General features: G+C 33.2%; 6 protein-coding genes across 15 annotated transcripts; 2 read left to right on the plus strand and 4 right to left on the minus strand.

Annotated features, from left to right (window-relative positions):
- Positions 1-6,553: 6,553 nt before the first annotated feature.
- Positions 6,554-12,831, minus strand: LOC139866172 (uncharacterized). Of its 9 annotated transcripts, XM_071854325.1 has the most exons (10): positions 12,405-12,831; positions 11,425-11,488; positions 11,245-11,324; positions 10,777-10,880; positions 10,329-10,434; positions 9,953-10,024; positions 9,224-9,597; positions 9,070-9,142; positions 8,881-8,973; positions 6,995-7,991 (listed from the first exon to the last, which is right to left on the minus strand). In XM_071854325.1, exons 3-7 carry the CDS (start codon positions 11,279-11,281, stop codon positions 9,563-9,565), a joined length of 354 nt encoding a protein of 117 aa, XP_071710426.1. In that variant the 5' UTR covers positions 11,282-11,324; positions 11,425-11,488; positions 12,405-12,831; the 3' UTR covers positions 6,995-7,991; positions 8,881-8,973; positions 9,070-9,142; positions 9,224-9,562. The 9 variants fall into 9 exon arrangements, 8 of the variants coding, with proteins under 8 accessions (XP_071710424.1, XP_071710426.1, XP_071710419.1 ...); XM_071854323.1 differs by lacking the exon at positions 12,405-12,831 and adding an exon at positions 6,554-6,684 and having other exon boundaries at positions 7,493-7,991; positions 11,245-12,228; XM_071854318.1 differs by having other exon boundaries at positions 11,245-11,488.
- A 5,843-nt stretch (positions 12,832-18,674) lies between these two features.
- On the plus strand, positions 18,675-34,991 carry LOC139866911 (phenylalanine ammonia-lyase-like). Its single transcript, XM_071855204.1, has 2 exons — positions 18,675-19,085; positions 33,123-34,991. The coding sequence occupies exons 1-2, from the start codon at positions 18,703-18,705 to the stop codon at positions 34,870-34,872; spliced, it is 2,133 nt and encodes a 710-aa protein (XP_071711305.1). The 5' UTR covers positions 18,675-18,702; the 3' UTR covers positions 34,873-34,991.
- Positions 34,992-39,936: 4,945 nt separating this feature from the next.
- Positions 39,937-41,008, plus strand: LOC139867229 (guanylate kinase 2, chloroplastic/mitochondrial). Its single transcript, XM_071855564.1, has one exon. It carries the CDS (start codon positions 39,985-39,987, stop codon positions 40,846-40,848), a length of 864 nt encoding a protein of 287 aa, XP_071711665.1. The 5' UTR covers positions 39,937-39,984; the 3' UTR covers positions 40,849-41,008.
- Positions 41,009-42,002: 994 nt separating this feature from the next.
- Positions 42,003-43,465, minus strand: LOC139867156 (thioredoxin-like 3-2, chloroplastic). 2 transcript variants are annotated; one of them, XM_071855487.1, is made up of 5 exons: positions 42,986-43,465; positions 42,619-42,693; positions 42,435-42,501; positions 42,280-42,297; positions 42,003-42,190 (listed from the first exon to the last, which is right to left on the minus strand). In XM_071855487.1, the coding sequence occupies exons 1-5, from the start codon at positions 43,309-43,311 to the stop codon at positions 42,086-42,088; spliced, it is 591 nt and encodes a 196-aa protein (XP_071711588.1). In that variant the 5' UTR covers positions 43,312-43,465; the 3' UTR covers positions 42,003-42,085. The 2 variants fall into 2 exon arrangements, with proteins under 2 accessions (XP_071711588.1, XP_071711587.1); XM_071855486.1 differs by having other exon boundaries at positions 42,616-42,693.
- A 1,642-nt stretch (positions 43,466-45,107) lies between these two features.
- On the minus strand, positions 45,108-47,996 carry LOC139866858 (probable protein S-acyltransferase 15). Its single transcript, XM_071855151.1, has 7 exons — positions 47,634-47,996; positions 46,451-46,543; positions 46,157-46,258; positions 46,001-46,072; positions 45,747-45,845; positions 45,546-45,641; positions 45,108-45,440 (listed from the first exon to the last, which is right to left on the minus strand). Exons 1-7 carry the CDS (start codon positions 47,904-47,906, stop codon positions 45,345-45,347), a joined length of 831 nt encoding a protein of 276 aa, XP_071711252.1. The 5' UTR covers positions 47,907-47,996; the 3' UTR covers positions 45,108-45,344.
- Positions 47,997-53,127: 5,131 nt separating this feature from the next.
- LOC139869233 (uncharacterized mitochondrial protein AtMg00810-like) lies at positions 53,128-54,063 on the minus strand. The gene is made up of 2 exons (XM_071857551.1): positions 53,449-54,063; positions 53,128-53,352 (listed from the first exon to the last, which is right to left on the minus strand). The coding sequence occupies exons 1-2, from the start codon at positions 54,061-54,063 to the stop codon at positions 53,128-53,130; spliced, it is 840 nt and encodes a 279-aa protein (XP_071713652.1).
- Between the last annotated feature and the right edge of the window lie 18,026 nt (positions 54,064-72,089).

Raw genomic sequence — 72,089 nt, forward strand, 5'->3', positions numbered from 1 at the left:
ACTAAAACTATGAACTCACCAACCTTTGTGTTAACACTTGTTAGCATGTTTATTTTCAGCTTTCCTAGAAGTCTTTCGCTGTTTGCTTATATTTTAGACAATCTATGTGCATGGAGTCGTACATGGCATATTTTTCAAGGAAATGTTGCATTCACCAAATCATCACCATGTATCTTATTTTGACTGCATTGTCAACGGAAGTACTATTGTAAACTATTATTTACGGTGATTGTCTATATGTAGAAATCATCAGATGTCGAAAACCTTTGATTTAAATATTCATTTATGGTGTGCCTTTTCAAAAGAATGCAATGTTTACAAAACGTATCATATAGAGGTCAAATACCTCGCAATGAAATCAATGAATGACGTATTGTCCATATGGATTTGGAGCGATTGTCACAACACCAAAAGGGGACCCGAGTTTACTTGGGAAAGACAAGATCAGATGCAAAGAAAGTATCCTCACTTATTTGTAGAGTCGGCAACGCAAGATCCTGAGGAAGAAACAATGACCACTACATCTACTTCAATTTTGGGACGAAATTTCTTTTAAGGAGTAGGTAATGTAACATCCCTTCTTTTTCCATTTGTTTTCCGTTTAATTATTTTAAAAGTCCGTTATATAATCGTAACATCTTTCGTTAATACGAGTTCTTAAAATATTCCATTTAGGTAATTCACGCACCCGCTCTTAAACTTGAGGGACTAAACTTGCCAAGAGGCCAAACTTGTGACTAGGTCAAATGGTCAACACCATCTCCTCCATTCATTTCATCCTCTTTTTCTTGACTACTTCCAACTTTTCTCTCAAACCTCCAAATCAAAGATTCATCATCTATTTTCAATATAGCAATCAAACATCAAAACAAATTACATATTTGGAATCCTTGCATCTTCCTCTTCAATTCCATACCGATTTCATCAAGTTTGGGTAACTTTATAAAAACACTAGATTCTTTGTTCTTGATGTTTTTAACTTATAGAAGTGTTAATTAGTGTCTATGGCTCAAGTCTAATATGAATATATGATATGTATGCTTGTTCTTGTCATTTTGATGTAACTAGCTTAAACTTGAAATGGGTGTGTTTGATCTTGAGTTTTGGTTGATCATATGTTGTTAGATGTTAAAAGTGCATGTATTAAATGTATTAATAGCATCACTAGCTTCAATTTGGTATGTAAGTTGACTTGAAAAAGCCTCATTAACATGATTAAGGATTTTATGATTGTTAGTTAGGGTTTGGTGGCCTTAAATGTGATCTTTGATGCATTAAAGGCCTTGCAATGTTGTTTTTAAGTGTTTAGTAGTATTGTATGCGTAATTACCTACGAAAAGGCATATTATATATGTGTATTAAGTTCCCGAATCATCTTATGCATTTTGTGAACTTGAAACCTTGATAATGAACCTTTAATGATTACTTGACGAGAATTCGGTTATTGTAAATGATATTTTTCGTGTGTTGAAAAGGGTTTAGTTGTATTCCTCGTTAAATTACCTTGTCAACGATATAAGATACGTGTTTTGAATGTTTACGGTTCATTAGTTATGGTTGTTCGAAGTTGGATTCGTGCATTAAGTGTTCAAACTGCCCAGATTGCTGAACAGATACATGGAGCGGCGCTCCAATACCTTGAGCGGCGCTCCAAATCCGGCTGTCCAAAATTTCACTTTTTCGTTTAATTCTAACTATGCTACGCACCTCCGATTAACATGAAACTTGACCAACATGCTTATATATGATTAAAAACCTCAGAAAAATAGTTCGGGACCCGACCCGAATGTGTTGACTTTTTCGTTGACTTTGACTTGACCAAAGTTGACTTTTATTCAAACTTAACCGAATACTTATGCAATCGTTCTAGCATGCTTTTATACTTGTATCTTGCATGAAACTTGCCATCGTGATTCACATGCTATCTATTAATTGAGTCGTAACGAGCCATATGACTAATTGAACACTTTGACCAACTTCATGCTTACCGATATTGATACAACCTATTGTTTAGGTCGAGACTAGCATTCTTTCTTGAACACGTTTACTTTGTGAAGTACATTTACATTCGTGCACTCAATGTGAGATCATAGTCCCACTTTTACTCTTTTAAACTTATACTTGGGATGAGAAAACATAAACGATTTATACTTTTATACTTTGAACACAAATACGAAAGCAAAGATACATACGAGTTAGAACAAAAATCCTCAAGTCCAATTATCATTAGTTACACTTGTAGGGTGTAAGCGAGAACTTATGTTGTGTGGCCATACGGGTTTGACGAACCCTCATTCGGATGAATGAAACGTATTTTCGGGATATAGTGTAGGTGCTAACACTATTATGCAGAGGTAAGATTCAGTTAAGCTTTGGTAATTGGGTGCTCGTGATACAAATAACATCTTTTGGGATGTATACGCTTGATATTCACTTTATACTAAATCTTGTGGTTCAAAACATACTTTATACATACACCTATGATTTCACCAACCTTTTCGTTGACAGATTTTCTATGTTTTTCTCAGGTCCTTGAATGCTAAGTGATACATGGTTCCGCACTATACTTTTTGATACTTGCTTGGATGTCGAGTATACATGCATACGTGGAGCATCTTTTGACTTACTTTAAATTGTGTCGCATATGTTTCAATTGTGCTTTAAACGTTATAGCATGTTTAGTCGTTGAACTACTTTGTAAACTTTGAAACATCTTTACATTTGAAATGAATGCGGCATATTTTGGTCAAACGTTGTTTTAAAGACTTATGATCACGTAACGGGACCGAGGTAGACGGCGCCGTCAATGACGATTTTGTCGGGTCGCTACAATGTACTAGGCCGCGCCGCGCCTTCCAAGGCCGCGGAGTGCCTCCCCTGTTCGTCCGATTTCTTTTGTTTTGATATCCTTCACATCCAACAATCTCCTACTTGAAGATAGTCAAAACTATGACTCACATTTTGTCAACCCATCATACCAAACTAACCAAAGTCCCACATCGGTCACGCGACAAAATAAATGTATGTATATAAGTCTAAGGGGAAGACCCTCTATCACCAATTGGTTTTAGAAAATGATGGACTCTTGGGCTTATATTGCAGGACATTGTGTTTGGGCTATACGATCCTAACAGTTTTGTCTGTAATTGTTAGGGTCTTTCATTATTCGATGAAGCTTCACTTTTTAAATACTATTCGTTATTTTAGCAAAATTATGAAAGAAAAAAAAATAATACTCCATACTCTCTTTTTTTTTTACCATTTATTAATTCTTTTGCTTTTCAAAAAAATAAAATAATAATACTCTAATAATTATGACTATTCGTTAATTTATTAAGCAAACATTGACAACGATTTTGATTTTTGAAACAAAGACAAAAATGGGCATCTGCATGGAAGTGGTTCATAGTTTATACATCATTATCCTAAGTTAGTATAGAGGTCATCATAAGGTCTATCAAATATGATGTTTCCTGTTCTTCATTACAGGGGGAAAAAAAAAATCATAAATAGACACTCATTCTAAAAGCATAGCTAGTTAATGATGTCACTTGTGTGTATAATGATCGATCATTATTAACATGACCCAGGTCAAACCTTTAAATCCTTAACCATGCATGCATGCATTCATGACCCGGGCCAAACCTTTTTAAAGAAGACGAATAAATAAATCATAAAAAAGTTATCAGTCGAACATGCATTGAGGTCCTACGGAAAAAGATTTTAGATCGTGGTACATGGGTCACTCGTAGTAATGTCATACATGGATATTTTAAATTTTTAAAGAAAATACTATAGCCACAATTTAAAAAAAAAAAAAAAAAAAAAAAAAACTCCACATAATGATGTGGACCAATAGTGCCAAGAGTGTGGAGGATATTTTAAATTTTAATTTGGATTTAAATTTTGATTTGGACTTAACATGGATTTAGATTAATGTTACTGGGGGAGCAAAATTGGATCTTTTTATATACTACGTAACATAGTTTGTGTAATTGGGCTCAAAATAAACTGCAATTTAAGCCCATATAAGCGTGTGAGGGTAATGAGACACCTTACATTTCATTAATATCTTTCGTTATTTTGTTTTGAATGGCGACTTTTTGAAATCAGTAGATCATTTATTTCAACGACCCTCATCATTTACAAGTATCATACACAGTCGGGCGAAAACTCGAACCCGGTCGACGGTACTTGAGAACACATCCATTCGGGCAGTGTTCTTGGGTAAAGGTCCGTGAACGAATCCGATAAAACCTCCTTATATGATCAATATATACCACCATTATTGGTGTTTAATTATTTTAAAGAAAATTATTTTGATGCTTAAGATAGAACATTGACACTAGACGACCTATTTTGGCTAAAGATTAAAGTTTGTTATCCAATATTTACCCATCATATTATGGAATTTACTAATAGAAAATTATAAATATAAATTTCTTTTAGGATATACCGGAATTTCCAACTCATTTTGCGATCCGGCTAATCTCCATGGGTTCAAATCTATGAATCTGAAAAAATTAATCCCCCTCCGGTGGTTTTATAAATATAATTTATTTATAATTACATTTTTTCAGTACTTTATTAAAGAGAAACCCGAATAAGGTATTCTGAACTTCATGCTAACTAATAAAACAAAATAGCTACACTTTATATTGAAAATGAAAAAGAAAAAAAAAACGAGATCGTAATTGTAGACGTTGAATAAGGATCTTAGAACTAGTCTTGACTCGATCTAAAAACGTAAAACAATAGACAAAATGTTAATCGAGTTACAGTTTTTTCTTGGAACTGAAATAGCCAAACCTAGACTTATAACTAGATTAGAACGATGCTTTAAAGGTGTAATTCGGTGAGTTGGAAATAGAAGATGATTACAGATCAGTTTGGGTCGATTAGGGTATGTGGAATGCGTAACCTAAGAATTAAACACAATCACGTATATATACTATCTGCAGAGACAGTCGATCGACTGTCTGGTTTAGTCGATCATTGATCAACTTACACCGACCTTACGTTGTCGGTTGACAGTGTCTTCAGTTCGTCGACTGTCTCTTACAGTCGAACGTCTGTCTGATCAGTTTAACAAACAACGTTCAATAGTCACATTATATACATAGTTCAAGGTTACATGACTGAATTATACAATAATATTCATAGAACTAGGAATTCCAAATATGCACCAACAATGTTATGATTAAGACATGTATTTATTCTTGAGGGTGGTAATTCAAGGTCAAGGGTCATGCTTGTAAAACAATGAAAACTCCCATGAATATTATTGATTACATTAGTCACTATTTATAAAGTATATAACCCTAGAAAATCTAACGGATCTAAGTTCACAAATTGAACTTGAACCTATCCTATCATCTAAAACTCATTCGTAGTCCGAATGGCTAAAACGCGAAAGTTCGGGGTGAAAGGAAAACGTTAACAAGTAAACAAAATTAACAAAAGTAATTTTTATCTCATATGTGGCACTAAATAGACTGATAATCGTTGATTGGTTGTGTTGCTTGACTGCGTTTTCTTTTTCATAATGTTCTCTTTTTTTACGCCATGACTTGCTTTACTTAGCCTAAGGATTGAACATAACTTGGGCTTAAAACTTTTATCACCGATACAATTTTCTTCAGCGCTCCAATATAAGAGAGTTGTTTTTTTATTCTTTTTCTTTTGGGTTTGGAACCTAGTCAAGCTAGGCGGTTCATCCCTACGCAATTAAAGTTTCGGTGGATGAAATTAAGATAAAAGAAAAGGAAAAATAAAAATAGTCTTCGGTACTGACGAAATTACAATGTTGATAAAAGAAATTGTGTTTTTTCCTTTTCTTTTGGGTCTTGATTTACGAAAACAAAAAAAGCAATCAAAAGGTAGGGTGTTTTGAATTTTTTTTTTTTTTTTTTGTTTGTGACAATGCTACATGCTTTGAAATTGGATAATAAAAATCAAGAGTATAGGAACATGGCGATTTCCGAGATTTGGTAGAAAGAAAAATATAGGAAGGAGAAAATATGGTTGTGGGATAGATAGGTTAGGTTTAGTTTTGACTAGTCATCGTAAAGGATTAAGTTTCGGGATCAGACATGCTCAGATACCATGTAAGACAATGAAAACCTCCATCAATATTATTGAGTACATTAACCACTAATTATAAAATATATAATCCTAGAAAACCTAACAGACTCGAGCTCACGGATTGAACTTGAGCCTAATCTATCATCTAACAATATTTATATACTATAAATTGGCATTATATCTGAAAGACCAAGCTCCACCGAGATGTTACTTATAATATTTAATTATCTAGTACATATTACATATTTCATACTGTTTGGTGTCTGAATTTTAGACTCTTTGAGCGTTGGTCAATTACTGTTTGGTGGCTAAAAAAATTACTGTACATGTTTTGTGATGGCTCATGTACTTTGTGATTGTATACTGACTCGGCTCCCATTTAGCCTTTGTGATAATAAATTGATTGCTTTTCGAAAAGAAAAAAAAAATTATGTTTAAGCAAATTTAAGTTTATACGCGTTATTAATTTAACTAGTATTGTGGTCCGCGCTTCGCGGCGGATATGTGCAAGTGTTTGTGTGTGAAGTCAGATTTCTTTTGTACAACTTCTAAGCTCAACACCTCCATTGATACAATAAAAATAGATCGAGTGTTGTGTCCCTGCTTTAATAGTAGGTGCAAAAAAAATTAAAAAAGAATGATCTAAATCTAAAGTTGGTAGTCACTAACACACACACACAAATGGTAAAACGATTAGATATGAATGAAATTTAAAGCAAGCATCAATCAATCCTTAGCACATAATTACGCATCTATAAAATTAACATCCAAATTTACAATCTTCTCAATTGTTTATAGCTAACCATAGACAAAAATAAAATATGTTATTAACCCTAACCAAAACAGTATAGGCACAAACATTAGCGACTACATTCACATTCAATACATTAGAATAAATAGCTTAGTAAATTAATAATAAAACGTTTACATGAATCTGAAAAAGTATTAACAAACTCTTATCAATTCTCGAATAATAAACCGAAAAACAAATGGAAAGACTTTATTAGTAATGACCAAGAAAACTTATATTACAGTTACAATCTACTTTAAACCGAACCAATTTGGGACGTTTTATGCCTTTTTTGGTACACTTTGGGTGACTTCATATCCATCTGACCTGTTCAACAATCACTTTTCTTACATATATAAAACTACTCAATTAACCCTTCAGAGACAGTGTTCGAGCAATTACCAACACTGTTGGGTAATGTTGGGCAATAGTTAGCAAGATCATTGACCTTTACTCTCTATGGTACATATGATATGGCACCCCTACCAAATTGTCCTATTTTAACTTTTAAAGTCAACTACCACATTGTCAGTACAAAACCGGAGCACACATGTTTCTCAAGGTAAATTGATAACAATAATACAATTTACAATAGGTATAACATAAGAATTTACATACCTGATATTATGAGTCTGCAATTGATGGTCCAAGATTCAAGAACTGATTTCATCAAATAGTTGTATGGTTCCTTCATTGTGAATCTGTCTTTTTGCAAATGGTATATGTGTTAATAAAAGTATCGAATTAAAGCGAATATATACTGGCCTTTTCACTTTGTAGCTATCTGGGTTCCATGTCAGAGGTTGAAACCAAAGAACTCCGTTTGTAAGTTTCTTCTTTTCTATGTCGTAATGCATATTTATATGGATTACAATAATGGTATAACCGAAAACAATTTTCATTCTTCTAATTTAACCGCTCAATCTCAAAAATGATACATAGATTTAATAATAAAAGAGACGTAAAAGAGAATCTAAACCTTAACCAACTTGACCTGCATTTATCAATCACACTGGTTTTTTGCCCCATAGAATCCTTGGTTTCATTTATTTTGCTATTGCTATGCAAGAACAGTGTGACAAAACACGAACGAAAAAGTCGATCTTCAAGCAAAAATCTACAAATAAACAAATAAAGAATACATTATAACTCCCATATATATCCAGCCACTTAAACTTGTAAGTGTAAACACTAATCTACTTGTACAAACACAAATTACAACTATAATTAACTTGACAATATACTTGCGAATCTAAATTTCTCCCAAAAAATGATAAAGTTAACTAAACTAACGATTAGGGATTCGGTATCGGTTCCGGTCCTTGATTTTAAGCTAATTCAGTAGCAGTACCATTCAGTACGGTACCATTCGGTGTCGGTCCAATTCGGTATCGGTACCATTCGGTATCCGTACCAAAAAAAAAAACCGAAAAAACGTATTTAAACCGTATTTAATACCGAAAATACTAAAAATCGAAAAAATGTAAATTCGGGACAAACGGGTATAATACCGAAAATACCGATACCGAACCCAGTACCGATATTAAAAAAACGGTACGGTATCGGTATTCGATATTGGGTAAATTCGGGATCGGTATTTTTCGGTTCCGATACGGTTCGGTACCGGTTCCGTACCGAAACCATCCCTACTTTATCAACAAAACTAACAATTAAACAAACCTTCAATACACACATTAAGCCTTATACATGTTACATAAAGTCTTCATAGTGGATATTATTTCATAGTCTTTTACAAACTAACCAACATGTAAATTGATAATACTCTATGCACTGTTGTTGGCCGATTTTTTATTAAGTGCAAGTGTTTCTCCTTAGTTTATATCAAACCCAAGTACAACGTTATGACTATTATGTGGGCTGTAGGCGAATTTCTAAACAAAGAAATAGAAGTTTATTAACTTAGCAAATGCAATGAGCAAAAGTTTAATACACATTACACAACTCAAATATGGACTAAAAAAATATGTAGATACTGAGATACGTACCTAGGTTTAAATGCAGTAGAAATAGCAGTAGCTTCAAAGTAATTATACCATCGGCAGCTCATTTTTCATACTATTATGAATTGCAACAGCTCTCTAATACAATCAACAAACAAATAATTAACATATCTGTTTAACTATAATAAAATGCAAACAAATCAAATATAAATACAACTGAAAAAAACAGCTTACAGCAAAAACACAACAATTAAAATTGATGGCTTTAATTTTTAATGCCTCCAAGCGACCTGATATCATCTGCATACTACAAAAAGTTGGTTCTCACAATCTCCTTTTCGAACTTTGTAATAAGTCAAAGCACAAATATTTAGTATAGATTATATACTTTTTAGGATGATGAACTTATTAAAATTATGTTTGTGAAACAATTGATCCAGCGCCAACTTGTAGTAACATGAAAATACGGTTATATGTCCCTGTAAAAGGTAGAAATGGAGTTAAATATCGATTATTTGAGTACGTGTGATCTCCTAATATGCGTTAACTTCCTTGGACTATTGGTAACTTCCTGTACTATTGTAAAGAAATAAAAAACCCCATTTTACCAGTGCAGTATAAATGACATTGGGTATTTTCATTTGGTGTTCCCTTTGCATTTTGTTTCATACAGCAATCACTGTTTCATACAGCAATCACAATAAACACCTACAATCAAAGCACCTTCTCACTTATATGTTATAACAACGTCGCCAACCATAGCTGCAAAACAGAACAATTGTAATACAAAAGAATAAGAAGCACCAACTGAATTAAATGACTCAAGTACAGTGAAACTATTCATTCAAATTTAATTCACTTCATGTAATGTATTTTTAATCTAGGCATATGTGTTCTTATATACAATTAAAACTGCTACTGTTTTCAGTTTATGGTAAACCTCAAAAGGAAACAATGCTATAATGTTATGCTAATTTCATCTCCATTACACACAATTGTCATAATCCAACATAAAGATAAATCAAAGCTTAAGTATATATATTTGTATATACATAATTTAGTACATCATACAGATATTGTAAAGCCACATAAAAAAAGTAAAAGGTAAAGCTTTGACCTTCGATATGAGGATTGCCATGAATGAAATTTGCAACAATCAAGTCTTTATCCAATATAATAAAAGTACAGTCTGCAAAAAACCATTACTAAATTATTATTTTCAATACTTAACATTTATTTATTTGATGACATATAAATATGAAATTGCAACCAAAAATATTACTGAATTTTTTTAGTGTTTCGTTTTCAATCCTTATAACAAACGAAAAACGCGACAAAAAATGGCTGAGTTTCATCAACTAAACAGCAACAATGAAACGTTTACAGCCTTTAATCATGTTTTCGTATGTTTACAGCAATTAAATCTGAAAGGAAATATTACCGTTAAATTGCGAATAGAGAAGTAACTTTAAGAAAGCATCAGAGAAGCGAACCCGGGTTTGTGGGTTGGTGTTGATGGTGGCGGCGATGGTGGTGGTCGCTGGGGTGGCCGTCGCTGGGGTGAATGATGGAGGAAAAACCGCTACTGTTATACTGTACCTGCTAGCCGATGAGGTTGTTAGGTTAATTACGGGAATTAGTAAATGCCGGAGAGGGTGGCGTTGGTGTTGACGCCGGCGAAGATGGTGGCGACGGTGATGTTAGAGAAGAGGGTGGATAGGATGGAGATGAAGAGTCTGGATTGGGGGGGGGGGGGGGGGGGGGGGAACCCTGCTATAGTATAACAGTGAAGTGAGGGTACTGTTATACTGTAGCGGGCAATTGCGCAAAATAGTATATTGTTAAATGATAAATGGTAATATCCATGAGAATCACATACAATGACCGATCAACGCAAAATGTAGCAAGCTTTAAATTGTTTAAAAACGGGTGGGTGTTTACCTTCAGGTTGAGGACGAAGAGATAAATCGCATGATGTATATGTATTTGCGGATCCACATATTCCAATTGCGTTCCCAAAAACACCTTCATGGCTTCATCCCAACCTGCAGAATAGAAGCAAAGCTAAATTGGTGAACAACAACAACAACAAAACCCAATACCACATGAGTGGTGTATGGGGGAGGTGAGGTGCAAATAATCGATTGAAATGAAAGTTACATATAATAGCCTTTTATCTCTAGTAAAAAGATATCTTTATTCATTTAACTCAACAGAATATCTTTTCTATGTTATTTAACCTATTACGCCATAGTGATTTCTTATAATATAAAGGTAAACTTATAACAATTAGTTGAGAATTGCAAAACCCTGTTGCGCCATAGTGATTGCTCAACCTACCACATCCTAAGCAACGAATAAGATGCTATTTTTCACAAATATGAATACAATCTTCATAGAACATGATACCTTGCAAATGGAAGCTAATATGACCAACTCGAACCATCAAATCACTTGGGATATCAGTTGCAGCATACTTATACCTATAGCTATAATCATCGATGAACATTGAATATTTAATAAAGGTTGTTAACTGAAATAACTTGATTTTTAAGTTGGACAATTACATTTTAACGAATAGTTGCTTACAAGATTGACCTTCCTGTAACAATTTGTCGGTTTTAACGCCATGGCTGATTTAAAGAGCTGTCAACTAATTGATGTATACCATAATCATAACGAAATTAGAAATTGTGTGACAATCATGATAATCATAAACCAAATAAAAATCAGTGCCCACTACCCTGTCAAGCCAACTAATGTTAACAACCCAAAACAACATGTTAAACCATCCCATTTATATAAAAAGAATGACATCCCATTATTCTAACCGTTTTAAGGCAAACGACATAAATTAAGGAAAAATGTCCATTCGGTTGATGGATAGTTGAACAAATTCCAACAGTTACTAACGTGAGCCTTGTTAACAAAACTCTTGATACTTCTAATATCATTGAACCAATAATAATCAAATTTCTATATTCAACCCTATTTGACCACGTCAATAAATTTTATAAAACCTAATTAATGAGTAAGGAAAAATAGCCTACCAATATTGATCAACGTAAGGAAAGTAAAAAACTACCAGTATAGGAAATCAACTGTAAGCCAAAAACAACATGTTCAGTACATATTACACAACCATTAAACGAATTCTTTCGGGTTACAACTCAGAAATATAAATTTACTAAGATTAGCAGAGAGTCACGATTTTACGTCAAATGCTTAAAATAACAAACATATGAAAACAGTCAATCAAAGGACTGAGATGATTTCTCACAGGCATTTCATCAAACACCTTCGGTGCATCTTCTAAATAACAACATTTGAAAACAAAATCAATTAAACTGCTTCCATACTCAAAGTATCTATTAGCCTCATATCAAACACACACACACACACACACACACACACACAAAATTATTCAAATAGTAGGGCAGAGTCATAGTTATTAGCTGTTAAAAATTAGACTAATCATAAGCTATTACTCAAATAACAGGTGTATAGCAGTTGATTTCACCAAACAACAGATGAATCGAAAGCAACAAAGGGGAAAAAAATACCCTAACCTTTCAGAATCATTGATTGCTTCAGACGACCATAATCGCCTATCGACATCATCTCAGAAAGTTGATTGTAAACAACTATTAGCAACAAATCAAACGAAACCCTAATTTTCATTACAAACTTCAATCAGTTTAAAAATAATCATAATAAATCATGATTAAAGCCAGGCGACATCATCCGAGAAAGCTGCAAACAAATATTAGCAGGGAAATCGACTTGAACCCTATTTTTTGTCGGAAACTTACATCGGCGAAACAAAATACGGGGAGAGAAACGACAGCATCACCATGACCACCGCTAGAAATCAGCCGTCGGAGACGTTAGGATACCATCACCGGGGAGCGGCGATGTCAGCTAACCGGAATGAAGACGGCGACGATGAGAGGTGCGGAGGTATTCAGGTTGGTAGGTGAAGTTGCAGAAACCCTAGGAGGGAGAATGGGGTGGTATCCTGTTATTCTGTGAGTGGTACAACTGAGTAAAGAATAAGATGGGGTACTGTTAACGTTGGCTGTTGGCAAATGGGTAGGTGACACCATTTACCACAATTTATATGTATATAAATGTTTAAGGACTATATCTCTCCTTTCAATGTTTAAACAATTATTATATTTATATAGTATATATATTTATAATTATGTTTATTTATATATATATATATATATATATATATATATATATATATATATATAATGATATCTAACCTAATATTATTATTATCTATTTTTGTCCAAGTCTACATATCTACATATTAAATGAATTGACACACCTAATCTTGAATTCTTGACCAATCACCTACTACTTTATTTCTTTAAAAATGATGGTGAGAAATAGCAACTCCCTCTCAAAGTTGACAACCTCATATATATATATATATATATATATATATATATATATATATATATATATATATATATATATATATATATATATATCCACTATAGAGCAAAAAGATTTAATGGGCTTTTAGAGATTCCTTTAGGTGGTAGGAATTTCACGAGGGTTAGCGATGATGGATTGAAGTACAGTAAATTAGACAGGTTTCTCGTGTCTGAAAACTTTTTCAACTTGTGGAAAGATTTAACTACAGTTGTACTTGATAGAGACATGTCGGATCACTGTCCGATTTTATTAAAAGATGAAGAAAGAAATTTTGGGTCAAAATCATTTAAAGTGTTTGATGCTTGGTTTGAAGAAGATGATGTGGATGATGTTATTAAAGATGCTTGGAAAATTGAAGTTCCTGACATCAATAGGAAGGATTGTGTTTTTAGGAATAAACTCAAAAACGTCAAAATGGCACTCAAAGGTTGGAGTAATGGTAAGTTTGATCAATTGGATGTTGAAATTGAGCATCATAAGGATACGGCCAAAAATCTTGAGCTTAAGGCAGAATTATGTGTTCTTGATGAAGTGGAACTTGAAATCTGGAGGAATTCGAGGAAAGTATGGATGGAAAAGGAAAAACAAACACGGATATGCTTAAACAAAAAGCTCGGGTTAAATGGATTTTAGATGGGGATGAAAATACGAAGTTATTTCATTCGGCTATTCGGAGGAGAAACAATATAAACACAATTCGTGGGTTAACGATTAATGGGGTATGGAATGATTCTCCGGAGGATATCAAATCAGAGGCATATAATCATTTTCGAGCTATATTTGAAGAAAGTGACATTAGTAGACCAAGTTTGGAGGATCTCGAATATCCGACTCTACCCAGTGATGAAGCTAACTCTTTAGAAGTGATATTTGACGAAAAGGAGATTCATAAGGCTATTCTTGATTGTGGGAGTATGAAAGCCTCGGGCCCGGACGGTTTCAATTTTAAGTTTTTTAAGAAATATTGGGGGGTTATTAAAGATGATCTTATTAATGCCATCAATTGGTTTTGGGATCGCGGGGAATTCTCAAAAGGGTGTAATGCTTCATTCGTCACCCTTGTCCCTAAAAAGATTGACCCGATAAATCTTAGTGAGTTCCGGCCTATTAGTCTCATAGGTAGTTATTACAAAATAATAGCTAAAATCCTATCAAATAGACTTAGAAAATTAGTTCTGGCTATTGTGGGTCAAGAACAAAGCGCTTTCATGAAAGGTAGATTCATTTTGGATGGTGCTCTAATTGTTAACGAGTGCATAGACTTCTTAAAATCCAAAAGGCAAAAGGGTATTCTTTTTAAATTGGACTTTGAGAAGGCTTTTGATTGCATAAATTGGGAGTTTTTATTAGAAGTGATGAAAAGTATGGGGTTTGGTATTAAATGGTGTAAGTGGATCTCATCCTGCCTTACCTCCGCTTCCATCTCAATCCTTGTAAATGGATCTCCAACTAGTGAATTCTCTTTGGGTAGAGGAGTACGACAAGGTGACCCGTTGTCTCCTTTTTTGTTTATCATTGCGGCGGAGGGTTTAAATATCTTGACTAAAGTGGCTATCGATAGAGGTCTATTCAAAGGCATTGAAGTTGGAAATGATAAAATTCCAATCTCCCATTTGCAATATGCGGATGACACAATTTTTATTGGTGAATGGAGTCGTTCAAATATTATTAGCCTTCAAAATCTACTTAAATGTTTTGAACTTGCATCCGGTTTAAAGGTCAACTTCCAAAAAAGTTGTTTGTTTGGTATTGGGATAGATACTAATGAGGTAATTATGTCTGCTAGTCAGATTGGATGTCAAGTGGGTACGTTCCCCTTCACGTATCTAGGGTTGCCAATTGGATCAAAGATGGAAAAACTAAAAGATTGAGATCCGGTCATTGAAAATTTCAACAGTAGACTTGCAAATTGGAAAATGCGAACGATGTCATTTGGAGGTCGATTAGTCCTTATTAAATCGGTTCTATCAAGTCTTCCATTGTATTACTTCTCACTATTTCGTGCCCCGCCGTGTGTGCTAAAAATTTTAGAGAGTGTGAGACGTTCATTTTTTTAGGGAGGGGGGATTCGTGCAAAAAAATTCATTGGGTTAAATGGGAGAGTGTCATTTCTTCTTATGGGGTCGGGGGGTTAAATATCGAGTCTCTTAAAAGTAAAAATCTTGCTCTATTGGGAAAGTGGTGGTGGAGGTTCATAACCGAAACCAATTCACTTTGGGTCAAATTAATTCGTAGTATACACGGCTCCTGTGGTGGCCTAAGTTTGAGGAATGACTCACATCATTCTTCTCTCCTAGGTACATGGTATAATATTGTAAATGCAGGTCTTTTCTTGGAAGGAATTAATATTCCTTTTAGGAACTCTTTTGTGAAGACAATTGGAGATGGTACTACTACTTCCTTTTGGCATGATGTTTGGATTGGAGACAAAAAATTATGTGAAACTTTCCCCAGGCTATTTAGATTAGAAGCTGAAAAAGAAGTTAACATCAGTGATAGAATCGTAGCTGCTGGAGAGTCAACTGTTAATATGTGGAATTGGGTTCGAAATCCAACCGGGCGTACTTCGGGGGAACTACAAAGTCTGGAACTGCTGTTGTCCAATTTCAGATTCAATTCTGCAACAGGTGGCGAATGGCTATGGAATCTAGCAGGTAATAATAAGTTCACTGTAAAAACACTTTCTTTTTTAATTGATGAAAAGTTGCTGGCTTCTATCCCATTCGCTCCCCCGGTTTTGCGTAATAACTTTGTACCAAAAAAGCTTGAACTATTTGTGTGGCGGCTTGTGAAGAAACGACTTCCGGTTAGATTGAAACTTGATAAAAGAGGTATTGATCTTCATATTGTTAGATGTCCGTTATGTGATGATGATGTGGAATCCGTTGACCATACTTTCATCTTCTGTTCGCATGCTGTGGAAGTTTGGATTACAATATACAAATGGTGGGGTCTTGGTAACTTCACAAACTTGAGCACTAGCGAAATCCTTCGGGGTAACTCATCGGTTGTTATGTCTTGTTTTGAAAAAAAATTGTGGCAAGCGGTGGAATGGGTAAGCGTGTATCTAATATGGAAAAATCGAAATTCTAAGGTGTTCAATGGTATCTCGTGGTCTCCATCAATTGCTCTAAACGAAATCCAATCCAAATCATTCGAATGGGTTTAACTAAGATCGAAAGGAAAGAAGATTGAGTGGTTAACTTGGTTAAGTAACACAGACGTCTACCTATCGTGTTAATCTTCTCGGGGTTGCTCTCTTTGCAACCACTTCTTTTATTGTAATATATTGTTGTATTCTTCTTGTTCATAGTGTTGGTAGTATTCCATCACTGATGTATCTTGTGTAATCTTTTCGTGTGTTTAATATATCCTTCTTGCTTTTCAAAAAAAAAAAACAAAAAACAAAAAAATAATAATCACGGATTATGTTTAATCCACATGGACCACATTGATTAAGGTAGTCCTGTAACTTCACTTGCTCACCCACCCCACTTTCACCAACCCCTAAAACCTCATATATCCACATACTATAAGTTTGGTGGGAAAGAGAGTATGTAGATCGAATGAGTCCTTCATAATGATATAAATAAAATAAAATGGATACTTTGTTTTTTGTTTGGAGAAAGGGTGATGTCTACGATCTCCCTATTACACCAACCACCAAGACACTATTTTGTTATACGATTTTTAGATAATTATGACCTCCTATTCGTTTGCTTTTGTACAAACACATGACGTACCTACTTTGCCATTTTATTGGTTAGGGCTGTTCATGTCTAACATTGAATAGAACCGGGTTAGAAGTTAAAACGATTCGAACTAAGGCTTTAACAATTAGAAACATCACTACAAACAACATAACATTTAATGGCATATAAAATATTGCCATAAAATGTCTTAAACTTGCACTAAAACCCAAATGGTAAATAGGATGCCATATATAAAAAGTGGCACTAGAAGCTAAACTACTAAAGACCTTGAAGATTATATCGTTTCGGAATCATAATGTTTATTTTTTATTTAATGATCTGTTTTGTTTCTGTACAGTTCTTAATTCAAAAAGTAAAGTTGATATTTTTTATCTCTTAATTTGAAAATTAGTTTGTTTAGAAGAGACCTAGAATCTAACACCCCTTCAGAATAAGAGGCAATTGGAAACATAGACAAATTCAGAAAAAAGTAAACAGCCCTTTATTATCCCTTGGTATTAAGATGAATGTTCTTGAGTTTATAGCAACAGGTTTTGGTTATGGTGGCAATTTTGAGTGATTTTCAAGGGGGTACTGTGGTTCGGGTTAGGGATACTATTGGTATCAGGTTCTCTTTTCTAGTAAGAAATAAGGGGTTGGACGGTGTTTGATTTTCAACGGAAGACGATGATAGTCAAAACTTGTAATTTATGGGATCTTCGAATCGCTTCAATTTTAATTTTATGTATTTTCGTTATAAAAAAGAATTCATCTCTAATTTAGAACATATAATTAATAATTAATTTCCTAACAAACAATGTTAATACATTCATTATACGTTTTGCGTATTATTTTTTTTGAACTACGATTTTTGCATTAGTGGATCATTTATTTCAATGACCCTCATTATTTGCACGTAAAACATACGTTCGGGCGGAAACCCGAACCCTATCGACGGTACCCGGGAACACATCCATAGGGGAAGTGTCGGGGTAGAGTTCCGTGAATGAATTCGGTAAACCCTCTCAGCCAGACTTATTTTAATGAGACAGCTTCTCTCACGAAGAGATTTAAATTGGTGACCTCAACCTATGCATCTCACGTAATGTGGGAGTGAACTTGTGAATTAATTGTGTGTGCAAAGGTTCGAACCCGCATATCTCCCGTGGGAAAAATGCGTCAATCCACTACACCACTGCCACAAAGAAGAAAGCGTACTTATTAGAAAACATAAATATGAAAATTGATATTAAGTATTTTTTTTTTCTAAGTGTGACGTATGAAAGAGATAGATGAGATATATAATCACTCCCTACTGTAAAATAGAGAAGTTATTTCTCCAAATAATTGTTTCTCATTTATATTTTGATTAATATTAATATGTTGGAGTATTTAACATTAGTGTTTGACGAGTCCTTTTGATTTAAGAAGCATTATCGCCTAAACTCATCCGCCGACGTGGCATAATAGATTACCGTCGATTTCATGTACCAATCGGACGGCCCCCGGTCCTTTCCAACCAACACACCGGCCTGCCCAACATTTTAACTAAATGTTTCTATAAAAACAATCTCATCTCCCACATACAATCTCAGGAAATTTATAGCTTGAAATAAATAGCTTCATAATTTCCTACCCACATTTTGCTCTAAAAACTAACATTTCAACAACAAAAAATCATAAATTTCAAACAAAATAAATTTGGTCTTACAAAAACCAAAAACAAATGGACCATACAAATAAAAATGGCAATATCAATGAGAGCTTATGCATGAAAGATCCATTGAATTGGGGTGCTGCGGCCGCTTCCCTAAGCGGTAGCCACCTCGATGAGGTGAAGAAAATGGTGGAAGAGTATAGGAACCCGGTGGTTAGGTTAGGTGGCGAAACACTCACTATTGCTCAGGTAGCAGCGGTCGCCACCAGAAATACCACTGAGGTTAAAGTTGAGTTGTCAGAATCAGCTCGTGCCGGTGTTAAGGCTAGTAGTGATTGGGTGATGGATAGCATGATGCAAGGTGGAGATACTTATGGTGTCACCACCGGTTTTGGTGCCACGTCACACAGGAGAACCAAAAATGGTGGTGCTCTTCAACAAGAGCTTATTAGGTATAATCTCTAGCTATATATTGTTATGTCCACATGATCAAATGCATTAGATAGATAATTTTTAGTTAACTTGTTTTCTTCCTCAGAAAGATGAGTTAGCAATAATGGTACAAAGTTTGATAATTCAGTAACCATAACAACGATTTTAAACTGCAATTTCGATGCATTAGGGGATTGTTACTATCGAAAGAACAAGGTTTCGTGTTATTATTTTATCGTGTAGCATGTTAACGTAGAAAATTCTATTTATAAATTAATTAGATTATCTTTTAAATCGATGTTAGTGTTCATTTGTCAAAATGAGCTTGAAATAAAGAACAATCTTGTTTCTTGCATAGAATTTGGTAAAACTATACACAATATTATATTATATTATAAATAATTATAGTTAAGCTATAAATAGTCCTAGAGCTATAGTAATGGACAGCCTTTAGGTATGTCCTATGTCGTTAGAATATATATATATATATATATATATATATATATATATATATATATATATATATATATATATAATATATATATTTTAAGGGAAGTGACATGTACTCAACCACTTTTTACACATACACAACCAAACACGCTTTACAATGTTGTACTATACAACACTATAAAGCATATTTAGTTGTGTATGTGTAAAAAGTGGTTGTGTACATATCATAACCCATATTTTAAAGCACTCATCATAACGTTAGAAAAATTGTAGTAATAATATAGTAATATATGTTAATCTTTTCTGGGTTGAAAGAGTTAGAAATGATTATAGAATAATAGACTACGTCATAATGAAAAAAAATACTATATCAAGTGATATTCATCTTTTTGTCACAATACATATAGAAACATTTACAAATCGGATGGGTATATATAGATTCATTTAAACTTGGAATTGTTATTTACGTCCATCTCCAAGTAGACCTTGTTATTGATATTCGCTCTTTCTATATTACGATGATGTTGATTAGGGTAATCTCTAGCATAATCACTCTTATGGTATTAGATTGAAGCTTATCAGTTAATGTTGTTAGACAACCCAATTGAATGTTGACTACCCATGATAACCGTTTTATACATAAAAATAATAATGAGTCTGTATGGTAGGTAGATTCGGATAAGACTCTTTATAATGAAGTTGGTGAGCTTGGTCAACTAAAAAGCTTTAAGTTACTTTTATTTCAGTTATTTAATTAAGTTATTAGGAGTATTTTTTATTTATCAACTCTTTTTTATTTAACCTTATTCTTGTATAATAAATCTATTTGTTCTTTTTTAATTTATTTTTTTTAAAATGTGATTTGATAATAAATAAATAACAAATTATAATATAGATATCAATTACCAGTTGACCTTGAAGTGAAATAAAATAAGAGTTTTAATAAGTTATTTATGTACACATTTACTTTTTAATAGAAAATCTTTTTTTTTTTTTTTTGAACGACAATATATTTATAATCACGAAAAAGATACACGAAATGTCACCCTCAAAAAAGGGGAAGATACACGAAGTAAGCTAAACAATGAAGCACGAAAAGAAACACGAACTAACTATACTCGGCTGCAAAGGAAGCAACCAAGCACGAACTATACAACTACGAACTTGATAAACTAAGGATGAAACAAATAATGACTCGGATTAGCTTTCCAAATATCCCAATCGAAGATAACGCCACGAACCCTTTTGGAGATCCACTCGAAGGAGATGAGTTGCAACTCACTTAGAGCCATCGAGGTGTTCCATTTTTTGTTGCGAAACACCAAGTTATTCCGATATTTCCAAATGAGATACAACCCAACCCAACGGGTAGCTTGCCACACCAATTTACCCACTTTGGAGTAACTATTATTGTCGGACGCCTTTATGAGATCGTTGACATTAGATACGTTGAAGTTTAAATTCCACCAATTGAAAATTCTAGCCAGAAAGTCTTCTACTTGTTTGCAAGAACGAAACGCGTACTCCACCGATTCTAAATCTTCATCGCATATAGGACATCGAGTGCTATGAAGATCTATCCCCTTTTTATCGAGTTCCATTCTAACCGGTATCCTTTTCTTAGCCGTTCTCCATATGAATATTTCGACCTTTTTCGGGACCAACTTGTTTCGATAAATTTCACATCCCACAGAAGAGCTCGGTAGATATGAGTTGTCTAAATACCGAGAAATTTCTTTAACCGAATACAATCCATCAGAAGATAACGAACAGCGCCACGAATCAGGTTTGCTTGGATCAGTGATGACATCAGCGACAATCGCCAGCAATTCCCGTAGCTCACCTTCTGTACGACCCCTTGGCTGTCGACTCTATTCCCACGAACGATTGTTACCTGTTAAACGCTGATGTACTGAAGCATCTTTGTTTAATTCCATCTGGTACAGCCTTGGGAACATCTCACAAAAACTAACAGAACCACACCAAACGTCTTCCCAGAATTTAATTGATACTCCGATACCCAATTGTCTTGAAAACGAGCTGGAGATCGAGGCAGCAGCACCAACCAAAGATTCACTGGACTTGCAGATTGATGCCCAGGTACCTGTATTGCAAAAGAAAACTTGTTGCCCCAAAACAGACCCCCCATTCGGCCCATGTATGCTACGGATTACCCTAGCCCACAAAGTGTCGGGTTCGGTTAAAAACCTCCACCTCCACTTTCCGAGTAAGGCAATATTTTTACAATTAAGTGACCCGATATTTAAACCCCCCGCCCCGTATGAAGAAAGGATAGTCTCCCATTTCACCCATGAAAGTTTAGGTGATTCAAAACCCGACCCGCCCCAAAAAAAGATACGTCTTACACTCTCAAGTAATTTGAGCACACTCTGTGGAGCACGGAAAAGTGAGAAATAGTACAACGGTATACTCGAAAGGACCGATTTAATCAAGACTAGTCTACCTCCAAAAGACATCGAAGCATTCTCCATTCCGAGAGTTTATTCTTAATTTTATCAATAACCGGTTGCCAAGAACTAACACGATTCATTTTTGCCCCGATTGGAATTCCAAGATAAATAAAAGGAAACGATCCAATTTGACACCCAATATGATTGATGATTTCATTAAATTCCACCAATGGGACCCCAATATTAAACATGTAGCTTTTATGAAAGTTCACTTTTAACCCCGATGCTAACTCAAAACATTTAAGCAATTTCATAAGGTTCCGAATGTTTGCTCTACTCCAATCTCCGAAGAAAATCGTGTCATCCGCATATTGAAGATGCGAGATGACAATGTTATCGGAACCAACACACACCCCTTTTAACATGTCATTTGCAATTGCCGATTTAGCAAGAATATTGAGACCTTCGGCGGCAATGATGAAAAGAAAACGTGTATATATATATATATATATATATATATATATATATATATATATATATATATATATATATATATATATATATATATCCTTGCCTAATTCCTTTACTAAGCAAGAACTCATTAGTAGGAGAACCGTTAACTAGAATAGAAACTGATGCCGACTTGATACACGCAAAAATCCACTTAATCCACCTCTCTCCAAACCACATACACCTCATGGTCTCTAAAAGAAAGTCCCAATTCAAACTATCAAATGCTTTCTCAAAATCGAACTTAAAAATGAAACTTTTTTAATTTCTTACGGCGGAGGAAATCAAGCGTTTCGTTAGCAATGAGAGCTCCATCTAAAATAAAACGCCCTTTCAAGAACGCACTTTGCTCAATCCCAATCAGCTCGGGGATAACCCTCCTTAGCCTATTAGATAAGACTTTTGCTACAATTTTGTAGTAGCTACTAATCAGACTAATTGGCCTATAATCACCAAAAACTAAAGGATCAACCTTTTTCGGGATTAATGTCATGAAGGAAGTGTTACAACCCTTCGAAATGTCGCATCTTTCCCAGAACCAATTGAATGCTTTAACAAGATCACTTTTGATAACGTCCCAAAACTTCTTGTAAAATTTAATATTGAACCCGTCCGGACCGGGTGCTTTATTCACCCCACAATCACCTATCGCCTCCAAAATTTCTCTTTCTGTGAACATATCTTCTAATTCAATAGCCATGTTAGCGGATAACGTGGGATAATTGAGATCCTCAAGGCAAGGTCTCTCGCCACAATTATTCTCGAAAAGACGACTGAAAAAGGAAAAAGCAGCATTCTTGATATCACTCGGATTTTCGTTCCATGAGCCATTGATATTTATGCCACGAATATTTCCTTTATTGTAATTTCTTTTGATAACCGAATGAAAATAACGTGTGTTCTCATCGCCCTCCGTGATCCATCTGATTCTCGCTTTTTGTTTAAGCATATTGATTTTCTCCTTTTCTTTTTCAAGCCACACTTTTCTTGACTCCATCCAAACATCATGATCAGTGGCCGAGAGGCCACATGTTTCGGCCTTAACTTCTAAATCCATGGCAATCTTTTTTGATTTTTCAATTTCTACATCAATACTTGTCACACCCCCAAAATAGGGCCTAGGGTATTTGTGACTAATTATATCAAATCACAGTTGTATATACGAGAACGACTCTATATGAGACGTTTTGAATAAAACATTTATTAATAAAACAGCGGAAGCATTAAAAGTTTTACATCAAATTTAAACTGAAATAATAATAATAGTCTTAATGCAAAGTAAATGTAATGAAATGAAGACTCCATGTAGCAGCATTCAATTCATCAGGTAGCAATCATGGCAATCATCTTATTCGTCACCTGAGACAAAACATGCTTAAAGTGTCAACCAAAAAGGTTGGTGAGTTCATTAGTTTATCAAAATCAATCATTTTCGTTATAATAATAGGCCACAAGATTTCAGTTTCATAAATATCCGTACACTAGCAAGTGTATAAAAGCATTCTATAAGTTGTAGGCACCCGGTAACAAGCCTTAACGTTCATGTTTTACCCTCTGAAAGTACACCGAATCAGGTGTGTTATATAAACCTCGAAGTACTAAAGTATCCCATAGTCAGGATAGGGTTGTCAGGCCCAATAGATCTATCTTTAGGATTCGCGCCTACCGTACATAGACAGGTAGTTTAATGTTACCAAGCTAAGGGTATATTTCTGGTTTAAACCCACATAGAATTAGTTTTAGTACTTGTGCCTATTTCGTAAAATATTTATAAAACAACGCATGTATTCTCAGCCCAAAAATATATATAAAAAGGGAGTAATGAAACTCACCTTAAATAGCAGTTGAAGTATTCCACGCAAGAAAGGAAAGTAAAGCAAGTAAGTGACCGAGATATCAACTAGAAGTAGTTCTTAAGAGAGAAATGAGAGATTAAGGTGTAAGTTTGAAATGAGAAATGTATGTGGTATTTATAGTTGATAATGCTAGGTAAAAAAAAAATAAAATAAAATAAGTACATCTTAAAAGTTAAAATAAGAAAAAGTATTTTGTATTTTTATTAAAAGTAAATCTTAAAAGTTAAAATAAGAAAAAGTAGTTTGTATTTTTATTAAAAGTAAAATCTTAAAAGTTAAAATAAGAAAAAGTAGTTTGTATTTTTATTAAAAGTAAAATCTTAAAAGTTAAAATAAGAAAAAGTAGTTTGTATTTTTATTAAAAGTAAAATCTTAAAAGTTAAAATAAGAAAAAGTATTTTGTATTTTTATTAAAAGTAAATCTTAAAAGTTAAAATAAAAAAAAGTAGTTTGTATTTTTATTAAAAGTAAAATCTTAAAAGTTAAAATAAGAAAAAGTAGTTTGTATTTTTATTAAAAGTAAAATCTTAAAAGTTAAAATAAGAAAAAGTAGTTTGTATTTTTATTAAAAGTAAATCTTAAAAGTTAAAATAAGAAAAAGTAGTTTGTATTTTTATTAAAAGTAAATCTTAAAAGTTAAAATAAGAAAAAGTAGTTTGTATTTTTATTAAAAGTAAAATCCTAAAAGTTAAAATAAGAAAAAGTAGTTTGTATTTTTATTAAAACTAAAATCTTAAAAGTTAAAATAAGAAAAAGTAGTTTGTATTTTTATTAAAAGTAAATCTTAAAAGTTAAAATAAGAAAAAGTAGTTTGTATTTTTATTAAAAGTAAAATCTTAAAAGTTAAAATAAGAAAAAGTATTTTGTATTTTTATTAAAAGTAAAATCTTAAAAGTTAAAATAAGAAAAAGTAGTTTGTATTTTTATTAAAAGTAAATCTTAAAAGAAAAGTAGTTTGTATTTTTGTATTTATTTATTAAAAGTAGATATAGTTTTTATTTTTATTTTGTATAAAATTCTAAAAAAAAATTGTTTAATATATCTCTAAACATTTTATTTCTATATTTGTTTAATTATTAAATACGAATTTTATATAAAAATTATTATTATATTTAGTTTTTATAAAAATTAAAATTTATGATTATTAATTTATATTTTATTAGTTTTATAAATGTTATAGTATTATTTATTATTTAGTTAATTATATATTCTATTAACTAAATAACAAAAGTAATATAAATATTATATATATATATTCATTGATGTAATTATGTTATATTATATATCATAATCTTATTTATAATATTTATAATTATATTATTTATTTTAAGCGTACGTTTATTCGATCAACGTTAAATTTATTCGTATATAACAATTCTAGGTATTTTAGTAAAATCGGAAGTCGAAAAGTGAGGGTTGTTATAGTACCTACCCGTTAAAAGAAATTTCGTCCCGAAATTTAGTTTTTGCCATCAATCGGCGTTGTTCGTACCTAGACGAGGATATTTACGTTTTATCTGGTCTTCACGTTCCCAGGTAGGTTCGGGGCCTTTCGTGAATTCCAACGGATAGAATATTGTTTTGTTTCATGCATTTAAATAATACGAACCCTAATTTCTTACAGGTTCTTCTATAAAGTGCATTTTATCATTAATGCGGAGGTTATCTAAAGGATTAATAAGAGTGTCATTTGACTAGGTTATCCTCAAAAGGGATGATGGTGTTATACGAGCATTTTAGTAAACTGAACACATGAAATGTGTTATGAATAGTATTGAGCTTATTTAAAATTTTGAGTGTTTATGTCACAATATTAGGGTAGAAAAAAAACAGAGAGTAGTTCATGAAAATTATAGTCATGAAGTTTGATAGAGATCATCATTGTTTACAACAAGAATATTGTAATGATGAATATAAGTTGAAAAAAATAAAGTTTTATCACTACTGAATAATATGGATAAAACGATTTGATTATAGGAAGCGTATAAACGAAGCTATTGTAAAAGAGTGAATGAGAAATTAAATGTTCGCCTTAACTTTTGACGTAGTCACGATTGATTTCCGGAATTCAAGGGATTAAAGGAAATCTTCGTAATCCATAAGATTTGATTCTCCGGTAATTAAGGAATTTGAAATTTTCTTTGATTAAATGAGGTGAATTGCTTCAATTGCTGTGTTTGGAATTTTACTATAAATTAGCTTCTTCCATTTCATTATCTTCACCACTTCTATACTGTCTTCCTCAATTCATACTTCCAAAGATTGTGAGAATGCTCCATCCAGTTCTTATCCTGGATATTTTTCTGACTATCATTTCAGTCATTCTTCTTTTTCATTTACCACCAGAGGAATTTGTTTTCTTCTACTATTACCTTGGGGTTATAGTGTTTTTAATTCTCCCATGTCTTTACATTGCAATACGTATTGATATACACGGTTTGTAATTTCGGTATAGTTATCGGGCTACATATTTTCCCTTATATGTCAGAGCTCTTTGCCTTTTTATTCTCCTCTCGACTCTAAGTAAAGCGAGTAATGGTCCTGAATTTGTAGGTATGAATTTTCGAATGGACCTACTGTTCTAAGCGTAATATCACGATGTGATTTGGTAAATTACCAGAATTACTGAGGATAGAACTATCAAAATTATATTTTCTTGATATGTTCAGAGATTAAGTAGAATGTAAGAGTCGTGTAACATGGCAAATGATGATTATAAAGTCTATGAATCATCATCTTCCATTAAAAATTTAGCATGACTTACTGTAATATAATCACGTTGGCCTGACGTCATTATATTATACTAACTCATGCTTCAATTCTCAACACTACTTCAAATCATTCAAAATTTGAATTTAAATTTTACGGAATATAGAAACTTAAACAGTTTTCCTTTATGATGTAATAAAGATATTGCAAAGAGATAATTAATTGAGGACAAGAATCGTTATGAAGATATCTTTAGAAATATCGAGGATATTTATAACGAAAGATACGATGATATTTTAGAATTTCTAAAATCGATGGATAATGAAGAAATTCTTCTATAAGGATTTAGAATGCGTAAAAAGATCTTCTGTGATTTCCTTCAGAAATCGAATCATCTAGATTCTTTGGTTATAGGTTTAGTCCTTGGGATTTGTCCTTGGTCTCCTTCATGTTTTGCTCAATCCATCTTTCAATACCAGATTTTCTTTTGAGCTTTTCCAACACACAATTCTTTATTATCAAGCTTCTGATCATTAAGGCCATCTACAGCTTTTGCTGCTTCATCATCATTCTCAAGGTTAACTGATCTGAATAATTGATTATCAATCCGATATGTTTTCAAGGATTTTGAAGAATGTACAATGTAATATATTAATGTGAATGTTAGATATTTCTTGGGTATTACCTACCCGTTAAAATATTTTCACAATCAACAGTTTGTACAAAAGAATTTTTAAATACAATCTTTATGAAAATATACATACATATATATTTTCTTCAGATGTAATTATGGATTTAATAAGTTAATATAATATTAAACTCATTTGATTTATGGTTGAAACGAGAATAAATAATCTCCAAAACTTTAGAGATTACATAATCGTCGCGGAATATTTCTTTAATGAAGTTATGAATCAATACTTCATCGTTCATTGTTATTAATATACCTCAGTATATGATGTTGATGCTCGTGGATTTCTTGTGAAATTCATAAGGCACAAATGATGTTTTCGAGAAATTTTCGAGTACATCGAAAATAGGAGTGTAAAATCACACATGCATTTGAATAATACACTTAGTTTATTATGAAATGGAGTTTATTGTACTGAAGCAGTGATTAATGATTGTTAAGTCATTAACGAAGGATGTACATCATAGCGTATTAGTGATATGAATTAACCAAGTAGTACATACTAGTTAAGATTCACACGTAATAGTTTAGTACGAAAAGATTTATTATTGTTCCAAACCATATATATATAAAGTATACATATATAATTCTTCAGGAAGAATGAGTCAATACATCTTAACTCATTATTACAAATATTCCTTAGTATCTATGGGCGTATGATGTCGATGTTTGAGGTACCGATTATGATGTTGAGACGTGGGATGCTGATGTTGTTGTTGGTGAAGCTGATGCTGTTGGTGGTGATGCTGATAGTACTGGTGGTGCTGGTGCTGCTGTTGGTGCTGCTTGTGGTACTTGGTTAGTAAATGTGAGCCTAGCTACCAAATCGCGCACTATTTCCTCCAGGGTTTCTACTTTACGTTCGAGTCTATGGATTTGTTCTACCCATTCCTCTGTAAGGTTTGTCAATTCTTGATATTTAGTTCGAAGTCTTCTAACTTCTTCTAATAACCCATTCTGGTTAGAATTCGGGAGTAGAGGACGAATATTGTCGTTGGTTACATCGAGTCGACCTTCGAGGCGGAAAATCCTTGCGAAAAGAGTGAAAACGGTATTGCGAACAGGTTCGCCGGTAAGTGGATCGAGTACTCCGACATTTGGTGGTAAGTTTGGCTCGTGATATGGAGTACCTTCTTCATTTCTCCATAGGGTGAGTATTTCGCGAACCCATCCCCATTTTCTAAAGAAATCACGGTAATTGATCGGTGGGTGTGCTCCTGTCACGCTATCTTTGGAGCTAGAAGAACTTGAGGAATCAGGTGAGAAATCCATATTATGTGTTTGGAATAGGGTTTGATATGAAATGGGTGTTGAATATTGAATGAAATATTCGTCTCCTTGAATACGTATATATAGCAGAAAGATTTCCGTAATTTACGGAGAAAATTTAGGAAAAGTGTTAGACAAGGTCTATTGGGAATAGATATGCTAAGATATGATTTGTCTATACTCCAATAATGGCAGTATGACGTGTCGAGATTATAAAATGATAAGTATGTAATCTAATAATCTTTCGATTAAAGACTTTCAATTCGTATACTGTGATAACCCAATGACATTTCCCGGTTCGCAAACCGATGCATAAAGGCATAAGGCATATAGGTACGTGATATAACAGGGAGTTATATACGTTTGAGTATGAATTATAGGAGTTTCAAAAATCTTCGATAATATTTTATGTAATACATATGTAATACACAAAACCAGGATAGATGACTAAGTGAGTTGTTCTTAATAAGTTCACCACTTATTAAGTGCGTAAGTGACTAAGTGTTGTATGATCACTATAGTCAGGTTTGATATTGTGCACCATACCCAAACATCTATGCCACCGCCGAGTCACTTGAATGATCAATTGTTACCGGTTGGCCCAGGAATTCTCGACCAAAATCTAAGTTTGGCATTCGAAATCCACAAGCGTCCCATAGTGGTACCAAGGATCACCCTAGGCCTTAAGTAGCGTTGACGTTCGAGTAATTTCACATTATCGTGTATGTTATAATCTTAAGATTTAAGTATAGTTTCTAAGGTATAGTGTAGCATTTATCAATTAAAGGCAACAATTAAAGGCACTATGGTCAAGGAAAGTTGTAGTCCTACATTGCTAAGGTATCTAATTGTATAAGGCACACATAAAATGCAATCCTGGTTCTCTACAACAACCTGCTCTGATACCAATCTGTCACACCCCCAAAATAGGGCCTAGGGTATTTGTGACTAATTATATCAAATCACAGTTGTATATACGAGAACGACTCTATATGAGACGTTTTGAATAAAACATTTATTAATAAAACAGCGGAAGCATTAAAAGTTTTACATCAAATTTAAACTGAAATAATAATAATAGTCTTAATGCAAAGTAAATGTAATGAAATGAAGACTCCATGTAGCAGCATTCAATTCATCAGGTAGCAATCATGGCAATCATCTTATTCGTCACCTGAGACAAAACATGCTTAAAGTGTCAACCAAAAAGGTTGGTGAGTTCATTAGTTTATCAAAATCAATCATTTTCGTTATAATAATAGGCCACAAGATTTCAGTTTCATAAATATCCGTACACTAGCAAGTGTATAAAAGCATTCTATAAGTTGTAGGCACCCGGTAACAAGCCTTAACGTTCATGTTTTACCCTCTGAAAGTACACCGAATCAGGTGTGTTATATAAACCTCGAAGTACTAAAGTATCTCATAGTCAGGATAGGGTTGTCAGGCCCAATAGATCTATCTTTAGGATTCGCGCCTACCGTACATAGACAGGTAGTTTAATGTTACCAAGCTAAGGGTATATTTCTGGTTTAAACCCACATAGAATTAGTTTTAGTACTTGTGCCTATTTCGTAAAACATTTATAAAACAACGCATGTATTCTCAGCCCAAAAATATATATAAAAAGGGAGTAATGAAACTCACCTTAAATAGCAGTTGAAGTATTCCACGCAAGAAAGGAAAGTAAAGCAAGTAAGTGACCGAGATATCAACTAGAAGTAGTTCTTAAGAGAGAAATGAGAGATTAAGGTGTAAGTTTGAAATGAGAAATGTATGTGGTATTTATAGTTGATAATGTTAGGTAAAAAAAAAATAAAATAAAATAAGTAAATCTTAAAAGTTAAAATAAGAAAAAGTATTTTGTATTTTTATTAAAAGTAAATCTTAAAAGTTAAAATAAGAAAAAGTAGTTTGTATTTTTATTAAAAGTAAAATCTTAAAAGTTAAAATAAGAAAAAGTAGTTTGTATTTTTATTAAAAGTAAAATCTTAAAAGTTAAAATAAGAAAAAGTATTTTGTATTTTTATTAAAAGTAAATCTTAAAAGTTAAAATAAGAAAAAGTAGTTTGTATTTTTATTAAAAGTAAAATCTTAAAAGTTAAAATAAGAAAAAGTAGTTTGTATTTTTATTAAAAGTAAATCTTAAAAGTTAAAATAAGAAAAAGTAGTTTGTATTTTTATTAAAAGTAAATCTTAAAAGTTAAAATAAGAAAAAGTAGTTTGTATTTTTATTAAAAGTAAAATCCTAAAAGTTAAAATAAGAAAAAGTAGTTTGTATTTTTATTAAAACTAAAATCTTAAAAGTTAAAATAAGAAAAAGTAGTTTGTATTTTTATTAAAAGTAAATCTTAAAAGTTAAAATAAGAAAAAGTAGTTTGTATTTTTATTAAAAGTAAAATCTTAAAAGTTAAAATAAGAAAAAGTATTTTGTATTTTTATTAAAAGTAAAATCTTAAAAGTTAAAATAAGAAAAAGTAGTTTGTATTTTTATTAAAAGTAAATCTTAAAAGAAAAGTAGTTTGTATTTTTGTATTTATTTATTAAAAGTAGATATAGTTTTTATTTTTATTTTGTATAAAATTCTAAAAAAAAATTGTTTAATATATCTCTAAACATTTTATTTCTATATTTGTTTAATTATTAAATACGAATTTTATATAAAAATTATTATTATATTTAGTTTTTATAAAAATTAAAATTTATGATTATTAATTTATATTTTATTAGTTTTATAAATGTTATAGTATTATTTATTATTTAGTTAATTATATATTCTATTAACTAAATAACAAAAGTAATATAAATATTATATATATATATTCATTGATGTAATTATGTTATATTATATATCATAATCTTATTTATAATATTTATAATTATATTATTTATTTTAAGCGTACGTTTATTCGGTCAACGTTAAATTTATTCGTATATAACAATTCTAGGTATTTTAGTAAAATCGGAAGTCGAAAAGTGAGGGTTGTTATAATACTTCCATAGACTTCTTTGCTCCATTTTTTCAATTCGTTTTTCACATTTTTCAGTTTGTACGCAAAAGCACAATCGAGACGAGATGTACTAGCAACCGAGGCATTCCAAGCATCAATAACAATCTTCTCAACATCTTTATGATCAAGCCATTCAGCGAATAATTTAAATGGTTTCGGGCCAAAATCCTTTTCATCATCCTTGAGAATGATAGGACAATGATCAGAGTATTTCCTATCGAGGGCAATAGCCGATAAATCACACCACAAGCTTTTGAATTTTTCCGAAACGAGGAAGCGGTCTAACTTCCTGAATTTCACGCCATCATCACTTACCCTAGTAAAGACTCTACCACCCAAAGGAATATCGAAAAGTTTGTTTACATCAATAAAATCATTGAAAATTCTAGCCCTACTGTCAATAAATTCGCAGTTTAATCTTTCTTCCGGACTTCTAACCTCATTAAAATCACCACAAAGAATCCATGAGTCATCTTTACCCTTAAGAAGTTTTGATAACGAATCCCACAGTAGTTTCTTTTTATAATTTTCGTGCGGCCCATAAACATTTATCACATTCAATTCTTCTCCCGTAGCTTTCCAAACACCTCGAATTCCAATCACACGATCAAACGATAGAAAATCTTTTTATATTGATATTAAACTAAGAGTCTCGAGTGAAAAAAAAATATATACTTAAAAATTAGATATATATTTTTAAAAGCACTTTTGTGATTATATAATTGTTGTTATATAAGATAACTAATGAGTTTATACAAACTCTAATCGTGATTAACTATACTTTTGCCCTTAGAACACAATTTAATATCATTTAAAATAGTTACTATATTCTTAAATTATACTACGTATTTGTGATAATTATGGAAAAAAGTTTAAAGTAGCTTTATGATATACTCCATTTTATTTTTTATATTTTAGGATAAAAAATGAATGATAATATAATAATAAGAATATACATGCATATACATTGCTAATGCTGAGAGTGTGCCAAATGGAATTCTTCTATGGCCCATATTTGATGTTGGGACGTTGACATTCGTTGCATTAATGTTTGGATTTTGTTAACTGTGTATATCTAGTTAGTTTAATTTAACTGACCTAAATAATGCGATATTTAACTAATATACTCTTCTTAATTTTGTCAAACCAGATTCTTGAACGCCGGAATATTTGGTAATGAAACAGAATCTACCCACACACTGTCGGAATCCACCACAAGAGCCTCCATGTTGGTAAGAATTAACACCCTCCTTCAAGGCTACTCCGGCATTCGTTTCAAAATCTTGGAAGCCATAAAAGAACTTCTCAACCACAACATTACTCCATGCCTCCCTCTTCGTGGCACTATCACGGCCTCTGGCGACCTTGTACCGTTATCCTACATTGCCGGAATCTTGACTGGTCGTCCCAATTCCAAGGCAGTTGGTCCGACCGGAGAATTGCTAGACGCTGCCACCGCTTTCCATCAAGCTGGGATAGAAACCGGGTTTTTCGAGCTACAACCTAAAGAAGGACTTGCATTGGTAAACGGGACCGCCGTGGGGTCCGGTATGGCTTCTGTGGTTCTTTTCGATGCTAATATACTTGTGGTGTTGTCAGAGGTATTGTCTGCAATTTTTACCGAAGTTATGCAAGGAAAGCCTGAGTTTACGGATCATCTGACCCATAAACTCAAGCATCACCCCGGCCAGATTGAGGCCGCGGCAATAATGGAACATATTTTAGATGGTAGTTCTTATGTAAAAGAAGCAAAAAAGATACATGAAATGGACCCACTTCAAAAACCGAAGCAAGATCGCTATGCTCTTCGTACTTCTCCACAATGGCTTGGTCCACTTATTGAAGTGATTCGTACATCAACAAAATCCATCGAAAGAGAGATTAATTCGGTGAATGATAACCCCTTAATTGACGTTTCAAGAAACATGGCACTTCATGGAGGAAATTTTCAAGGCACACCAATTGGCGTGTCTATGGATAACACGAGGTTAGCGATTGGATCAATTGGAAAGCTCATGTTTGCTCAATTCTCCGAACTTGTTAATGACTTTTACAACAATGGGTTGCCATCAAATCTTTCTGGAGGCCGTAATCCAAGTTTGGATTACGGTTTCAAAGGAGCTGAGATTGCAATGGCAGCTTACTGCTCAGAGCTTCAGTTTTTATCCAACCCTGTAACGAATCATGTACAAAGTGCTGAGCAACATAATCAAGACGTTAACTCACTAGGATTGATTTCTTCCCGAAAAACTGCTGAATCCGTTGAGATTTTGAAACTAATGTCATCAACTTACTTGGTTGCACTATGTCAAGCGGTCGACTTGAGACATTTGGAGGAAAACCTCAAGTCGACCGTGAAGAACGTGGTCAGTCAAGTGGCTAAGAAAGTCATGATCATGGGTCCTAATGGTGAGCTTCACCCATCGCGCTTTTCCGAAAAGGATTTACTTAAAGTTGTAGACCGTGAACATATCTTTTCGTACATCGATGACCCATGTAGCGCAACGTACCCTCTTACGCAAAAGCTAAGGCAAGTCATAGTTGACCATGCACTTGCAAACAATGAAGCCGAAATGGACTCAACCACATCAATCTTCCAAAAGATTGGGGCTTTTGAGGAAGAACTCCAAGCCTTGTTGCCAAAAGAAGTAGAGAACACTAGGGTCGATCACGAAAGGGGCATTTTGGGCATTTTCAACAGGATTGAGGAATGTAGGACGTATCCATTGTATAAATTTGTTAGAGCAGAGCTTGGAACCGGTTATTTGACCGGAGAAAAGATAGTGTCACCAGGAGAGGAATTCGATAAGGTATTCTCCGCGATGTGTGCAGGTAAATTGATTGATCCATTGCTAGATTGCTTGAAGATGTGGGATGGGACTCCTCTTCCCATTTCATAAGTGACAGTTGAATCATTTGGATTATAATTTATCTGTCGTTGTAATTTCGTTAAATGTTAGTTACGTTAAAGATTGTAATTCGATAGATACTTTGTAACTTTATATATCTGTTGATGCAAATTGTTATATACAGTACTTGTTTTATTTTCTATCCTTTAACATTTTATTACATGTATAATTATTTCTACAAGTCTTACTAATTTTATCAGTATTCAGTACTACACTATGTAATTGTTAGTTTTACAGTGTGTAATATCCTGGTAAAACTCCATATTTGAAAAGCAGTGGAAATTGTACACAGGGTTAAAATTTCAGTCATGAAAAAACATAGGAAAGGGCAAATTTAGGATTTGACGGTTTGTTCAACTTACTGAAGCTGAAACTTACGAACGTGTCAGGCAAGTTGGCCAAGTAACGGCTCTGAACAAGACTCTCGGGATGGGTCATGTTTAACAATACTCTAACTAAAACAAATAAAAGATTGCCAGTATCAAACAAATAAGTTAATCCAACAAACCTAATGTACTAAACGGTTAACGAAATAAGAATATTATTCATACGTTTATACGTTATGTAAGTAGCAGTCAAACATTAGCAAACAGTTTCTAATCTTCAAACATTATCCACTGCTTATAATTATCTATGTAGAGCAGATGTTACTTCACACAATGATAAAATACATTTATAATATTACTTTAATCAGAAAGAATATTGTTCATACGTTAGGCAAGTAGTAGTCAAACATTACTAAACAGTTTGTAATCATCAAACATTATCCACTGCGTAAAATTATCTTTGTAGAACAGATGTTACTTAAGACAATAATTACAATTAAATACATTTATAATTATAATAGTACTATAATCCGAATCTAGTCCAAACAAGAAACATAAATCATTATCTAACTCTTGCTTTCTATTGATGCTATTTCAAAGTTCCAATAATTTTAACATTACTATAATCTAGTTCAAACACTTACATGAGTTTGTATTTTCAGTTATTAGGTCGTTTTGGACCAAAATGTTAGAAATAAGGGTTGTGAAATGATAATTCCGGATTGATTCTTGAATCATGAAACACTTTCTTAATTAAGTATTTTGACCCTACTTGCCTCGGGTTACACGAAATCTTAATTGGGATAAGACAAGATAGCAATTTGATTCTAGGCAAGAAGATATCAAATTATAGTATTAGTGAGAATGTGATTTTCTGTCTATTAAGATGAAAGCAAAGTCCTCTATATATAAGAGGTGAAAAGGTGCGACGAAAGAATGTAACCCATTAATGAAAATATGCAACCTTTCAACGAAAAGATGCAACTCTTCGTTTACACCTTTTAGAAAATGACACCACTCTTCATGAAATGATGTAACCATTCATGGTTACCTTTCATCAAAAGATGTAATTTCCAAGATCTTATTGAATTAACTCGAACGAGTGTGCACTCTACACTCTCCAATCTCGTCATTGAGCTTAATTCGACAAGCCTTTGCTTTCTAGTAAATCCCAATTAACTAAAATGATCGTTGATAACACTAAAATCACCAACAAATCCCCCCCCCCCCCCCCCCCCATTTTAGTGTAATCATTGATTTACTAAATCATACAAACAGACAGACAAACCAATGCATGAATGAAAAAATTTTAGAAATTGAATTTTCATCTTAGTATATACAAATCAAGAATTCGAGAATCACGGTGTTCTAAGAATTGAACCCTTCAACTCATATGAATACGAGAATGTATTATACACATCAGTTTCTTACATTTGTCTAATACTAACTTGATACCATTATAAGCCATGTGTCCCAATCCTTCAGTGAACATATCGGCAACCTAAGTCCAAAGCTCCTTGAAGCGGCAAAACTTCATGCTCACATAGGTAGTTCTTTTACATCTTGCACCCGCATTTATAATTTTTCAAAAGAACTATTAAGAAGTTAAACTTCAACCTAACTCCACTTACGGGTCTAAACACATACTTTGGGATCAAAATATTTATGTGTTTCAATCATCAGAAAGTAAGCTTTCCTCATTGAATTCAGCTCCTAGCGTTGTACTAAAGGGAATTAGGTGTCTCACTTTGGAAGATTTGATTGGACTTCAATCACACATCATTAGTCGACTTGTGCGCACTTAAGTCTCGGGCTAATTACTTCGTTAAGTGATTTTGTCAAATTTTGTTGAACTCAACAAAATCCATAGACAACACTTCATCCGTGATCACCTTACGAAACACAATTTGTCTAAGGTATAATTGTCTAGACTTTCACTTATATACATACCTTAGTCATATCACATCCCATAACTAGGGATCACCATGAACTTTAATCTTATTCATTTTGACTTCAATTAATTTTCCTTTTCAATCCTTTTATCCAAGGATTTACCAAGTCCTTATTATACCATAAGAATTTCGTGAGTACTCAAATCAATTGATTGATTAGTCCTTAAATATGTCCATTTTTCACAAGTAATAAATGTAAATCTATAATTTGTACACGCTTGATAATGTATCCCCATTATCCTCATGTACACAATTATTACCATTACATTAGATGTGCGATTATAATAATAAACATACCTTTATTAATCCACTTCTAAACAAGTTATAGTGTCAAAAAGTAATGACAACAAGTTATAGTGTCAACAATCTCAACATCAATTCTTTGATCCAAAATACTTCATCTATACCAAGTGTAAAGTCCAGCAACTTGTAAATGTATCATCATCTTGATCAATAGTAAATTCAATACAATTTTAATATGCCTTAAAGATTTCATATTGTGAATTAAACCATAATCCATGGTTGGCTTCTACAAGTATTAAAGTACTTAAACTTCATCACAATGAATTATACTAGACCATGCTTAATCTTTCCAACACCATGCTATATTGGTCACTTGATGTAATCACATACATCATACCACCAATTCCCAAAGCATACCGGTATTTAATAACAATTAAGCAATATCTAATCCTCATTTCATATTAAACATATTTGTTCTACTAACTTATACCAACTTGATGACTCATCAATTGGTTTGTGGACACAACTCACATGAATAAAGGCTTCATGTTTTGTCCGAATCGGAATAACCGACAAGAAGTCATGGCATATACCAAATTATAAAAAACCACTTTAGTATAACATTATAAAGCCAAACCTTCTCGGTATTAATAATAAATAAAGCATAAGTTCAATTAATAATTTTGATGTTATATCAAAGTACATTTGTCTTGATCAAAGCAAGTTTTCACTTAGACGAACCATCAACACCATCAACAAAATGCAAAAGAATGTTGACATCACAAACTCTTAAGGCAATATGATGTACATGCCAGCATGCAAAACTATGTGATAGGTGTTAACCGTTGAAAACGTATAAGTTGATTAAGTTGATGATGTCGGTTACTTACCAAGACATCATGTAAGCAACAATTATGTATCAACCAATTAACAGTGCGTTAATAACATAGAAATTTCACTAACTGTTTATTACAGCAACAATATGTAACCTCCACATGACACACCCATTAATAATAAACAAGTTACGACCAATGGTAACTTGAATGAATAATTAATTTAGTGTTCAAAATTCCATCAAATAAGACCAAGAGTTTTGATGATTTGAACACCTTCTCATGATCAAGGTTTTTATTGCATAAATCTAGATGCAACTTATATAGAACAATAATACAGTAACTTATAACCTTGAAAACCGAATTGTAATTTAAAGTCAACTTACATGGATTAATGACAGCAAAATGATGCCCACTTTGTACGTCTTTAGCGTATTTAGCTCTACCGATATTTCCTTCACCGAGCATCTCTTTCCGAATTTCGTATTTCACTTTTGGCCATTATACAGTATGTTCGACGTATGATTTATGAGTAATAATTCTTTAGGGGAAGCATCCGAATTAGTAACTGACAATGAGTCGTTATCCCATTAATTGATTCTTTTGGGAAAGTGAATCAACAACCAACAAGTGTCGGTACCCATTTCATTCCATTCTATTCTATACAGAATAGTTAAAAATAAAATTTTTACTTTGCTTTTAACAAAAAGCAGTACAGTAAATAATCATTTCCCAGAATCATCAAACCGTACAAATGAATTGTGTCCCATTCAATCAACGCACTACGGATCATCCCTTAATTCCGAATAAAATCTTATGTCGTCAACGATTCATGTTTATGATTATATCCGAAAATACTTAATTAATTTGTTAGAAATAAGGGTTATGAAATGATAATCCCGAATTGATTCTTGAACCGTGAAATACTTTCTTAATTAAGTATTTCGATCCTACTTGCCTCGAGTTACACGAAATCTTAATTGGGATAAGACAAGAACGCAATTTGATTTTAGGCAGGAAGATATCAAATTATAGCGTTAGTGAGAATGTGATTTTCTGTCTATTAAAATGAAAGCAAAGTCCTCTATATATAAGAGGTGAAAAGGTGCGACGAATGGATGTAACCCGTTAATGAAAATATGCAACCTTTCAACGAAAAATGCAACTATTCATTTACACCTTTTAGAAAATGACACCACTCTTTATGAAATGATGTAACCATTCATGGTTATCTTTCATCAAAAGATGTAATTTCCAAGATCTTATTGAATTAACTCGAACGAGCGTGCACTCCACACTCTCCAATCTCGTCATTGAGCTTAATTCGACAAGCCTTTGCTTTCTAGTAAATCTCAGTTAATTAAAATGATTGTTGATAACACTAAAATCACCAACACAAAATCCAACTACTATTCTGGAATTAACCCCTTATTAATCTAATACGGAGTACTAATAAGTTGGCATGCTTGGTACGGATCAATTTTTAATTTGACTGATTCAGATCATCTATCTACTGTAAATAAAAATGCAGTTAGATTCATATCTTTAATTGGATTATTACCAGTACAATGAAACACCCCTACGTAAAGGTTGTTGTTGTAATTTACACATAAACAAAGGGTCACAAATGAATTTCTTCAAACTTTCTTAATTTCCCACACCATCGCTCACTATTTTTTTCATCAAAAACAATCAAAATTCTAAATTCTCAAATAAAAATCATTCCTTTACTAACTCAATTTCATCCCCATGATAATTTCAAGATTTTGCATCAATCTCAACCCATCTTTGTTAACCAGAGCCCGGATTAATCCTTTTGCCCTTTTAACCCAATTCAACCTCCAACGACAGAAAACCCTAATCAAAATCCCCTTTTCATCATCTCCCAACATGAATAACTCCCGGAGACACGCCGCCGCTTCAATTCCTGCGGTGGAATCCGCCGGCCGGTACGAATTGTACCGAGCCCTTGAATCATCTCTGGGTTCATCATTCAGTTCTGAGCCCATAATCCCAACCCCAAGGCCTTTGATCATTGTAATTAGTGGGCCAAGTGGTGTGGGCAAAGACTGTTTGATAAAATGCCTCAGAGAAAAAAGAGAAAGCATTCACTTTGTTGTGACAGCAACCAGTAGGCCAATGAGGGAAGGTGAAGTTAATGGTAAAGATTACTTCTTTATGAGTAAACAAGAGTTTTTACAATTGGTGGAAAATGATGAACTTTTGGAGTATGCATTAGTATATGGTGATTATAAAGGGATACCAAAACAGCAAATTAGGGATTATATGGCTAAAGGGTATGATATAGTGTTGAGAGTTGATATACAAGGTGCAGCTACATTGAGAAAGATACTTGGTGATTCTGCGGTTTTTGTGTTTCTTGTGGCGGAAAGTGAGACGGAATTGGTTATGCGGTTGATAAATCGGAAAACGGAGAGTAAAGAGTCGTTGATGGTTAGGGTTGCGACGGCTAAAGAAGAGTTGAAACAGATGAAGAATTTCGATTATGTGGTTGTGAATGCTGAAGGGAAGTTGGATACTTGTGTTAAGACGGTTGAATCAATTATTGATGCTGAGAAAGCAAAAGTTATGCAAAGGAGAGCAATGGTTTAGTTGCTATGGCAATTGCAATGGCAATGGATGTTAGTTCTTTTTTACCTTTTAAATGGTTCATGGCTTGTTAGTTAAACACATGTTTGTCAGTTACTATAGGTGGATTTGATGTTTAGATTGTTGAGTATTAGAATTCTGATAAAAACTTTATTTTATCTACGCTTAAGTATGATTTCATTGCATCTATACTTTGTGAAGCTTATACACATTCCAAGAATTCTTTAAAGAATAGATACTTGACATGTTTTTGAGCCTATGTTAAGAAACCTTACAGGCAAGGTTGCAAAATTCGCTATTCGGAGATTAATCGGGACTTTAAAAAGATTAATCGGTAATTCGGGGATTAATCGGATTGTAATGTATACATATAAATAATAAATTATAAAAATTATATGTGTAAATATAGAAAAAAACTATAAATATAAAAATAAACTCTAACGTAATTGTCTAAAATTATCTATTTTCCTTCAAAACTATAAAGTTTTAGTTCAATTCATGTTAAAATGTTAACCATTTTTAACTTTAACCAAATTTGATTACCAAATTCGATTTTGACCTATCAATTGACAATGGCCGTTTAATTAAACGAATTTTTAGAAATCGGAACGGATTACTCTTAAAAATGATTAATCGGGGATTAATCGGCGAGAATCGGGTTTTTTGCAACACTGCTTACAGGTAATCATATATGACAAACTAATAATGTATGGAAAACCAAAGGGCTTTTGGTCTAGTTGTGAGTTCGAGTCTCATCGTGGACAAAAAGGGAGTGTGTGATTGTTCCAAAAAAGTGTATAAAAAAGTTACGGAGTAGTATAATTGTGGTTAAAAACCTATCAGACCCATATTAGTGATTACTGCCCAAATTGCCAATCTACTATTTCTGTTCCCAACCCTTGCAAAGGTCCAATCTTGGTGCATTGCATTGGCTTAACCTTGAACATATGGGAAACATTCATTACTTCAAAACGAGAGCATGGCTAGCTGAATATCTCCGAGATCACGAGACGAGAGCCATTTTGCTCAGATTTCTCAAAATGCTACAAAGATCAAATGGTTTTTTTTTTTTTTGGTAGCTTAAGACAGAAATGATTTTATTGTTTAATCTCTTCGATATATAGATTATATACTTGATATTTATATATAAACACCAATAACTTAAAAGATCATGCTTTCTATTCTATGTTTCCATTGCTGCAAGTCAAAAAGAGATTACAAAGAACAAAGAGGAAAAAGACTAGGGTTCGCCTTCATCTTCTATCATTTCGCGAACCTCATTAACAACTAGATAAGCTTTGTGGCCTCCAATCACCTCTGCCTGTTTCTTGCTATCTTTCCATAGCTGTAATGGCATATTACTAAAAAACTTAGTTATGCAATCTAGAAAACAACTTGCTAATGTACTAGTATACGTCGAATCAATTTATGTACCTGTATTGTTGGCATTTTCTGCATAGTTTTGGATCCCATCGAGTCAAATGAAATGAAGTTGCACAAATTAGATGTTATTATGTTATGTTATAAAACATATGTTAATGTTAATGTTAATGAACACTCAAGTAATTTTGTTGCTAAGAGAGGCTTACAGTGACCCCAGCACGAACAATAAGCTTATGCGGGACGTTGTTAACATCAATGCAGTAAAACTGTACTCTGTTCATAACACAAAAAGATGCGCGCATTAGTAATAATAATGTATTAATGACTTATTCAAGCATTGATTCAATTTACTATAATCTCGAAAAGGGAATGTTCAAGTATATAGACAACCTCGGATGATAATGAGCTGCTAATTTTTCCAATTTCGGTTTCAAATATATACATTTCCTGCACCAATTTGCCATCCTACAAACCAAATAAGTATGAGTTTCGTATTTCATAACATCAGTGCTGGTAACTGCACGAATTTCAGGTGCAGTAAAGAGCATTTTGAAAGAGAATCTACACTTTTAGTCCTTTAAGTTTTTAAAACTTGCGCATTTAGTTTTTTATTTTGTTAGCCTAACTGCATTTCAACATTAGTGCAATTATTAGATGAACATTAGTTCAATACATATACTGATATACATAGACTGATAGACATTTATAGTTTTTAGTTTATAATAAAAATAAAAATTTACAGAAATAAATAAAATACCACAAAATCACGACTGATTCATCCAGTTGTTGAGCCTCAGCAATCACATGATCAAATTGATTTTCATTTAAAATAGGTTTCAGAGCAATTGAAACAGCATCGCCATCATGAAGACCTAAAATCGATCCTTGCTGACTAAAATCAGTCAACGATTTCATACGCACAACTCGATTGTTAACATGATTATTACCTTTATTAATCTTAAAAGACTCGTAATAATCTGAAACGAATCCGTAAGTTGAATACAAAACACGGTTGGATTGAACGTTGAGTGATTTTGGTGCTTGAAAAGATGAAATTGGTACGATTCGGGCAGCGTTAGACATGATAGTGCATATAGATCCAAAATTGTTTGTGGGGATTAGAATTTATAATTTTGTGTTTGACGGAAAATGCGAGGGAGATGAATTGGAATAATACGCAGGCGGCGTATTTTAGTCGTACGGTTTGTTAGGTAAATATTGGTGGGTTGTTGGGTACCCACTAAAGTTCTGGTGGTTCCTTTTTTAAACAATACTCCGAGTACAAGTATATTCTCACAAGAGGGTGTGTGCTAAACTTCTACAACATTTGTAACAGTGACACTTTAGATGATGAATTTTTTTCGAATAGCATGTTAAGAGTGAGTGACTGCACGTGTCGGGAGAAACTGCATTGAGAAAAACCCATTTTGAGGATCGAACCTGCACTGAATTCCACCAAATACCCAGATTAATCGACGTAGCGTTCGGGCTGTAGGATCGTTAAAGGTCCACCATCATGGGGCTGCAGGATCGTTAAAGGTCCACTATAATGTACAACTTATAAGCTCATGAGTTCCACATTTCTCTAAAACCAATTGGTGATAGAGTGAGGTTCCCATAAGCTTATATACATACATTTCTTTCTATCAGTTTTCGATGTGGGACCATTGTGCATTTCCTTAACCGATTATCTCCAACACGGGCAATGCCTATTTATTAAATGATGAAAAATTTAGGGTGTTAAAGTTTTGAAAAATATAGTGTAGTGATGAAAGTTGTGAAAGAGTGTTGTAACGTAACAAAATATTATTGGTATTTGACGGATATAATTGGTATTTGACCGGGAAAAGAAGTAAAATATACTCCAATAAACTATAAACGCCACTTTTTTCTCTCTCAAAAATCATATAACCCCCACAAAAGTTTGTCGAAAACGTTCCATAACGAACGTTGTTGGGATTTTCGTTAGCCACCCTAGCAATGAACAGGCATTTTGCACCCCACTAGCAATGGGATAACATCTTTGTCAACGAATGAAATCCCACGTCTCACTTGTTTTTTTGAGCTACATAAGCTGAAGTATTCTTCTAAGGATAGCTACCAAATGAATTTATTATAAAATAAAGAATAAATCAATAGAGTACAAAATTAACTATAAGATACCCATTAGACCTTCATTAACGCAGCGTGTTAGTCAAAACGTGAAGCCATCACGTTCTCAACCTAACGTGGTGTGATGAGATCAAAGTTTGGGAGCATGATTGATGCCACATGCATCATCAATTAAATATTACGGAGTATTTATTTATTTTATTTTTTCTCTTTTCATCTTTCCTTTACTCACGGCTTTCAATCATAATTTAACACACCACTTATCAAACTTTGATCACCCCTCCCCTTTTTTCCATCACCCATACCATATCACCGTTATACCCCATAAAATACTCCATCACCATTAAAAATGGTCTTATAGATGGACAACCACAAGAAGAAAACACATGTCCTCTTACGATAACAGTTCATGATTGTTATTGTTATTAAACATGAACCAGAAAACCTATCCATCTGACTTGTTTTAGATGGACATTTTATACAGAGTAGTAAAACTATATTGTCAACATAGAATATATGTATATGTTGGAATATATTTTGACAAGATTGTACTGCTACTTACAAAACTGTATTCTCTCTCAACAACGTGCTTCCTTTGATCGTTTTTCAAGCAGTATGCGAGTAAGGATCTGATACATATCTTTGCAATATACTTCGAAAACTACTTCATTGTATCTGTAACGCTTTATCCGGTGTAAGACAAAAAACCACACGATAAAGATAAACTGGCAAAACAAAAACTCGATGTGCTTGTAGTAACACTTCAATTAAAACATTTTCAGACATCGTGATTTTAGAATACCAATTCGTGATCCAACAAACTACCTAATTAATAAGGAACCAAAAACAACAATAACAAATTAGACCCTTTTCATTACAGACACATGTACAGATTACAGAAACAGAAACATTTTATCTCACAGATTTCCTATTTTACCTTCTTCATCACAGTATCAACCGAAAAAGTGATATCAAAACTTGAGAAATATGTTATAAGAATCAGTTTATAAGCTATCTCGAACAGTAGGAAAGCTCGTTCCATCTTTGACATGGCTCAACGCAGACGGCCAAAACCATTTTAATATATTTGGACCTAAAACCTGTCAAAAGAAAGACGGATGGATGAACGTGAGTACTCTAAGCATAAAAGGTTGCGCCTTAATGTAATAATGTATACTATAAAAAAATTGAGAAAAAGACAATACCACTGTAAGATTTCTGTACACACCAACATCGTAAGGATGCCTATAAATCTGTCCAGATTTGTTAGCCAACCATGCTGCTCTAGTTCCTTCATAATACTAGCAAAAATACAAAAAATTACTACGTACAATTCTTTTTTCAATAAATTGAAATGTTGCGCAGTTAACCAAACGTCAAAAAAAAAAACAAAAAAAGAGTCTTACCTCTATTGTAGTCATATTGTGAGTCAACAAATAGATATGCCAGCCCAAAAGAGTCCCAAGTGTCAAACTTAAGAGAGAAATCATTACCCCTGATGTAATCTGATAAAACATAAATACGCCCGAAAGTCTTTTAACAATACAACATTTGCCTAACAATATCTTAATTTTACTTTCACTAATCTCAATTTAATGTATTAGCTAACACAATGAAGTTTTAATAAAAATATAAAAAAATAAAAATAAAAGCAACTTACATAAAAGGTTTTGAGGCGAGTCATCCCGGCAGACTCCCAATCCTTATAAACTCCACAACCAACAATTATAGCCTATATAAATTGATATTATTAGTTTATTACAAAAATGAAAGTTGTATAATGAATAACAATTTATAATAGTAGGTATGAAAATACCGTAGAATGCAGACTAGAAATAGTTGCATACAGAACAAGAAGAAAATAGGCTTTATAGTTCCTCTGACCAACACAATTGTTAATCCACGTGCAGTGATGATCCTATAAATATATTTCAAGTTTGATACCAAACCGTATAAGCGCCCAATAAAAATAGAAAAAAGAATAAGAAGGTGTGTTTATAACAAATACAGTAGCATATTAGTTCTTGCATTTGAAAGGTGAAGCTTGACCTAAAAAGTCAAGCTATACCTCCTTTTTAAAAAATGTTCATTAATGTAATTTCATACCCACCATTTTCAAGACACACCTTCTGCAAACACGACAATGGTGTGCTCTAGGAGGCTTGTACGCAGAACACTTGTCACATCGTTTTTTAAGGGCTTCCTGCAAAATGCATCATAATATGAACAAACCAAAATTAACAAGTATTAGAAAGGAAAAAAAAAAAAAAAGATTAAAAAAATATAACTCTTTTAATTGTTCTTTCATTCAAATAGAAAAAGTTTTTGGTGATACAGCCATACAGGTCCAATTATTTTCCAATTTTTCTTACCCTTCAAGTTAATTATAATTTTAATATTACAAAGGTTGTTTTAGTTGATGTTAGAGTTGTGTGTGGACTGTGGACTGAATAGGATTAATGAAATAAGGATGCAATACTAATATAAGGATTAGATTCAAACTCCATACATACCAAAAACATAAACACTAGCAATCTTATATATGGATTGTAAGAGTGTGATTATCATGTTTCTATATATTATTGACTTATAGTAAAGTTATGCATAATTGGAACCTCATGATAGTATGTCATTTTGAATAGAAGAACAACCTCACGAATGTTAGTCGTCCCTTTTCATTAGGTAAAATTTTATTAGTATTTGGTTTGTGTTAATTACGGGAAAAAAGGTTTCAACTTTAAGCTATAAGAGTCCATCTACATACAAAAAAATATGCTCACCACCGACCAACAAGCATAACGGCCAAACTTAAACAATTCGATAAAAAACTAACCTTTCTAATCTAATATTAAAAGCAACATAGAATAGATTATAGCAAATACATTCATAAGCTAAAGTTAATAATATTGCACCACATTTAACTTTGATCATGTCCCATTACTTCATTAACCTTCATAGTAGTATCACTTTGACTAAAGTTCGCCAATACAACTAATATGCATTCGGCAATCAAGCTAAGGTCCATAGATATCAATAGTTGAATCCATTAACCATAGTAAACTTAACACACATACGTTTCAAAGATATATAGTTACATCTCATGTTGCTAATTTGCAAACCCTAACAATTTTACATATTCAAGATTAGTTCTCAATTAGACTTTTCCAGGTCAATATTAATCACAATAACCACCAAATTCAATAAATTCAACAACTTTAAAGACTATCCTCAAATGGGTATCATCAAAACTGTATAAAAAATTAAACTTGATAAAAATATATAAAAAATCTTACAGCTTTTCTGGATTCTTGATCTGACCCATCATTAGTTTCAATATCAGGAAAATACCCAGATGGAACACCACCAGGATCAGTAAGAACACACACTAAAAATGAAAAAAGAGTGAAAGATGCAAACAACGTGAAGATCACAGCATTTGTCCAGCCAATTGAGCTCTGTAAACCAATCCAATCGTCAAGGAATATAAAAACGGTGCCGTAATAAACCATTTCCATTAATACGAAGACTGCTAGAATTGGTAAAGATACAAATCTTTGGCATTTCATCTCTTGATTTCTTGGTTTTGGAGAAGGGTGATGAGAGAAATCGAATTAGGTTTTACCCCTTTGCTTGTCGTGTCGAAGAGAAGGAAAATAATATTTCCAATTGGATTATTTTTTTGCATTGAAGTATAAATTGTCCTTATTATCTTCGGATTAAAATTTTGAATTTTTTCCTGCCTGTACTTGTATTTTTCCTCTTTATTAATTTTATTTTATTTTATTATTTATTTATTTATTTATTATTTATTTTATTTTATTTACACTTTTTTTTATTTGGGTAGTCTTAGAAGCAATCTCCTTATCCATCGAAAATAGAGATAAAGTATTTTCTATACTCTTGGAGTGTTTCACTCGAAAAAAAAAACTTCTTTTTATTCAAAGATAGAGGAAGGATTGTCTATGTTTCACCTCCCCCATACCCCGTGGGACTCGAATATGTTGTTATTGTTGTATTGCTAATAACGTCTCTCAAATTTATTTTTACTTTTAAAATCCTTTTGTAGGATCGTGTAAACAGGATTAAACGATCTTAGTCTCAATAACGAGTGCGGAAAATCTCGTTATTGGGTTTTATACTCAAACCTAAAAGAAAACCTTTGATCTTAATGATAAAAATGACTTAGATATGTTAAAGATCGACTATATTGAATGCTAGAACACCATGGATTCGGATTGTACGTGTAGGATAGGTTAGGATACGTAACCCTAACAATGAACCCGAAATCCTCTATAAATACACACAGCACGTTGCAACCGTGCGGTTGCACCTTGCAACCGTGCGGTTGCCTTCCTATCCGTACGATTGCATTCTGCAACCGTGCGGTTGCATACTAGCAGAGAAACTTAAACTCTAAAGCACTTGAACTTGATCATAATGAACTCGAGGACTAATTATGCACCAACAAACTCCCCCTAAGACCCAGTTCATTATCTAAAATCACAAAATTTATTTTCCCTGCAAAACAACTTAACACACAGTCAAACACATTCAATAACATGAAAAGTAAAACGTTAAAATCAAGTTATTACAACCAAATCGAATTTAATCCAACAGAAAACATTCAAGTTCACAGTTCATGAAAACAAGAGCATAAGATAGACATTAAGCATGGATATCATAACAAGTTAACCTAGTCATATATAATTACAAGTTCAAACATCCCTGTCCATCAAGTTCATAATTTACATACCATCAATCCATAATCAAAAGACATAATTACCAATATTACACAAACACAGTTTCATCGAGACATCATCAAAAAACATAGTTACCAAAAGACATTCATCAAAACCAAACAAACATTTAAGCTGCATATAGAATTTCAGCTTCAACTTCCTCCTCATCAGTTGGATGCACCAACTCATCATCATCCCCAAAGAAATTGTTCAACAGGAAACCATAAGCCAAACCTCTACCAGCAGACCCAGGCAGCCCTGTCATCCTTTTCGCCATAACATATGCAAAGTTGAAAGGAATTTGACTAATCAGACACATTAACATCAGAACCTCAGTCACAGTCAGCTCTAAATCATCCTCATCTCTAAATATAACATTTCTCTTTATGATTCTCATCATTTGTCTATATTCATCCAGAATGTTTTCCTCTCGTATGATCACCGGCCCCCTTCTTGGCCACTTGAACCCAGACTTACACAAACCAGAGACAAAACCGAATGAAGAAAACAAATTTCCAGTTGCAGAACTCCTAGGAGCAGTGTTTATGTCTTTGCTCATGCTAAAGAACTTAAAATCACCATCAGGAATGTCTAGAATCTCAGCAAACTCTTCTAGAGTCCAGTCATAGGGATACCCAAACATATTCAAACGAATGCATTTTACCTTCCTCTCATTGAACTCATAATTGGCATAGAATTCTCTGATAAGCTTAGGATAAGAAGTCCTGTCTCTATTCAGAAAAGCTCCAGCGCCTATCCCTGCCCAGTAAGCAGAAAATCTTGGTTGAGCTCTCACACGACACCCTGTGAGGATAACACGATCAGCAACCAAACTTCTTCTCTGAGTGATAGCAACCTCAGTTTCACTTTGAGAAATTCTTCGAGATGCCCTGTTCGCCATAGCCTGAAACTATAACACACAACCCTCAACAGTGGTCAAAGCAACACATAGATCATACAATTCAAACCACAAAAAATTATCAGCTTAAAAATCAAAATTAGGGTTTCTGACATGTACCCGTATGGTTGTAATGAAACAGATACGGTTGCACATGTAACCGTACGGGTATGATCTAGTTGACACGGATGCATCAAGGCCTGTTCAAATTATGAATTTTTTGTGCAACCGTGCGGATGCACATAAATATACTCGATTGCAAGCACAACCGTGTGGTTGCAAGGTGCAACCGTGCGGTTGTATTCATCCGAACAGTTAGGGTTTTCAAAACCCAAATCCACCAAAACGAGTATTGATCATCATACAAATCATTGCAATAGCAACTAATACCTCCGATTAGCATGTTTAAAACAACAATTTCAGTTAAAACACATCAACACACACAATATTGATCCTTAAGTTCATAAAAATAAAAACTAATTAAAACATAAGTTTTAATGGATGAAAACGAACCTGTTGTAGATCAAACTGATGAGAAACACAAGTAGAATCAGAAAAACGAGATCAAAAACTTCCCTTAACACTTTGAAATTTTTGATAAATTTAACACTTTAGCCAAATGAGAGCACTAGCAACCCAAGGTTCTGATTTTGGGTATTTATACCCATCCTGCAACCGTGCGGTTGCAGTGTTGTATCCGGCCCAAACTCATGTAACCGTGCGGATGCAATGTGTATCCGTGCGGTTAGTTGTTAAGTCCAAAAACCATAAATCACTTTTATTCGGACTGTTACATGGTGTAACCGTGCGGTTGCATGGTATAACCGTCCGGTTGCAACAAAATTATTAAAACCTAGTTTTCCAATTCTCGTTTCATCTAACTCTAATTCTCAACCAATTCAACTCACTTATGTAAACTAGTCCATAAAATCTCATTTTTACTCATCCTTTCAAGATCCAAAAGCATTTTAACCTAAGCCAAATAAATTAATATCCGACTTATAAAACTTTTCATTTTACGGATCTCTTCCACTAATCCCTTACACACTTGCTTACTCCCCCTGGTCCACACATACAGAGTTTATGAAATAACTACCAACGATATGCAAAATATACAATATGAAATATGCAAAAATATTAAAACACACTAAATCTTTTTATCTTTTTCATTTTATAAGGCAAACTTTGAAAAAATAAAATAATGCAAGCATATACATATGATGAATTAAATCAATAAACTAACTGTATAAAGAATATCACAAGCACGAAAACAGATTAAACTATCAAGAATAAACTATTCAGCTAACAAAACATAAACACATAATTTTGTGAGAAGATGAATTAATCAACATTTTTCTTGGGATCAGAACTGAACTATCATTTGCAATTATTAACATCTTTAAATTCATTCATTCAGAACTTTTTGTTCCATTTTGATTCTCAAGTACTTACACTTTCAGTCTTTGAAAATCAATAAACTTATCAGACTTTCCTCCCAGACTTTTTGAAAATCACTTGCGCACATGGGTAAATAATCTTAAACTTAGTCCTCACTTGAGATCGCACAAATTTATTAGGTAGTCAATTGAGCACAATATATTGACACTGTCCGCTATCACCTCGATGTACTTTCGACTAGATTGAACAGGAACATCTCACGATGTTTCTAGCAACCCTGTCAGCCTTGAGCTTCTACCTTAAACTTATACCTTTCGATTCAGAAGGCTTTGTTTATCTCAATTTTATTGCATACTCCGTAAGAACACAGTTACCAGTCGCTATAAACCCCATGCTTGAGTGGAAAGCTAATAATGATGGAATGATATGATGATTTTGGGGGTGATGGAATTCTAAATCAGAATACCCTCCAGAAGATATCCCCGGCTATCTAGATTAATCGGCACAATCCATATCACAGACAATAGATGTAACGTCCCTTTATATGATAAGCAAAAACTTGCTAAAATTATGATTTCCAGGACAGATAGAATGATTTGAGTTTTCTAGATTTGATCCTCTGGCACTTCTCCCCCTCGGATATAGATAACTTAAATTGTTCTGATCAGCATAACGTTTGATCATCTTTCACATGAAGACTTTAAATTTCGATAGATACGAAGTCTAAACTAGTATAGCACGAACTCTTTGTATTTGATGTGGTGCACCATCTTTATTTATTTGAGAGCATATCTACATGAATAAATAATCAATAACAAAGTCCACACGATCTTGCACATTTTTTTTTTTTTTTGGATTTTCTGATGTTGCTCTTTTTCCTTTGCAAACATTAACATGAATGAAAGCAAACTTAAAATTAATAGTTACAACTTTGATGATGATGCACCAATCTTAGAGATGAACCACACTGCAACTTATATCTTTGGCGTTGAAGCAGTCTCCTTTAATTACTTTCTCAAACCGATGAAATGTCTGTGATATAGAATTGCACTTTTCGACCCGTTCATAGTGAGAAAACCCCCTTTGGATACCTGACTAACTTAAGGCTTTTCGGCCCAAGCAATAAATGTAAATAGAAACTGGTATAGGTTCGAACAGAGTAAACTCACCTTGTGGACTTACTTTGCAATCCTTCACTAGAATATAAATAGTAGTAGGGGAGACCTCAACCGTCTGTTGAGTTCCTGAACAATCATTTCTCAATACATTCTCAGTGATAGTTAGGTGACTACCGTCAACCGCTTTAAACCTTTTCGCGATTTCCTTGCCAAGATTATTTACTTTATGCACAAGTGATCCTCTCATTCCAAAAATCAATCCTCAAAATTTATCAACATTCATTAACTAAATATGTACTACTTACTTCTTACATAGAACGTTTAACATGCAAGTCCAGTAATACCATCATTTCCCAATTTCACATAGCAACTTCTCATTTTCTAGTTTTCAGATTTTTTATGGTTTTTTTTTTTTTTTTTTTCATTTTTCAATGTTTTTGTATTTTCTGATGAAGCAATTTTCTCAACTATTCTATGCAACAGAAAGCAAATAAACACAATCTTTTTGGTTTTTCAATTTTAAAAATGCATAACAGAAAATAAAATGATCATGCACAACTGAAAGTAATCTAAGTATCATGCAAAGATGATGCAGCATGCAAATGCAAATATACAAATGATACAAAATGGATGGTTACTTCAATAACTCCTTGTCGGACACAACCTCCGCCCTATCTTTCACACCTAACACATTTAATAGGAATAGGAAACGGGGTCTATCAAATGCTTTCGTAAACAAGTCAGCCCTTTGGGTGGTTGTACCTATTTGTAGGACATCTATTAGTTTCTTTTCATAACAGTCCCTAATGAAATGGTACTTGATCCCTATGTGTTTGGTCTTAGAATGATTAACAGGGTTCTTAGTAACAGCAATAGCAGCAGTATTATCAACATATATAGGAGTGTTAGAAATTTGCAAACCGTAGTCCCGAAGTTGTTGTTGAATCCAGACAACTTGAGAAGTACAACTTGCAGCTGCATTATATTCAGCTTCACACGTCGATTGTGTGACTGCCGTTTGTTTCTTACACTGCCAGCTTATCAATCTGCTACCTAGAAACTGACACCCTCCCGAGGTTGATTTGAAATCTCTCTTATAACCCCCATAATCAGAATCACTAAATGCCGTTAGATCGAACCCATCTTTTCTAGGATACCATAAGCCCAAACTCGGAGTTCCCTTTAGATAACGCATGATCTTCTTTGCTGCTAACATATGATTCATATTCGGCTGTGCCTGATACCGAGCACACAAACAAGTCGCGAACATGATATCTGGGCGAGACGCTGTAAGATACATTAAAGAACCAATAATAGCCCTATACAGAGTTGGATTGACTTTCGGTCCTGTATTTTCCGGTGTAATCCCATGATTCACCGATAAAGGATTCTTGGTAATAAGTTCATCTTCCATCTTGAACCGCCTCAAGATGCCAGCTACATACTTCGATTGATGTAGAAAGATGCCCTTTTCAGTTTGATCAACCTGCAACCCCAAGAAGAAATTAATGGCCCCTAGTGAACTCATCTTGAATCGTTTTCGCATAACGTCCTGAAACTCATCAACCATTTTCTGATCAGTTGACCCAAAAATGATATCGTCCACATAAACTTGTACCAATATAATGTCGTCCCCCCTTTCCTTAATAAATAGGGTCTGATCGATGACCCCTCATCTAAAACCATTCTCTATCATATAGTTGGACAGAGTAGCATACCAAGCTCTCGGTGCTTGGTGAAGACCATAAAGCGCCTTCTCTAAGAGATACACCTTTTCTGGATGATGTGGATCAACAAAGCCCGGTGGCTGAGTTACATACACAGTTTCTTGTAGAGTACCATATAAAAACGCACTCTTAACATCCATCTGAAACACTTTAAAACCTTTCCACGAAGCAAATGCCAAAAACATCCGCATCGCCTCTAGTCTGGGAACCGGAGCATATACTTCATCATAATCAACTTCTGGAATTTTTTGATAACCTCGAACAACCAATCTTGCTTTGTTCCGGATCACGATACCCTGATCATCTGTCTTATTTTTCAATACCCACTTCAGGCCATAAGGCTTACAACCTGTAGGTGGTATTACCAATCTCCAAACACCCAAGTGATTAAACTGTTGAAGTTCTTCCTGCATTGCTGAAACCCACTCATCATACTGCAAAGCCTCTTTGACGTCTTCAGGTTTGATTTGCGATACAAAAGCACAGTACGCATTCCTGAAGATTCTTTCGGTCTGATTCAATTCAGTATAAAAAGCAGTAACAACATTTGCAGAGGGTGTTGCACGCTCGTCCGAAGCAGAAGATTCACCTGTATTAGCACCTGAAACGCCTGCAGGGTTAATTACATAATCATCAAAACGTTTAGGTAGAGATACTGATCGGCCAGACCGTTGAAGTCTGCCTATTTCAGTAGTGTCATCTATATTTGTTTGTAAAGGATCCACAGTAACAGCTTGTGTGGGTTGAAGTGGTTCCTCCAACACAGTTCTATTTGGTTCATCCTCTACCAAGTCCTCGTATACTTCATCCAGATAAACTTCCTCCCCCTCAGACTGTAAGGTCGATTCCTCTAATGCTGGAACAGAATCGCCGAATCTGAGTCATCATCATTAGTCCCTATCACTGGTGCTATAATTTCAGTTGCTTTAGGTACTTGAGATTGCACACTCACATCAGACATACGTTCTGCAGAGAGGCGTATGTTATACATCATTTGTGCAGCTATATCTTCATCATCGGAGTCATCTTCAGGAAGATTGAATGAATCAAACAACTTATCATAATCAAACTGCCACGTATACCCTTTACCAGATGGGATTGCTGCATGTCTTTGAATATCAATTTCGGTACATTCTTAAACACACCGCGAATCCAAATTATAAACACGTTTGCACGCATTCCCATAACCCAAGAACCTACCTGTAACCGCTTTCAGATTAAATTTCCCACCTGTATCTCTAACCATTATAGTACAAAGAGAACCAAACGGTTTGAGATGTTTAATGTGAGGTTTTCTTTTCATACGCAGCTCGTAACATGTCATGCCATGACGTTTCACAACAAGCACTCTATTCATCGTATAGCACACATTCAAAACTGCCTCACTCCAAAAGGTAACTGGTAATTCTGAGTCAGCCAGCATGGTCCTAGCAGTTTCAATTAGAGTACGATTCTTTCTTTCAGCAATACCATTCATCTGAGGAGTATAAGGTGAACTGAATTGTTGTTGAATTCCTCTTTCATTGCAATACTCTTCCATCTTCTTATTTTTAAACTCTGTCCTATTATCTGTTCGGATCCTTCGAACCCTCAATTTATACAACGTTTCAAGCCTCGTGATCAGCAACTTTATTTGTTCGAACGTATCACCTTTACTTTTCAGCATCACAACCCACGTAAACCGTGAGTATTCATCAGTAACCACTAAGCAATAGGAGTGTCCAGTAATACTCTTCTTGTTAACTGGACCGAAAAGGTTCATATGAAGCATCTCAAGAGGAGTATCAATGGAGTGATGTTTCTTTGCCTTATGTGGTTTCTTAGCTTGCTTACCCTTCTTACATGGCACACAACCATCAGGAGCCTGAAACCCTTTAACGTTTACCCCTTCTACCAAGCAATTGTGAACTAAATGGTTCATTTTCCTGAAACTCAAATGCCCCATCCTTTTATGCCATAACATAGACTCTTGTTCAGAAGCTTTGGACACAAAGGCCTGATGTCCCATAGCCGCATGCACATAAGCCTTTGACATATCCAGAATGTACAAGTCTTGACATCTTGGTGCCATCATAAGAATCATATCATCTGGAACTTTATAATCTTTTCTCATGATATAACACTGCTGTTCATCAAATAAAACTTTGTGCCTCTTGTCGCACACTTGAGAGACAGATAGCAGGTTATTGGACATTTCTTTTACATAGCTCACTTTGTCAAAATTGACTGACAAATTTGAAATCATCCCTTGAGTAGTTATAAACCCTCCTTGATCACCAGCAAATGAAACAGGTCCACCCTTAATAGATTTAACGTCATTCAATAGAGACATGTTCCCTGTCATGTGCCTGGACGCCCCACTATCAACAATCCAAGTATTTTTTCTTTGGACTGTAGGCGACCTGCACAAGTAATAAGAAAAATGATTAGTTTGAGGGGGATACCCATGCCTTTTTGACAATGGGTTTCCCATTTACATTAACAGCCATTTCATTTTCCCTGAAAGCAGTGCCCTAACCATAAGTCCCATTAGAACCCTCCTTAGTTACCCACATTTGGCTTTTATGTAAGGGTTTCTTGAAATAAACATTATCTTGCTTAACCCTTTTACTGTTTTCAGTCTTGGACGGATTCTCATAAATCACATTTCGACTTGACCCTTGAGAGTTTGGTCTAGACGACATCTGATTTTTAGGAGGAGAAGCTGATTGAAATTTTTGAAAACTTTTAGGGGGACTCAGCTTGATCCTCCTTCTGGGAGCTACAAATCGTTTAGAACAATGAACCGCCCTGTGACCTCCTAAACCGCAATGCAAACATGTACGCACTGTTTCAATATCATCATTCCTAAAGTAGGAATTGAAGCTAGGTCTACGAGCAGGTGGTGATCTATGTGACGACCCGGAAATTTCCGATTAAATTTAAACTTTATCTTTATATTATTCTGACACGATAAGCAATGCTTGTTAAGTTAAATCTCAAGGATTTTAAACTATGTTTATACATTCATTTAAACCTCGACCAAATTCCAATGATTCACGAACCATTAAATGAACATATATGAATATGTATGTATATGTGTATATGTTATAAATTGAAAATGTCAACAAAGTATTTAAAAGTATAATGCTTTATATGAACGTATTTGTTTCAATATGATTATCGACGAAATTAAAAAAAATATATTAAATGATTGAATTATCAGAAACATTGAATTATGATTACAAGTCTCTGTTGAGAGGTCCACTATGATTTGAGAAATCTGTTCCTCTTAACGATATTCGGAATAATTTGTAAAGCTATTTATAAATAAAAATAAAAAGTGTCATTTACAAAAGTTAGACAAAAGCTAGTGGAGAATTGGTTTCTATAATATTCTATTAATCTATTTTCAAACGTACAAAAACGTTTTCAGTTTAAAAGGAACTTTATTATTAAAACGTATATAACTTTTATAAATATCTAGAATCACTTTTGACAACTCATTACTTAACCAGTATAATAAATATAACGATATTTATATTTTATTTCATTAAATATATATAACGATTTAAATTATTATTATATATATTTATACGCGTATTATACATACATAGTTTTTATACTTTTACTATACTTTAAATTTACCTTTACTTTACTTTTACTTTACTTTAACTTTAATAATTCATACTTTAATAATTTACTTTAATAATTCATACTTTAATAATTCATACTTTAATAATTCACTTTAATAATTCACTTTAATAATTCATACTTTAATAATTCACTTTAATAATTCATACTTTAATAATTCATACTTTAATAATTCACTTTAATAATTCATACTTTAATAATTCACTTTAATAATTCAAAAATCTATTATAAATAGAATTCAATAGGTTTCATTATTTCATAGAAACTTGAAAATATATTTCTCTAAACTCTCTCAATCGATTTACATATATATATATATATATATATATATATATATATATATATATATATATATATTTGCTCTATATTATTTTAAGATATTATTAGTATACATAAAATATTACGACGGAGTGATGTCCGAGTGATTTCAAAATAGTTTTTTGAATGAGTCGAAGCTAAGGAAATTATGGGTTATAGCTATGGAGGTGATGGGTATGGTTCATGGGTATGCTCGTGAGGTCAATCTAGTGTTTATCATCTCCGTTGCGTCTACGTACTTTCCTGCAATATTGAATCTCAATATTGATACGTGAGCACTCATAACTTAACTTTTATATATCAATAGTGTATCCCTGACTAGTGCTCGAGTATATAGAATTATGCATGCTTGTACATTCGATATTGTCCTTAGATAGGTTTGTTGAATCCTGAATTAGATACATATGCTACTGAGATAGGGTATATGATATGCATGTCATTGGAAAGCTAGCGAAAAATTAAGAACTTTTCATTTAGATATCGAATGGTTTCGATGAACGGATTTGAAGTTATAGTCAACTGAATTTTAGTATTATTGTTAAAATGATTATTATTACTATCGTCGATATTATTTTAATAGAAATATCATTGTTATTATAAAATATCATTATTACTATTATGTTGGTATTATCATTTTATCATAATAACATTTTTAGTAAATATAAATATTGTTATTTTTTTATAGAATAATAATAATTATTATTACAAAATAATACAACTTTTACTTATTATTATTATGATCAATATTATTTTATCAAATAAATAGGGGATACAAAGATATTTTTCACCACGCGTAATATAATTATATTAATAATACTTACCACTATAGTTTTAAGATATTAAGTGAACTTTATAAATTTTACTACTTAAGATATATAAAAGTATATTTTATCATATATAAACGTTAATATAAATTTTTATTAATAAATGACTTTTATTATTATAAAATCTAATAAATATATTTAAACATATAAAACGACTATAGTTAAGTTATATAATAAACACGTATAAATTTTAGAAGTCATTTTGGGTCAAGTTGACTTTTGTTGACTTTTGCATATTAGTCTCGAGCATTAGGATTGTGGTACACTATGACTTGACCAAAAATTATTAGACAAATATTGACCAACATATAAATATATATAATTAATATAGGTTCGTGAATCCGAGGCCAACCTTGCACTTGTTAAATGACGTTATATGTATTTTTACTACGAAATACAGTATGGTGAGTTTCATTTGCTCCTTTTTATATATATTTTTGGGACTGAGAATACATGCGCTGTTTTTTATAAATGTTTTACGAAATAGGCATAAGTACTAAAACTAATTCTACGTGGGTTTAAACCAGAAATATACCCTTAGCTTGGTAACATTAAACTACTTGTCTATGTACGGTAGGCGCGAATCCTAAAGATAGATCTATTGGGCCTGACAAACCCCATCCTAACTATGGGATGCTTTAGTACTTCGAGGTTATTTTAAACACACCTGATCTGGTGTACTTCAGAGGGTAAAACATGAATGTTAAGGCTTGTTACCGGGTGCCTACAACTTATAGAATACATTTATACACTTGCGAGTGTACATATATTTATAAACGGAAATCTTGTGGTCTATTAATATATTGAAATGATTGTTATGATAAACCTATGAATTCACCAACCTTTTGGTTGACACTTTAAAGCATGTTTATTCTCAGGTATTAAAGAAATCTTTCGCTGTGCATTAGCTCATTTTAAGGATATTACTTGGAGTCATTCATGGCATATTTTGAAAGACGTTGCATTCGAGTCATTGAGTTCATCAAGATTATTATTATGTCAATTATAGTTGGATGTATTATGAAATGGTGTGCATGCTATCAACTTTCGTTGTAAAGAAAGTTTGTCTTTTAAAAACGAATGCAATGTTTGTAAAATGTATCATATAGAGGTCAAAATACCTCGCGATGTAATCAACTATTTTGAATCGTTTATAATGTATATGAACGGGTCCTTTCAGTTGGTATCAGAGCGGTGGTCTTAGCGAACCAGGTCTGCATTAGTGTGTCTAACTGATAGTCGTTAGGATGCATTAATGAGCCTGGACTTCGACCGTGTCTGCATGTCAAAAGTTTTGCTTATCATTTTTGTCGGAAATTGCCTACTTATCATTCTTAGTCTAGACACGTCTTACTGCATTGATTGCATGAATAGTGTATAGACAAAATTCATATCTTAGCGTATCTGCTAATCCATATCTTAGCGTATCTGTTACTGTAAACTTTGCCTGACATATCCCGTAATTTCCTCCGTAATCTACGAAATCTTTTGCGCTATATATATAGATATTCTATGTAATTAGAATACCACCCGATAGCCGAAAAATCATTTCATATCGAAAAATTCTTTATTCAATCGAACGAAATGGAATTCGTCATTAGTTCAAGTCCCTCGAATTCCGATATGGAATCCCACTCAAGCTCCGAAAGCAGTGTGACCGGAATGGATCAACCAATTAGCCATCATCTATTATGAATGAATTGGGGATAGGTTCGTAGCCTCCTCAATAATTGGAGACAAGAAGAAGGTGATCCCTTCCATCCACCACATTGCCCTCTTGGCGATGAACCTGAAGCACTTACCGGCGAACCGGTCCGAAACACCATTTTCTCTCTCATTTTCAGAGTATCTCGTCACGATTATATACTACATCAAATTCTAAATTTTATTTATCCGCTCGTCCGAACCGACAATCACCCCGGTGTAATAGAAGAAGTCAACGAGCTTCGCGCTCGAGTAGTGACTTTAGAGAATATGGTGCAAGGGTTACAAACACCAACAAATAACGAAGTATTAATTCATAATTTCAATTTTATTGAATAAATACTCCGTAAAAGTTGTGTAATTTCTAAAGTCTTTAGGGATTATTCAGTTCTAGTTTCAACCATAAATCAAATGAGTTTAATTTAATATTAACTCATTAAATCTATGTTACATCTGAAGAAAATATGCACATATATATTTTCATAAAGACTGTAATAAAATTCTGTTGTACAAAATATTAATTGTGAATTTTTTTTTTACGGGTAGGTAATACCCTAGAGATATATAAATTCACAATTAATATATTACATTTTTCGAATCTGATTAAGCAAATCATCAACTATACTCCCAAAATCTCACAACAATATACATTCTTGTATAGAAATCAAAACAACCATTCTCACCCAAATTTGATTACGCATTTTGATTTTGACAAATCAAAATCCAAGTCATGATTTAACAGAAGACATCACTCTTAGATTCCTACATCTTTCAAAGCTATACTTTGACTTCAAAACCGTGTTAGAACATCATATGTATATTAACGATTACAAACTGTGTTCAAACTCTCCGAAGTTTTCGAAGACACTTCAAACAATGAACAATCGAGATGATGATCCAACCACATATTACCCACATTTATGTACCTAAAAAGCTCTCGAAGCCAAAGTCATAGTTCGACGTGTATCCGTGTCAGACCCTTTGGCATTTATTAGCTAAAATGACTTTTCAATTTCTTTTCAAAGTAGACAGTTTTGTCACAGATCCAGCAAGTCAACTTCGACTTTTCAGTCGGACTAGTCTTATTATAACCTCGATAGATACGTTGCCCTTTCGTCATCGTTACTGGGGACCTTTCATATCTCGCCACCTTAGCAATAAACTTACCAACAACTTCAATTATCTTTGACTTTTCGAAAAATCATTATATTTATTGAAATCACATCATTTACTCATTCGCATCTTGTAACGAGAATTGTCATACGAATCATCGAAAAACAGTAACCAGTATTTTGAAATCTCACAGCATGTTTACGCCAACAATTATATGTGTACGTAAAACGTCTATCTCCTGGACTTACATACTTTGAATGTGAAGTTCTGAAAAATATTTTGAACTGCAAACTAGTTCTTGAAATGCTGACGAAGCATCAAAAACTGTAAACGATCTTAACAGTAAAAAGTTTGATGACAAAGAATAGTAAGGTGGTAAAGCTGAAAAGAGAAGGTTTGGAACTGGAAAACGGATTGAACAGACTATGAAGGAGGCTGTGGACAAATCACAAAGACTAAATCTGCCTTCAAAGAATCCAAATGATTCAGTGCCTGCTAAAGTCATTAACTAATACCTTACTCTTTATTCTAAACCTTTACAGACAAATCTTCATCATCATCCATCAATATTAGAAATTCTAAGATATTATCATATCTTTCATTATAAATATCCGCGATATTTCTGAAGATATTTTCACAACTAATCTTATCTGAAGTCATTTATCTCTTTGCGCTATCAGTGTTACATCATATAAGAAACTATTAGTTTCTATATTCTATAAACTTTCGAGTTTAAATTATGAATGTTTTGAAGTAGTGTTGGGAACTGAAGCATGAGTTAGTATAATATAATGACACTTGATCAACGTGATTATATTACAGTAAGTCATGCTGAGTTTCTAATGGGACATGATGATTCACAGACCATGCCGTCATCATGTTCCATGTTACATGACTCTTGTATTCTATTTAATCTCTAAAAATATCAAGAATATATTTTCTTGATGATTCGGTCTTTTCAGGGTATTCTGGTAAATTAACAAATCAAGATCGTGCCATTACCATTTCCTTCTTAGAACATTAACTATGTTCATTCTAAAATTCATATCTGCGAATACTGGACCATTACAAACGTTGCTTAATCGCAAGAAGAAGAAACGAAAGGACAAAACTCCAAAATAGAAATTGGAGTATAAATCGCAGCAAATAGAAGGGAGCATTAACTGTGGATGTCAATGATTATAGAAGACAAAAGCAGGGGCTTTGAAATATAAGGGAAGATATAAAACCCAACAACCACCCAAAAATTATAAACCGTATATATCGATGCATATAGCAATATAAAGACACGGAAGAACTAAAAACACTATAAAACCGAGAGTATAGTAGTAGTAAATAGATTCTTCCTGAGGCAGATGAAAAAGAAGAACGACAGATATGAAAGTGAGGAGTATATCGAGAATTAGTACTGGATGAAGCATATTGACAAATACTTTAAAATATGAGTTGAGGGAGAAAGAATAGAAGGTGTGAGTTGTAAGGAAACGAAGGAGGTGGATTTATAGTGAAATACCCGACAGAGAAATCAAGATGGATTATCGTATTAATTCGAAGAGAATCATAATCTCCTTAATCACCGAAGCATCAAATCCAACATAGATTACAAAGATTTTCTTTAAATTCGGAGATCAATTGTGATGACGTCAAAAGATATGACGAATCACTATAATCTTATTTCCTTCATTTACGATAACTTCCCTCATACGCTTTGAGTAATCGAATTATTTTATCCATACTTCTTAGACATGATAAAACTTCATAATCGTCATAATAACATTCTCATTGTTAGCCATAACGACCTCTATCAAATTTCGGGGACGAAATTTCTTTAACGGGTAGGCACTGTGACGACCCGAAAATTTTCGACTAAATTTAAACTTTATCTTTATATTATTCTGACACGATAAGCAATGCTTGTTAAGTTAAATCTCAAGGATTTTAAACTATGTTTATACATTCATTTAAACCTCGACCAAATTCCAATGATTCACGAACCATTAAATGAACATATATGAATATGTATGTATATGTGTATATGTTATAAATTGAAAATTTCAACAAAGTATTTAAAAGTATAATGCTTTATATGAACGTATTTGTTTCAATATGATTATCGATGAAATTAAAAAAATATATATTAAATGATTGAATTATCAGAAACATTGAATTATGATTACAAGTCTCTGTTGAGAGGTCCACTATGATTTGAGAAATCTATTCCTCTTAACGATATTCGGAATAATTTGTAAAACTATTTATAAATAAAAATAAAAAGTGTCATTTACGAAAGTTAGACAAAAGCTAGTGGAGAATTGGTTTCCATAATATTCTATTAATCTATTTTCAAACGTACAAAAACGTTTTTAGTTTAAAAGGAACTTTATTATTAAAACGTATATAACTTTTATAAATATCTAGAATCACTTTTGACAACTCATTACTTAACCAGTATAATAAATATAATGATATTTATATTTTATTTCATTAAATATATATAACAATTTAAATTAATATTATATATATTTATACGCGTATTATACATACATAGTTTTTAAACTTTTACTATACTTTAACTTTACCTTTACTTTACTTTTACTTTACTTTAACTTTAATAATTCACTTTAATAATTCATACTTTAATAATTCACTTTAATAATTTACTTTAATAATTCATACTTTAATAATTCACTTTAATAATTCATACTTTAATAATTCACTTTAATAATTCATACTTTAATAATTCACTTTAATAATTCAAAAATCTATTATAAATAGAATTCAATAGGTTTCATTATTTCATAGAAACTTGAAAATATATTTCTCTAAACTCTCTCAATCGATTTACATATATATATATATATATATATATATATATATATATATATATATATATATATATATATATATATATATATATTTGCTCTATATTATTTCAAGATATTATTAGTATACATAAAATATTACGACGGAGTGATGTCCGAGTGATTTCAAAATAGTTTTTTGAATGAATTGAAGCTAAGGAAATTATGGGTTATAGCTATGGAGGTGATGGGTATGGTTCATGGGTATGCTCGTGAGGTCAATCTAGTGTTTATCATCTCCGTTGCGTCTACGTACTTTCCTGCAATATTGAATCTCAATATTGATACGTGAGCACTCATAACTTAACTTTTATATATCAATAGTATATCCCTGACTAGTGCTCGAGTATATAGGATTATGCATGCTTGTACATTCGATATTGTCCTTAGATAGGTTTGTTGAATCCTGAATTAGATACATATGCTACTGAGATAGGGTATATGATATGCATGTCATTGGAAAGCTAGCGAAAAATTAAGAACTTTTCATTTAGATATCTAATGGTTTCGATGAACGGATTTGAAGTTATAGTCAACTGAATTTTAGTATTATTGTTAAAATGATTATTATTACTATCGTCGATATTATTTTAATAGAAATATCATTGTTATTATAAAATATCATTATTACTATTATGTTAGTATTATCATTTTATCATAATAACATTTTTAGTAAATATAAATATTGTTATTTTTTTATAGAATAATAATAATTATTATTACAAAATAATGCAACTTTTACTTATTATTATTATGATCAATATTATTTTATCAAATAAATAGGGGATACAAAGATATTTTTCACCACGCGTAATATAATTACATTAATAATACTTACCACTATAGTTTTAAGATATTAAGTGAACTTTATAAATTTTACTACTTAAGATATATAAAAGTATATTTTATCATATATAAACGTTAATATAAATTTTTATTAATAAATGACTTTTATTATTATAAAATCTAATAAATATATTTAAACATATAAAACGACTATAGTTAAGTTATATAATAAACACGTATAAATTTTAGAAGTCATTTTGGGTCAAGTTGACTTTTGTTGACTTTTGCATATTAGTCTCGAGCATTAGGATTGTGGTACACTATGACTTGACCAAAAATTATTAGACAAATATTGACCAACATATAAATATATATAATTAATATAGGTTCGTGAATCCGAGGCCAACCTTGCACTTGTTAAATGACGTTATATGTATTTTTACTACGAAATACAGTATGGTGAGTTTCATTTGCTCCCTTTTATATATATTTTTGGGACTGAGAATACATGCGCTGTTTTTTATAAATGTTTTACGAAATAGGCACAAGTACTAAAACTAATTCTACGTAGGTTTAAACCAGAAATATACACTTAGCTTGGTAACATTAAACTACTTGTCTATGTACGGTAGGCGCGAATCCTAAAGATAGATCTATTGGGCCTGACAAACCCCATCCTGACTATGGGATGCTTTAGTACTTCGAGGTTATTTTAAACACACCTGATCTGGTGTACTTCAGAGGGTAAAACATGAACGTTAAGGCTTGTTACCGGGTGCCTACAACTTATAGAATACATTTATACACTTGCGAGTGTACATATATTTATAAACGGAAATCTTGTGGTCTATTAATATATTGAAATGATTGTTATGATAAACCTATGAACTCACCAACCTTTTGGTTGACACTTTAAAGCATGTTTATTCTCAGGTATTAAAGAAATCTTTCGCTGTGCATTAGCTCATTTAAGGATATTACTTGGAGTCATTCATGGCATATTTTGAAAGACGTTACATTCGAGTCATTGAGTTCATCAAGATTATTATTATGTCAATTATAGTTGGATGTATTATGAAATGGTGTGCATGCTGTCAACTTTCGTTGTAAAGAAAGTTTGTCTTTTAAAAACGAATGCAATGTTTGTAAAATGTATCATATAGAGGTCAAAATACCTCGCGATGTAATCAACTATTGTGAATCGTTTATAATGTATATGAACGGGTCCTTTCAATCTATTTCTTAAATATAGGGGCGTAGATCTCCTGTTTACAGGAACTCGCTCGGGAGTTCTTTCAGGAAACCGTTTTGGTGGAGGAACATACTTGGACTGCGAATTTTCAGCAGGTTTCAAGAAGTCCTCCTCCTCAAAATTAGGACATTTGACAAATTTAATTGGCGATCGGTTCCTAACCTTTATTGGTCTCTGATGAGCCGGGTTTTTCAAAATTTTAACAGTTTGTGGGTTAGGTTTTTCTACATTTTTATCCTTTTCAACTCCTACACTAGAAGTCTCAGATGTACCTATCCTGTTACCCTTATCTTGTTCGGTCAATTGAATGGGGACGTAATCTTCCCCGAACTGTTTCTCCGGAGGCGGGAAACTATAGTCATGCTCGAATGGAGGTGGACACTGTTTATAATCACTACTAGTTTCTTTTCCTCCTACATTCTGACAATACTCAAGGACAAACGCAGATCTCTTGTAGATATAGGCCTTTTCCTTTTCAGTTTCAAAACTAATCTTAAAAGATTCTTTTTCTCTCTTAAGCTCATCTATCTCCTTAATCTGCCTCACTATGGTCTGAGTATTTAACAACACATTTGACTTCAAATCAGTCACCCAATCGTCTAATGTCTTAATTATGTCCCTAAACTCTTTTTCTCTATTCTTAAAGTACATATTATCCTCATATTGCTTCTTAAGAACCTGGTAAGCTTTTTTAAGGTCATCTATTTCTTGATTCAAAGCAACACAATTATTACAGTTTAGGCAAATATCAGACAATCTTTGGACCTGATCCTCTAGAGTTACACATCTATTGCATGTTTTAACCGACTCTCTAAGTTTACTAAGCTGCGTTTCAAGATTAACACATTTAGTACAGACAAATTCAGTTTCTAGAGTTACCTTGGCTTTGCTTGACGAATCAGCCATAAATGCATATAGGAGTGGAGCTTTCTCATTAGCTTGACCAAACTCTGAATCAGATTCTGACTCCGATTCCGAACTTGAGCTATCCGAACCAATATCTGACGAACCCCCTTTCTCGACCACCAACTTGTCTACCATACTTCCCTTTGTAATGAATCCAGAAGAACTACCAGTTTGTTTACTGAACTTCCTCGGTTCATCATCTGAGCTGGAAGATTTGCTGTCGGTTCAAACATCTCCATCATTATGTTTTACCCATTTAAACTTCTCTTCAACCCTTTTATTCACATACCCTCTTCGTAAAAAATTTGCCCAGTACCATGCCCTATCCAGTCGTTCCTCCATCTTACATCCTAGACATTTGTATTGTTTATCTCTTCCAACACAACCCATCTTTTCTCTCTTAGCCCTTTCTCTTGCTTCCTCTTCCCCGGTCATCTTAATCCTAACAACATTAGCATGATGATCGTAAGCATCAGTCACATTGAAAGACCAATCATAGGACTCATCATCATAAGTGACTGCTAAAGCCTTCGATGATTCATCCATTATGGGAACATTCACAATATTCTTCGATTCACGCTTCTGATTATGAAATGGGTTATGAAATCCTTGCTGCTTTGGTTTAATGCAGTTTCGCTTGAAATTACCCAGCTCTTGACAGTTATGACACCTGACTTTGTTCATGTCAAAACCAAACTTGGTGTTCTTACTCACACCCAAGTGTTTCTCCCCATTCTTTTCAATGTATCTTTTTGCCATGCGAATCACACTTCCCATGGCCCAAAGAATATCCAATTTCTCCATTTCGTTCTCGTCTATCTGATCGTAGTCTTCCTGTTCCAAATGACTATTACCAATTCTCCCATGTAACAAATCATTATAAGAATTCACTACCATAGAGACTAACGCCACATCTTCCTCCACCCCTTTAATCGTACGCATGCGAATATTCTCTGTTCTCAAAACCTCAATACTTGCACCCTTGTTTGAAGTTGTCTGATACAGAACACTTTGAGGTGCAGGAGTGACATAACTTGACGTTGTCTTCTCAGAATTTGAAGTAAAAGCTGTCTGTGGCTGGGCGTGTTTCACTTCAGATGAACCTATTTCTGGAGCCTTATATTTTAATGGATTCTGAACAGTCTCTAACCTCTTCAATCTCTCTTGAAATTCTAGCTCCTTTGCCTGAAGCTTAGTAACAAACGCACCCAATGAGTTATCCATGATAGCAAAGGACTTTTCAATCTCCACAATCATAGGATCCCACTTAATCGGAAGACCCTCATGAAAGCATTGGAAAATCTTCTTGGTAGTAAAGACAATATCAACTCTTTTGAGTTCAGTTAACAAGTGACGATATCTAGCAACAACATCTTTTAGAGATTCATCAGATTGAACAGCAAAATTCTTCCACTCTTTCTTCAGAACCTTAACTTTTGTTTTTATGTACTCAGTAGTCCCTTCATTACCACTTTCTAGAGCATTCCATAAAGCATATGTTGTCAAATGTGTTTCAAATTGATGAAATATCTCTTTAGACAAAGCTTGAGTAAGATGGCTATATGCTTTACACTCAAGATTATAATCCTCACACTCAGTTACAGACAATTCCATTGGTGTCTTGGTTTCCCCTTGATCCTTAACCGGAAAGACATATTCAAATTTTAGGAAATTATATAGCCTAGAGTCTATACCGTTTAGCAAAATCAAGAACCTAGGCTTCCATTCTGCAAAGTCATCCAAAGATTCCAGCCTAAGTACCCTATATGAGCTACCAATCTCATTTTCTGTCTTCAACAAGTGATGAAGACCTGACGACGATGCACCGACAACAGCAGATTGCATTTTCGAAGATTCAAACACGTCTGACATTGTAACCGTACGGTTGCACTATACGGCTGCAGTAGTTTATATGGTTGCAATACACAGATGCAAATGATCTGACACGGTTGCAAGTTACACGGTTGAAAAGTGTAACCGGAATAGATTATACGGATGTAAGGTATAACCGGACGGATGCGGGGTGTATCCGTACGGTTGTGATATGACACGGTTGTGATTTAAACGGGTGAAGATTATACGGATGTAACACGTATCCGTACGGTTGAGGTATCCGGATGGTGTACCCGTGCGGTTACAGTGTGTAACCGTACGGTTGATTGCTTGGTCGAATCTGGGCAGAAAACTGCACAGAAACTAGGGTTTAGGGTTTTGGTCGATCTAGCACTCAATCTTGAAAGAAACCAGCGTATGTTTGACGTCCAAAATAAAGTTTTAGACTAGACTAACACGTTTACTTAACAAAAACTCGAATTAACACTGTAAAATCATGATCCAAACGGGTTTTTGACCAAAAATACTAAAAACACAATTTCTTAACAAAGTTTGACAAAAACCAATCGTTCAATCAATCACACAAGCTCTGATACCACTTGTAGGATCGTGTAAACAGGATTATACGATCTTAGTCTCAATAACGAGTGCGGAAAATCTCGTTTTTGGGTTTTATACTCAAATCTAAAAGAAAACCTTTGATCTTAATGATAAAAACGACTTAGATATGTTAAAGATCGACTATATTGAATGCTAGAACACCAGGGATTCGGATTGTACGTATATGATAGGTTAGGATACGTAACCCTAACAATGAACCTGAAATCCTCTATAAATACACACAGCACGTTGCAACCGTGCGGTTGCACCTTGCAACCGTGCGGTTGCCTTCCTATCCGTACGGTTGCATTCTGCAACCGTACGTTTGCATACCAGTAGAGAAACTTAAACTCTAAAGCACTTGAACTTGATCATAATGAACTCGGGGACTAATTATGCACCAACACCTTTGTTTTTCAAAAATTTGCAATCAGCATTCATCCGTCAAAATTTTATAAAAATAAATTCGTTAAGTCTTGACATTTGCAACGTATGTGAGAGTAAAATCATCTTTTTACACATCTTCTTAATATGAATTTAAAGCTTGCCCACTTAAAAGGAATTTATCTGCGCTTATGTTAACGACGGGTTGAACTCGCAAGGGCCGCAACTTCTTTAGTTTAGAGACAACTTAAAAATCTCTTTTAATATTTTTACTTGGTTATTTAAGTTACACTAAAATTCAAAGAGTTTTCTATTAAAAAAAATATAATTATATAATCAAACAGATTTTTGATCAAAGGATGAAAGAAATCGAAGAAATAGAGATACAAACCAAGAAGCTTCGCAATTAAAAAGAGGACAAAGAAAACAAACTAAGCTAGCCTATCTAAAAGCGAGCCTCTCCATAAAACAAAAAAATCGACTGAAATGACACTTAATAGAAACAAACGTCATGACAACTCACAAATTAAACATGAGCACGCCACAAGACAACAATAAATAAAAACCAACGCCAAAAAAAAAAAACTAAAGATCAAATAACACAAAATTTATCCGTCGCTTGAGAGACTTTATTTGTTTTGGACACGGGCTTTAAATACTTTCCTTCTAATTGCTTGAACCGGATAAATTTGCCTGTACGAAAGGAATAAACGAAAACTTTATGGTCATAATAAGAGGCAATGTTCTTTCTTTAACCATTTTTCTTGTCAAAAAAGGAAGAGCCCTTCGATCTACTACAAGAGGTATCTCTACACGCCCTCCTCTTCCGACCTCATCTCCAATCGTAACATCCTCGTCTTCATCCCGTAAAACACACATATGCCATCAATCAAAAAGAACAAATCACGTTGTTATACATTAAATTCAAACACATGTAATTGACATATCCTATACACTTTTGAAAACCACTATTGATACAACCTTTAGTTAAGCATAAAAACTTTGATGTCTATGTTTTGAAAACAACTATTGATATTATTTCATAATAAAAAATTATAATTATAATTATAAGGGAGTGATTCTCACACAACACTTTTTGATCTATGCACACTTTTGTCTCATTAAATCACAGTTATGCTCCTGAAGAGTTGAGCTTATATTATTAAAGTAAGTATAATTAAGGGTAAAATATCTAATTAGGTGTACATGGATCAAAAAGTGGTGTGTGAGAATCATCTCTCTAATTATAATTATAATTAATTGGGAGGTGCTCCTCACACATCACTTTTTGATCTATGTACACCTAATTACCTATTTTACCCTTAATATGCTTATAATAATAATAATATAAGTTCAACTCCCTAGGAGTATAACTGTGATTTTATGAGATAAAAGTGTACATTGATCAAAAAGTGGTGTGTGAGAATCACCTCCCTAATTATAATTATTAAGCATAATAAAAAAACTATAACTAAAGATAACTTGATGTAAAATGTCTTATAAACCCCTGCCTTAAAATTCTAAGTTCGAAACTAAAATATTACCTTATGCTAAGGAGACTACACAATTGACAACGCACCCACAAATCACAACCTTAAATTAACCTCAACTTAAAACACAAACAACAATACTAAGTACAGTATAACATAATATCC

The sequence above is a fragment of the Rutidosis leptorrhynchoides genome, chromosome 9 (genome assembly GCF_046630445.1).
Source record: "Rutidosis leptorrhynchoides isolate AG116_Rl617_1_P2 chromosome 9, CSIRO_AGI_Rlap_v1, whole genome shotgun sequence".
Taxonomy (NCBI): domain Eukaryota; kingdom Viridiplantae; phylum Streptophyta; class Magnoliopsida; order Asterales; family Asteraceae; genus Rutidosis; species Rutidosis leptorrhynchoides.

What these genes read in the sequence shown, in the direction of transcription:
- LOC139866172 (XM_071854323.1), bottom strand. Translation starts at nt 11,344, where the DNA reads ATGTTCATCGATGATTATAGCTATAGGTATAAGTATGCTGCAACTGAT. An exon ending in TCTTCGTCCTCAACCTGAAG is followed by an intron (nt 10,435 to 10,776) that starts GTAAACACCCAC and finishes ATCGGCTAGCAG; the next exon opens with GTACAGTATAACAGTAGCGG. An exon ending in ACACCAACCCACAAACCCGG is followed by an intron (nt 10,025 to 10,328) that starts GTTCGCTTCTCT and finishes GGTTTTTTGCAG; the next exon opens with ACTGTACTTTTATTATATTG.
- LOC139866858 (XM_071855151.1), bottom strand. Translation starts at nt 47,906, where the DNA reads ATGAAATGCCAAAGATTTGTATCTTTACCAATTCTAGCAGTCTTCGTA. An exon ending in CTCGCCTCAAAACCTTTTAT is followed by an intron (nt 45,846 to 46,000) that starts GTAAGTTGCTTT and finishes ATGTTTTATCAG; the next exon opens with ATTACATCAGGGGTAATGAT. An exon ending in TGTACAGAAATCTTACAGTG is followed by an intron (nt 45,441 to 45,545) that starts GTATTGTCTTTT and finishes TTCTTTTGACAG; the next exon opens with GTTTTAGGTCCAAATATATT.
- LOC139866911 (XM_071855204.1), top strand. Translation starts at nt 18,703, where the DNA reads ATGGACCATACAAATAAAAATGGCAATATCAATGAGAGCTTATGCATG. An exon ending in CTTCAACAAGAGCTTATTAG is followed by an intron (nt 19,086 to 33,122) that starts GTATAATCTCTA and finishes TTGTCAAACCAG; the next exon opens with ATTCTTGAACGCCGGAATAT.
- LOC139867156 (XM_071855486.1), bottom strand. Translation starts at nt 43,311, where the DNA reads ATGTCTAACGCTGCCCGAATCGTACCAATTTCATCTTTTCAAGCACCA. An exon ending in GAATCAGTCGTGATTTTGTG is followed by an intron (nt 42,694 to 42,985) that starts GTATTTTATTTA and finishes TTTGGTTTGTAG; the next exon opens with GATGGCAAATTGGTGCAGGA. An exon ending in GCTCATTATCATCCGAGGTT is followed by an intron (nt 42,502 to 42,615) that starts GTCTATATACTT and finishes TGTTATGAACAG; the next exon opens with AGTACAGTTTTACTGCATTG.
- LOC139869233 (XM_071857551.1), bottom strand. Translation starts at nt 54,063, where the DNA reads ATGGTTGATGAGTTTCAGGACGTTATGCGAAAACGATTCAAGATGAGT. An exon ending in CTGCAAGTTGTACTTCTCAA is followed by an intron (nt 53,353 to 53,448) that starts GTTGTCTGGATT and finishes GCTGTTACTAAG; the next exon opens with AACCCTGTTAATCATTCTAA.
- LOC139867229 (XM_071855564.1), top strand. Translation starts at nt 39,985, where the DNA reads ATGATAATTTCAAGATTTTGCATCAATCTCAACCCATCTTTGTTAACC.